Source organism: Lygodium microphyllum, chromosome 21 (assembly GCF_053477565.2).
Source record: "Lygodium microphyllum isolate KBCC chromosome 21, Lygodium_microphyllum_v1.1.10, whole genome shotgun sequence".
In the NCBI taxonomy this organism is placed as follows: Eukaryota; Viridiplantae; Streptophyta; class Polypodiopsida; order Schizaeales; family Lygodiaceae; genus Lygodium; species Lygodium microphyllum.
Window position 1 is genome coordinate 26,702,184 of NC_141155.1, and position 72,089 is coordinate 26,774,272.

The window sequence follows — 72,089 nt, forward strand, 5'->3', positions numbered from 1 at the left end:
AGTGACTTTCCAACATTTCATTCTATCATAATTTTCTTCTGATACCCTCTCAGTGGCATGACAAAGAAGACAATCTATCAATCTCCCCTATATAAATAAGCAGGGTCTATGTGTTGCTGTTGAAGGTGAAAGGCAGTGTAAAATCCCAACTGAGACAAGCTCAATGGGAGGGGTGATGTCAAGGGCTAGTGCAAAACTAGAAACTCAAACTCCTAAAAAAGAATCCAGGGAGCCAAATGATATGTGACATTCTACTACTTGACCAAATGTAGTAGGGTAAATTGATCCACATGAAAACAAAGGGATGTCCCAAATGATAATGCATGAACTTCTTGATAGAGTATATCATTCTAAGCATTCCCTTTCTATAATAGAGTACTTTTTTCCTACTTTGTGGGCAATTGTCCACTAGCATAGAAAATAGGTGAGATCCATCCTTTGGCATCTTCCTACATCAACAAAACGTCAATGGCACTATCCGAAGTGTCCACAAAGACATGGAATTCCTTATTCCAATATGAAGGAATTAATATTGAAACCTCATCACCCTACTTGAATGATGCCTTCAAAACATGGGCCAACTTGTTGAGAGGAATAGCCCAATGGGCCAATAGTCGAAGGTGGTGCCCATGCCAGCATAACTACCCAAGGAAACTTAACACTACCACTTGAGAATTAGAAAATGTCTCATACATAACAATTGTCACCTTGCATCGGTTGATAGTGATCCCATCTCCTAAAATCACATGCCCCAATAACTTGCCTCCCTTCATAACAAGAATGCTCTTCATGGGGTTGAGACTAAGGCTGACATCCTGACATTCAATAAGGCATAGATGGAGATGGAAGTCATATAGAAGAATAGTCCCAAACGTAATGGAATCATCTAGAAATACCTTCATGAACTCCATCGTATCGCATTGGAAGGAAAATGGAGAATTCTTAAGACCAAACCACACTAACAATCACTCTCCAAGCTATAATAAAGGCTTTCTTTGATGGGTCTTCTAGAGCAATTAGGGACCTAATTGTACCCATTAAAACCATCAAGGAAGGAGTATATCTCATGAATAGCTACCCCATTTAGGATAATGTCCAAATAGGGCAGGGGAAAGGAATCTATGATGGTTGCTTCATTAAGATTTTGATAATACATGCAGATCCTGAGTTTCTTTTTTCTTTTTTGGAACAATCACTATGGGAGATATCCATTTTACATGGTTGATTGGAGCAATGAACCCCACCCAAAGCAATTTGTCTAGCTTCTCTTTCATCATCTCAGTCATGTGTGGATTCATTCTATATCTTTGCATTCTAACTAGGAATACATTAGATTTGAGGGGAATGCGATGCTGATAAAAATGAGGATTGAGGTCCTTCATGTCAAAATAATCCCATGCAAGCACATCCTTAAATTCCTTCAGCAAAACATTCAACTTCTCATGGAACTCTTGATCCAAATGAGCACTAATTTTGGTTGGTTTGTGGTTTCATTCTAACCAAGGTAGACTGTAGATAATTCATCCAGTGTGATCCTTGTCACCTTCTGAAGCTGGGCCTCAAATTTTTGCTCTTGCCTCGCAATACTTTTGCCAAGTCCAAATTTGTAAGGACCATAGCTTCCACTTCTTCCTCCCTAGATTTTGACACACCTATATCTTCTAGTATCTGTACCAATGCTGGCTCTACAGTCTTTGGAATCTCATTCTGAAAGGAGATGCCAATGACTATGATTTGAGATTTTTTTAACTTATGTGTAACACATCCATGAGGCAACCAAATTCCAAATTAGCATTTGCTGCCAAGAATGATGCCTCCTTATCATCATTTAAACCTTCCATAATATTAACAGTCTTAGCCACCACATGCTTGAATGATGTTGGTGGGGGAGAGATATTGTTCAAGAAATATCAGACTGTATGATGTCCATAGGAGATAACTAGCAAATCTCAATCCCAATTATGGCTAACATGAGCTTGCTGCAACCAAGGCTGTCCTAACAAAATGCGATAATGTTCCCTATTTCTTCTATGTTTAGGACCGCTAATGAAACAAAGTAGGGAATCCTAGCCACTTCAATGTTAACCGGTAGACGAACAAGGTGGAAATTCTGGAAAAGCTAAAGCAAAAGACAAAGGCCAAGGCAAAGTGAAACGGAAGGCGCACAAGGAAAAGCGCAAGTCAATACTTTTGTAAAAGAGCGCAAGTGCATCATGATTTAATTTAAGGAGTGTTGGCTCTCCTCTTCTTCTTCTTCTTCTTCTTCTTCTTGCTTGCTTGAGCTTGTGCTTAAGAGAGGGAGTGAGAGTGTGAGGGAGTGAGTGTGTGAGGGTGAGGGACTGGGGAGGAGAATCTCTCTATCTTCCCCTCTCTTCTTCTCTTCTCTTCTCTTCTCTTGTCTTACTCATGGCTATGGAGCTTGGAGCATGGAGCTTGAGGATGGAGCTTGCTTGAAGCTTGCACTTGGATCATGGAGCTACCAGAGTGTGCCGGAGAGGAGGTAACTCAATCGGCATGGAGGTAAGCTCACTACACCCGTAGATATGGATGGCGCATTGGCTATGTGGGAGGTAGCCATTAGTGCTTGACTTTGAACACTTGAAACAATAAGCGGTCCGTGGGTCTTGGCAGTTGAGTGAAAGCTCCCACATTTTGGTTCCGTTGCCGGGACCAATGGATTCAAGCCTTGAGCCCTTGCGCACTTCGAATCGAGCATTGAAGTAGGGTTTTCCCTGAACTGGTGCTTGAGGTAGATAGGTAGGAAGCGAGGGAGTTTGAAGAAGTATTCGATCTCCTTAGCAAGTAGGTTTTTTCATTTTGGACTTGGAAAGCATAATGGAGTAGTGTAGGTATTTTTCTTATAATTTTTTCTTGCATTTAGGAAGGAGCAAACAATAGGGTTTTTCTGTTGCTGTATAATAGGCTAAAACAGGGAAAAGAAAGCAAGAAATGAAATTTTGGGGTTAAATGTTAGTAGGGGAAGCAAGATTGAGGTGACTGCAGGCCTGGACAGGGTGATAAGGGCCCAGAGTGGCAAGAAAGGCCACATTTTGCATTGCAGGGTTTCAGGAGAGCAGGGGAGAGGAAGTAAGCTTCGTTGAGTGGATCCGCTTTGATCTGGCCATCCGGGAGTTATTTGCCCAGCCCAGGTAATTCTACACCTTCCCCTACATGAGTAGTTGGATATGGAGCTTGCTTGAAGCTTGCACTTGGATCGTGGAGCTACCGGAGTGGGCGGGAGAGGAGGTAACTCGATCGGCATGGAGGTAAGCTCACTACACCCGTAGATATGGATGGCGCGTCGGCTATGTGAGAGATAGCCATTAGTGCTCAGCTTGGAACGCTTGAAACAATAAGCAATCCGTGGGTCTTGGTGGTTGAGTGAAAGCTCCCACATTTTGGTTCCATCGCTGGGACCATCGGATTCAAGCCTTGAGCGCTTGCGCGCTTCGAATCGAGCATTGAAGTAGGGTTTTCCCCGAACCGATGCTTGAGGTAGATAGGTAGGAAGCGAGGGAGTTGGAAGAGGTATTCGATCTCCTTAGCAAGTAGGTTTTTGTTGTTTTGGACTTGGGAAAGTATGATGGAGTAGTGTAGGTATTTTTCTTATAGATTTTTCTTGCATTTAGGAAGGATAGGAGCAAAACATTGAAGCAAACAGTAGGGTTTTCTGTTGTTGTATAAGAGGCTGAAACAGGAAAAAGAAGGGCAAGAAATGAAATTTTGGGTTAAATGTTAGTAAGGGAAGGCCTGGACAGGGTGATAAGGGGCCCAGAGTGGCAAGAAAGGCCACATTGTGCATTGCAGGGTTTCAGGAGAGCAGGAGAGAGGAAGAAAGCTTCATTGAGTGGATGTGCTTCGATCTGGCCATCTGGGAGTTATTTGCCCAGCCCAGGTAATTCTACACCTTCCCCTACATGAGTAGGTTGGATCTGGAGCTGCTCGACCAGGGGGGAAGGCCTCCAACACTCGGCATGGCGAATTTCGTGAAGTCCGATGAAAAAATGTGCCACATTTGGCGTGTCCGAGTGACAAAAATTTTGGGCCAAGTCCTAGAATCGGCCCTCGAACCGCTCGACCATTCGGCCCTCGGCCCACTACCACTCGGACCACTTAACTTGGCTCACTCAACTCGGACACCCACCGCTCAGCCCGTCCAAATTAATCATTCAGACCAACTTTGAAATTCGACATCGGCCCACTGGACTCGGCCCACCTGACTCGGCCCTTGGCCCACTCGGCCCGTGGACAACCAAATTCAAACTGGCCAAATTTGACATTTGGACCTTTGGCCCTTTCTACTCGGCCCTCGGACGGTTCGAATCGGACACTCGACCCCTGAAATTGGGACCTAGTGGGCCGAATTTAGATTTTTTTCAAATTTTAACCTGTAGACCCTGAAACTGACCGAGAGACCATATAGAGCCGAAACCATATCATAGATCGATCACTGGGCTGAAACTTAGAGCAAATAGTTCAAATTTTGGCTATAAATGGTCCTCCAAATTGCGGATGCTGTTTACCCTAACGGCCGTACGGGCCAAGGGGGACTGCCCCCCCTCGGACCCTCGCAAAGAGAGCTCTGCCCCCTCCGCACCTCCCTCAAGTAGGTTGGAGAGAAAATGTGCGCTGTGACAGGTCCTCCAAAACAGACCCTAGTGTAGTAATGGCTCTACACGAGCATGGATTCTCACTTACAAAAGAGCAACCAAAAGCCTGTACCCGAACAGAGACCCTAGAACCTCAATGGGCCCATCTAGCCAACAAGGGCAAAAAGGCCACACTGCAAAAATATATACGTGTTGCATTTGAACTGCATCTAGTCAAAGCGGAAAGCAACAACATCAAGCTACAACATCAAGAATGACTAGATGTGATAGTCCTAACGATAGATGCTCCTTGAATAGCACTGCACTGATGATCCAAGACATCAGTGGAGAATCCACATCTGGTCGTGCAGTTGGGGACTCAAGGGCATTTGTCAGAAGGCTTAAATTTACAAGCTAAGATCTGGAAGACGAAGACATAGTACCATCTACTTATCTTAGGGTCAAACTCGCCGCGAAGAGAGAGAATAGTATCGATGCTCTGATTGATAAAGGAGTAGATTTTAATATCTTGACCTATGAATCATGGACCCTACTAGGCCAACCAGAGCTCACACCGAGACTAATGCAACTCTTAGCCCTCACGGGGGACACCCACAAGCACTCATAAGGAAGTGCAAAATCCTTGCGACAATTGAAACTGAAAGCTTGCCTATCCTATTTCATGTTCCTCCAAATGGTGCTAATTACAGGAAGGAAACCCTCCTAGGGAAACCCTTCAAAAGGGCGACCAAGTGTGAGGCCGACTATGTAGCACAGAGGATACACCTAACACTACCGGGTGTGAGGATAGTCACAACCTTTAACAAGGGTGACCTCATCAAACCTCGAGGGAAAGGCAAGGAGGGTGCTGACATAATAGTCAATCCTGCTAAACGAGAGCAAGGACTTGTTGGAAGAGTTGATACAAGCACATGTCGAACAACAAGAACTAGTGAGTGAGGCCATGCCTGAAACAAGAAGGTCATGAGACAATGCCAAAGATGGGCTTTGGACTTATAAATATCGTAGAAGACCCCAAAAGAAGCCTAAGCCTTATAGACAAAATCATCGATGGAGAGCCAATACAATGCCGCGACGGATATCCAAAGCATTGCTTCATGCTCAAGGGTATTATGCAGGTTACCGATGGATTTGGGTGCCAAAACCCCCTACTAAACCTCCTCTGTCGACTGAAGGCCAGATCGTATCAAGAGTAAAGAAGCGTAGGAGGAGATCCAAAGGAAAAACCAAGTCTCGAGTCAACAACAGTGGAGTGACCGAGCCCCTCATGGTCGAAATCAAGAAACCAAACGGGACTAATCGGAGGGTAGATCCTCAGCCTAGCGTGCTTGACAAGTAGATATCAGATGTAATCGTTGAGAATACGTAAAAGCTACTAGTACCCAAGGAGCCTGTGATTCCCCAAGAGGATAGCAGGCATCATAGGCACAACATTGCTCATGGCAAGGTTAAATGCTCAACAAAGCAAATAGCAAAATTATCTACAAGCAAATCTCCCAACCAGGGTCAAAGCCACTTAGGAGTCCCAAGTCTCCTACACCCTCTTTCCCTAAACGGAAACAGGAAGCACAACAGCCGTCAATTGTGTCTACTCAATCCCAATCTCTACCTATATCAGAGCTTCCAAATGTCTAAGAGGCAGGACACAACACCACCCTTAGCTCTCAACCTAAGGATATGCCTGTGCAATCCACCGGGGCTAGCTCAACTGATACTCAATCTACGCAAGTGAATGCTCTAAGGGCAACAAAAGACACGACCACTTCCAATCGACCTAAGGACTTGACACCGCAATCCACCAATAGTAGCAAGTCCACTGAACTAGGTGCTACTACTTCCAATCAGGGGTCACAGCAGTCACAACCCTTGGCCGTGACAATGCCCCTTGCAGAACATGTCCTTAGTAGTTTACCTATGGAGAAGGTGTCGCAACCAACTTCATTGACAACTCCAACACTTCCAAAGCGCCTAAAGCCTAGGTTGGAGGAGTTAAATAGAAGGGAAGAGCTAGACTCTCCAAAAAGGGAGGTAGTTGTACCCTCACAACCTAGTGAGGCTATTCAACAGGCCATGGCTATGTCCCATAAGGACACACTAGAGAAAGAGAATGCTGAGGCCCAACCAAGCACATCAAGGGTTGGCCTAGTTTAGGGTCCTGAGTCATTGAGAGATACACCTTCATTGACCAAGAAAAAGAGGAGAAAACAACGAAAACAACAATAGCTACATGTGGTTGTGGACCCCAAGAGCATTGAGACCAAAAGCGCTGGAGACTTGAGGAATAAAGCATCAACTCCATCCACCAATGAACCCATTGATGTCTCTCCTAATAGCGGTGAAACCTCAAACATATCCGTGTGCTCTAAAAAATCAAAGCAGCCGTTACCATCAATGGTTGCTTGCAACACTCAATCCACTGACAACAGAACTCGCATTGACCAATTAAGAGTGGATGCAACGCCATCACAACAGGGTGACAAATTTATACCAGTCGCATCCAAGGAGAATCATGACGCAATAACAAAGCCTCAGGAGAAACATGGAAACCCTGAGAGCATGAGCAATTCTAGTGTTGACCAATCTTGCTCATCTAGGCCTGAGCCCCCAGCTATGCTAAAGCCTAGGCAAACTCCTAGAACATTGCATGAGATAGCAACTGAGCAAGCCCTCGTTGAACATAGAAGTGTCTCAAAATGCTTAACTGAGTTGGATGCTAAGCTCAAGGTGTTTGCACGTGTCTATGTCCTTGCGGACATGGGCGCATTCCCTAAGGAGGAGCTTGGAGAATACTTGCCATTTTTCCTATCCTGGGAAGAGCAAGAACATCTTAACGAGCACTATGACAGGCTCCTATATGAACGCATGCGACTCATCTCTAACAAGGAAGCCGACGAACTACGTTTAACTGTAACATTCAATGATGTGCTCTACCAACCAAATCTCTTAGAGATAGAGCAACTAAAGCGACAATCGGAGGGTCAAAGTCAATTTGAGAAATGTTGGTTTGAAAACCATGTTGCAATGGCCGAACTAGGAGCCCAAATCATGACAGTCTCAGAAGAGCGATTGGCCAAATGGCAGTCTCAAAAGAGACCCAACCTATGTGGTGCCAACTTCCTTTCGAGTGCTGACTGCCATTCGGGGTACGGACTTAGCTGAAACTAGCCAAGAGAACTCTTTGGCTGATAAGGTTCTCACTGAGGAGGAGCTACATGTTGCAAGTAGACTCGGACAAGGTACCATGATACTCGATGTTGCAAAATATCTATCGTTATTGAGTAAGCTACCCCACGAGTACTAGATGCGTGTGCCACACTCCAGTACAAATCAGAGTTCTACAATTGGCTTTTATCCTTGTGAAGTGACATGGATTCGTAAATATGTATATAAATAAACAATGAATTTTGTGGCCTTGTATAGACAATATCAACACACACAAGCAATGATAGTCAAGCACAGGGAGAAGAGTTGGGTTTGACAGGGTAAGCTTAACCACTTCCTCTTTCTAGATTACACTCTACGCCGAGCACTCATGGCAGCTGTTACCCCAATTGTACCAACATCTAACATTCCAAAGAGGGTTGCAATATCTCAAATGTATCTCCCTATCTCAACAACTGCTTCTCTAACAATGTGGCTAGCGCACAATCATCATTGTAATATCCATTTTCTGAGCCTTCGAAGCTTGACATTTTCCAACCCATTGAAAGGCTGATAGCCTCAACATATTGCAATGGTTGTACTCAGGCAAGTCCAAAAAAAAAAAGAACAAGAAAAAGAAACGAGAAAGAAAACGAAACAAGAAAAAAGAAAAGAAAAGAAAAGAAAAGAATGAAAAGATACAAAGCACCCACGATCACAGCACAACACCTAGGGGTCCTCAAATTAGGTACGTCTAGTGACCTTGGTCGATTGGCTCCATCCTTAGTCCCCTAGCCCTTTAACATCACCCACAATTGTTCAGGGCACATCAAGGGCAGGACATACCTAGGGAGCTTGTCTCGCCTATGGTTAGACTTGTCAGCCTGACCCATTCGCACGATTCCCTCTTGCACTCTAACTTAATACCATTGCAATCAATTGTGGTAAGCACTGCACGAATGGTCATGAAAAGTACACCGTCCTCATCAAGCAAGTCCAATAGCTCCCAGCTACCGAAAGTGCGGTGTCCTTGTGTTCAATTATGCTACGTCGTGCAGTCACAATGCAAAGGATGTCCTATACACCTTCACGTGTACTTCTTCTCAACACGACAACTTTGCTTCATCCACACATTGTTACGAGAAACCAGCATGCAGTCTTCTAACTACGTAATATCTAAGTATGCATGAGCACTCGTATAATATCTGCACCAAAATATATGCATAGTTTGGGTCCTCAAGTGCAAGACAATACTCTCAGCTTGCTTAGAGTTCGACCTGTCTTCCAAACTAATTGAACTATGTCTTGTGCACGATAGAGAAGACTAGCACTACCTCTAGAGAGAGACCACCTATGAGAGGTTTTCAATTGCAGGTATTGAAGACTCCAATGACAGTGTTGTTCGCTCTTCATCGACACCCAACTCTGAATTCTTATCCTTTATCGTCCTGCAAGCCCGCCAAGAATTGTCATGTGCAGAATCCCCAACAAGCCAACACTTGTACTAGCCATCAATGCAATCCCCAACAAAGAACAGCCCTACCACCAACTCCAACAACCCTACCACCCGCCACCTAGGCCACCAACGTGCCCCCAACGACCTTCCTCCACACCACCACCAACACTCCTCCATGGCAAACACCGATGTCCCTTCCACCCACGTCTTCTCAGGGCATGCCAAAGCGTGCTACCTACGACGGTGAGTGCCATGGAACTGACACTCGTCTAGACGAACAAGGTGGAAAATCTGGAAAAGCTAAAGCAAAAGACAAAGGCCAAGGCAAAGTGAAACGGAAGACAAAGGCGCACAAGGAAAAGCCCAAGTCAATACTTTTGTAAAAGAGCGCAAATGTATCATGATTTAATTTAAGGAGCGCCGGCCCGAGCTCTCACCCGTGCAATTTGTAAATGTAGACGAGCGGTGGAAAGGAAGCTAGGAAGATAGAAGGACAATGGGAAAAAGGGCCGACCATGCAAAAAAGGGGATAAGGGGATGACTGACCAAAAGGGATTTAGGGTTTTGTATATAAAGTTGAAAAGTGAATGAGAAGCTCATTCTTGTGTGTGGCCAAAAGTGGCTCTCCTCTTCTTCTTTTTCTTCTTCTTCTTCTTGCTTGCTTGAGCTTGTGCTTGAGAGAGGGAGTGTGAGAGTGTGAGGGAGTGAGTGTGTGAGGGTGAGGGACCGGGGAGGAGAAGCTCTCCATCTTCCCCTCTCTTCTTCTCTTCTCTTCTCTTCTCTTGTCTTGCTCGTGGCTATGGAGCTTGGAGCGTGGAGCTTGAGGATGGAGATTGTTTGAAGCTTGCACTTGGATCGTGGAGCTACCAGAGTGCGCCGAAGAGGAGGTAACTCGACCGGCATAGAGGTAAGCTCACTACACCCGTAGATATGGATGGTGCGTTGGCTATGTGAGTGGTAGCCATTAGTGCTCAGCTTGGAACGCTTGAAACAATAAGCGGTCCGTGGGTCTTGGCGGTTGAGTGAAAACTCCCACATTCAATGAGAATAGAGCAAAGAATTCTGAGTAGCTACACCCTTTGTTGATTCACCATTTTAGCTAAGCTCCCAATCCATTAGCCCAAAATCCTTACAAGTTGCCATAGTGATAATATTCACTCATGATCCACTATCTAGAAGAACATCGTTGATTATCTAGCCTCAATATCTAATGAAAATTAGTATGATGGTTAGATCAAACATATGACTTAGTGGAACCGGCTCCTATTGTACTTTTCAAACCTCATCGAATAGAACTTTTGTTGTCATGGCTACTACCACCTACATTGGTTGTACACTGCGATTTAGCAAAGTCATCTTGAGAACATGATCTTTGAATGCTAGAAATAGATTAAAAAGATTATCTGAAGGAAGTATTATTGAAAATGGCACACATCCAAAGTCTATTGATGGTAATACTATAATTGCTCTAGACTATGGGATCACCAAATTTCTTGACATTTGTAGATTTCTCAGGTTTGGGCTAGGCCTCGAACACTAGAAATTGGCTATGGATCCTACATCATGACTAGCTCTACTGTTGACCATTTTGCAACTTGATGACGTACTTCCTCCTGTTCCACCCAAGAAGGACCAATAGGTTCGACTGGTGCATATTTGAGTTATTTTCCAAAGCGTGTTGGCACATGCACAATTGAATCCAAAATTTCTTCAATTTCCACCATACTCACAAAAGGTATGGATCCTTTATCCTACCTTTTTTACTTTTGTGCATCATAAGCTTGGGCATTGGGACATTTTGCCCACCAATGCCCTTCTTGTATACAAAAGAAGCATTGTCTTCTAAAGGGGTGGGGAGCACATCACTCAACCACCTCAGCCACATCCTCATCCTCTATGAGACCCATGCCAAAAGATGGATATTATCACCAATGGTCCCAGAGCACTCCAATTTGTAGGCTAATTTTCTCCAATGCCAATTTACCCCCTTCTATTTGCCATCAAATTGCACAAATTCTATCGATAGACCTCTATAGTATAGGTAGAAGTCTTGCAAATTGCATACGAGTGCTAATTTAAGCCACAATCTAATAGGAAGTGACTTGGATCGTTACAATTGGTACATTTGAGGGTTTTGTCACACAGATCAACAACAAGCACCCTTTGAGGATTGTGGCCCTTGTCCTTCTTCTAAGACATTTTGGGCTTCTTTCTTTCCTCCTCCTCATCATTACTATTGTCTCTCTTGAAGTCCTCATCCTCATCCAAGTCACTATCATATGAAAATATGACTTTTATCAATGGACTTGCTAGATTTATTTCCCTTCCCTTTCTTATTCTTTGAAATAACCGATTCCGCCTACAAGACTTGTTGAACAAAATAGTTTAAGTCTTGTGCCACCATCTCTTTTGTAGCATAGCTAATGCTATACAAATGTCACAATGTAGCCCTTGAACATACATGGAATGTAACACCTCTCATGCAAGATTATTAGCTTGAGTAGTAATTTTGCCCTCTAGCACACTTGAAATTGGGTGGTGTAATTTTGGATATTGGGATTTCCTTTCTTAAGACTCTACAAATGGTCCAACTTTTGGGTATTCATAAGATCTTGTAGCTAAAAATGCTTTGCAAATACCACCTTTACTGCATCATAAGTAGCCCACCCTTACTTCTTTGCCAGCCATGCCACCACCTTCTTCCATATGCATGATTCAAACACTGCTTCCTAATGGGATACTTTTGATTGGGAAAATGTATGCCGTAGGCTACCTCAAACTACTAAATAAAGATATTAGGGTCCTATGATGTTGATCACTTGAACTTAGGAAAGGGGATGTTAGGCACCATTGAATGGCAATAAGGGGAAATAGAAGGAACGATAATTCGGGCTGCCAAGGAGAAGTATTGACCAAGTAGCTTTAATGGTGTCATAAGGGCAATTTGTAGACAAGATGGAGATCCTTAGGATGGATGAAGCAATCTCAACTGTGGAGGGTGTGGTGATGCAAGAATCCCATCCTTGTTTGACTCCTCATTACTACAAGAAGTGAATAAGCTAGGAACCTTCAGAGTGTGTACATGTCGATGCTCATGCCACGAACATTGTTTGACCACAAGAGTAATGGATGGTGTCAATGGTGGTGCACAGATTGGATGTTGTATGCGCGCGTAGTGAGCGCCGGAAGGTCCCCAAGAACAAAAGAACTCTACTTTTTGCACAAAACTCAAGGTAGAAAGCATGCACGACATGAACAAGAGACCAATTGGGTGCAATCTCCCCCTATGCCTTGTGTGAGCGCTCCACAAAGCATATATTTTATGTATTAATCATCTTCAAGCTCAAATAATAGCCCAAATTACAAAATAGCATGCTTTTGGCTTTTGAGTTTGCTTTAGCACAAAATAGAAATAAAGCTAATGAGCCGGCACCCAAAGAGTCAGGCATACCCAATACAATGTCCAAATACAAATAACATAATCGTGCGCCCATGCGCATACAAAATAATAAATAAATATCCAACGCCTCAATAAATAGGCGTGACAAAATATAGGCGCCATGCCTAAGGTATGCGCCCATCAAAATATAAGTGTTAACTTGAATACACGCTATCCTCCAATGCTTTCCTCCGCCACTGCTGCTATCTCTACACATCAACTGAAGCATTCACAATTGTTAGTAAAATAATACAATTAAATCGAGAGAGAGAGAGAGAGAGAGGATCCTCAAGCCAAATAGATAAGACATGAGGTTACAAGCAACCATAGTACTAAAGTAGTAATGTCATAACAATTTTAGAGAAGCAAGTTCAAAGTTTAGGATATAGTTAATTGGGAAGGTGTTTAGAGAGAGGAGAGAGGGGGAGAGGAGAGGGAGGGGGGTAAACACCGTCGCCTTACAAGATCTGCGCTTGCACGAGTACTCGGTAGTGTCATTTCACGAATATCTAAATCAAATGATCTTTAAGAATTTTACAGGTTTAGATTGTAAGTTCCAATTTTGTTTTCTTGCATCCAGAAGTTTTGCTAGCTAGCGTGTGGCTCGAGGCCGTTACAGTACTGATTCCGGTTATGGCTGCCCCGACAGCACAGGATGAAGCTTCTGACAGCCATAAGTAGTTTTACTCTTAGCGTCCTCCTTTCCCTGAGTTCAGGAGTCGCAGAAGTTAATATATCAAGTCTGACACTAGGGTTTATTTCATACAACAGGCTCAAGGACCTGTTCAAAGAAACCGATGGTGGCCGGCAGCGTTTCCTGCTAGAACTGGAGTTCGTCCATTGCCTTGCCAATCCTACGTATATACACTGTAAGCTCCGTTTTTTCCAAAAGGAAAGGAATACAAGGGCACTGAATGGCCTGGCTTATTAAGAAGCAACAGGCATTGCACGCAGTACATAAGAAGATAGTCCTTATTTTCCATATTTCAGAAATTTGATAGTACTTATAAGATAACAAAAAGAAGTTTGATGTTACTATGCGTTAATTAAATGTCAGATGTCCCATATTTCAGCTAGAGAACTGACAGGTCGAGCATATGTAAATAAATCACGTGTATTATGTAGTTTATATAACGTTTGTGTACACACTGCTGCTTTTGATGACAGCACAATGTAGTGTACAACAAACAGATCTTATGTAGTGTCTGGTGAGCAGGTATCTGCACCATTTTCAGCTTTTGAGACTACCACCACCTATGTTTCCCTTTTTTGTTTTCTTTTTTTTGGGGGGGGTCGGTGGGGGAGGTGAGGAGAGTGACATTTGCTGCCATAGGCTTGCATTTGCACTCCTGGCATGGCATCTGCATTGCTAGAGTAGCAAGGTGCGTGAGGATTTCTTCCTTGATGGCTGCAATATCTATGATGAGGTGCTTTGTTGTCTCTGCTTGCTCAAATCAGGGTGCATTGGATGAGTCTTCTATCTCTACCTCTATCCTCTTTTGCAGAGTCTATCTCACACAATGCTTTGGTGCTGCAGAGATTGAAGGATAATGCCATTCTTGATACCTACTATCTTTGGGATGTTGCCACTGATCTTATTCCTTGATTGAGTCAATGCTTGAGCTGGTACAGTTTGCTAGCCTCTTTCAGGGTTTCACTCCTTGTATGTCATGCTGGAGGTTTATTGACATGCTTTTTTGTGGTAGATTCTTGAAGTAGAAGGGGTTTTATTAATAAGATGGAGCAACTACACTGTACGAAGACATTCTTACTGTAATGCTCAGCTGATTACAATTTCAGCACTAGAGCATTGCTTCTAACTTCTAATTAGGTGCCATAAGCCCACCAAATCAAGGGAATTGATGGTATCCCAGTGATGGAACTATGAAACCAGACTTCCTTCTTGCCAAGGGAGGTAAATAACCTTATTAAATACTAACTACAACCAACATAAAATTCACAGAAAGTGAAAATGCAAATGTCACCACTTGATCTTTGACATTGTATGCTCTAGTGGCCCCAAAACTAGCACCCCTTGTAGTATTTCTTTAACTTGTGTTGCTAAAGGTTAGAGTATACTAAGATCTAACTTAATCTCCTTCAATCTTCAATACATCTTATTGTCCATAGTGACCAGCAAGCCTTCAAATCAATTTGTGCCTTGGTTTGCTTGGGGATTGTCCTTCAATTTGCTTCTTGGAGATGACAAAGTTTGCCTTGAAGTTAGCGTCGGCTAACTAATCTCTTGAAATTCTTTGAAATCACCAAAGTTCAATTGTTGAATTTCAAGTACTTTGCATACTAGTACACCATCTCTACTCTTTTTCTTACATTGAATACACATCCAATTCATGCTTATCCATCTTAACTCACGTCGGTCTCCGTGTGGTGCCGAGAACCATGATAGATGAAGATGAAGTACCTCGACTGGAAGACTAAGGTAGAAGATATTACTATGATAGCATCAAGAGAAATGTTGCACGATGTGCCTCGGGAAAATCCTCCATACTAGTAGAAGATCAAATTACCTAGCAAGATGAAACCATGATGGGGAATAATGCATATCCCATATCTCCAGCTCAATAAAGGACTGTGGTAAACGAGTATGGTAGCGCTACATTGAAATACAAAACCCTACCAGAGAGATGAGAATTTGTAAAATAGAGATTAGTAGTGAGATGCTCCAAAGATTAATAGTGAGATTAGTAGTGAGATGACCAAAATTTTTTAGTTCTTTTCGCGAAGAAAGTTTGAATTTTCTCTTTCCTTAGTATTTTCTCTCATCTCCCAGTCTTTCTATAGCTTTGCTCTGAAGATTACAACTGTCATGACGACATGTACTTTTGAAATCTCACTTGACACGTTGATTAATTTTTAATCACATAGTTAAATAAATGTTGCACATGCATGGTGTAACTGGGGTTAGAGTAAATTTACGAGCCTGGGACATGAGGAAATCATGGGATGTCAAAGGTAAAAGTTGCTATAAGTTATACCAGACAAGTACTTGGTGGTATCTGGTGCCAGTTGTTGGCCTAGGTCATTCATTTGGCCATAAGTGTCAGTTGGTCACACTAGAGAAATGACGTTTAATGGTACCTAACGCCAATCTGATGGTCAAAGATGATGAAGAGACACTCGAGAATGGAAGTTGCCCAACCAATTTAATTATTGGCCAGTCAGATTATTTTTCAGGACGTCGAAATAATTATTATTTAGTTTTCAGTGTTTAAAGACTGAAAAATAATATTTAATTATGGATAATGTTGGAAAAACCATTTGGGAAGGTTGCCACTTGTTAAAATTGCCCATGCAAGAGAGGTTGGAGAGAGACATTTTAGTATGTTCAGCTTGCAAGAGAGAGGGACGAGATGCTGCTGGTTTGATTTGCAGCCATTGCAAGATCTTGTGAGGCAACCAAGGGCAGGAGAAGACCAATCAACGGCGCGAGTTCACTTCTCATCTCTTTTCTCAGTTTTGTAGGGATTACGGCATTTAGGTGGAGTATTCCCATCCAAATGCACCATCGGAGAATGGTGTGGCGGAGCGTGCGAATCAGACCATGGTGGAGATGGCCCGATCCATGCTGGAGTATAGAAGTCTTCCTCGTACCCTTTGGGTTGAGGTGGTGGCTACAGCGGTATACATATGCAACCGCTCTTCTACTTCGGCATTGTAGGACATGACTCTTTATGAGGCTTTCTTTGGGAAGAAGCCTTCCGTGTCCCACTTTCTTTGGATGTGATGCTTTTGTCTATATGGACAAGAAGAAGAGGAAGACCAAGCTCGACTCTATGTCGAGACAGCTTATCTTTGTAGGCTATAGCATGATCACGAAGGGATATTGGCTCTACGATCCGACGACACGGAAGATTGAGGTAAGCAAGGATGTGATCTTCGATGAGGCTGCGGCCTCCGAGGATCCGATTGATGGTTCTCTTACAGGTGATTCTTCGTCACCATTGATTGACCCTCCCCCAGCTTCTCTCCCTTCTCTTCCTTCTAGGTTGCCTCTTAGCGCCCCTTTTTCATCGGCTCCTCCCCTTCCTATTCCTCCTCCTTCTATACCCTCTACTTCGGCTTTCTCTCCCCCATTGGTGGACGTGTCTCCTTCTTCGAGTACTTCCATCCCTTCAGCCTCCCCTCAGGAGTCTTCTAGGGATACATAGCCATCTGATGTGGAGCCTTCTTCAGATGAGGAGAATCTACCTTTCCTTGGTGAGGGGGAGCCCCTTTCCCAGATAGGTCCTTTGCAAGTTCCTGAGGCTATTCGGTCTCCCTTGCAGCAGGAGTCTCTTAGGATTCCTTTGTGGTATCGCCGGCTCATGCAGGATTCAGGTGTTACTCACTTTCCTGCTTCTTCTACAGGTCCACGCAGATTAGCTTGATTACAGGCCCAGCGGGAGAGTTCACTCTGTGTGAACTATGCTCTTATGTCTCAGATTCTTTAGGATTTCAAGCCTTCCACTGTTGAGGAGGCTCTTGCACAGGATGTTTGTAGACAGGCTATGTAGGCAGAGCTTGATTCCATTGCATGAAATCATACTTGGGAGTTTGTACCGCATCCCAAGAAGCGGAAGGTGATAGGTGTGAAATGGGTCTTTAAGACCAAGTATCTAGTAGATGGTTCCTTGGACAAACATAAAGCTAGGCTTGTTGCCAAGGGTTTTGCACAACAGGCAGGATTGGATTACTTTGAGACCTTTGCTCCGATAGCTCGGATGTCTACCATTCGAGTTATTTTGGCTCTTGCAGCTCACCACCATTGGTCTGTTTACCAGATGGACGTCAAGTCAGCTTTCCTGAATGGCATCCTTGAGGAGGAGATCTATGTTTTACAGCCTCCAAGTTTTCTTGTGCAAGGAAAGGAGGATCATGTCTACAGGTTGCGGAAGGCCCTTTATGGGCTGAAGCAGGCTCCTTGTGCTTGGTACCAGAGGATTGGCTGCTTCTTTCTACATAGTGGTTTTGAGCACTCCGATCATGACCCCAACCTCTACTTTCGGGTTGTGGGTGACCTTTGTGTTTTATTGATCTTGTATGTGGATGATCTTATCATACAGGGAGCGACATTTAGGAGGTGGATCACACTCCGTCTATTCTACAGTAGGAGTTTGACACTTCTTTCTTGGATTGGAGATTTATCAGATGGCACATGGCATCTTTATTTCGCAGTACAAGTACATCTCCGAGCTTCTTTTGGAGTTTTGTACGGTCGAGTGTTGGCCTATTTCATGCCCCATGGACCCTGAGTCCAAGCTTGTGGCAGATGGAGTTCTCTTTACAGATGCTACCCCTTTCAAGTGCCTTGTTGGCTCTCTCATCTGGCTTATTTATACTCGGTCGGATATTTCTTTTGTGGTGGCATTGTTGTATTCTTTTATGAAGACTCCTACATAAGATCACTGGAGGGCAGCCTTGCATGTCCTTTAGTTTTTGTAGGGGACTCGATCCTATGGGATCATGTATGGAGAGGGGTCACTCTTTCTGGATGGTGTGATTTTGATTGGGCAGGTGATGTGGATTCGAGATGATCCACTATAGGCTATGTTGTCATCCTTGGATCCGATGCTTGTCTCTTGGAGCAGCAAGAAGCAGTCTACTGTAGCACTTTCTTCTACAGCGGCTGAGTATTGGGCCTTATGTTCGACCGCTATGGAGGCAGTTTGGCTCCGTCGGATGCTGGTAGAGATTGGATTTCCATAGTCTAGACCTATGGAGCTGCGTGTGGAGAACTAGGTGCCCTTGCTCTGGTGAAGAACCTGGTGTTTCATGCTCGCACGAAGCACATTGAGGTTCAGTATCACTATGTTCGGGAGCGAATCATGGATTCGGAGCTGGCGGTGGCCTATTGTCCCTCGGCAGACAATGCGGCTGATCTCTTCTCAAAATCTTTGCCTCAGGCTTCTTTGCTTCATCACACGCTGTTGTTAGGTCTTTAAACCCTCCTAGGATCTGAGAGGGGGTGTTATCCTGTCCTATTTCATTGTCAATTTGTCATCTCCTGGTTGTGAGCTCGTGTCAAAGTTTGGCAGGAGATAGAGGAGCTTTGATTGTTTTGTGTGTTGCTAGTTTTTTGTTTGCATTCCCTTCTCTAGTGGCACTCAGCCTGTTTTGGCCTCTATGTGCAGTCAACCACTTTTTGGGTAGGGCAGCCACTTTAGGAGCAGGTCGGCCACTTTCTAGGGCTGAGCCCTTAGGGTGTCTAGTTTAGGAGTTGGGGGGCTATATATAGCAGCCCACTGTTTTTGCAGATTTCAGCATACTCTCTCTTTGTTCCCACTCTGGCATTTGTGTTGCCACTGTTTCCAACCTGATCTGGTGCCTGTTGAGATTCAGCAATCAGACTCACTGACAGCCTCTTTGTATGGAGCTTCAGGGCCAAGGACATGCAGGCTTACCTATCCCATATGCACAGTGGTGCCTACTGCAGTTTCCTACTTTCCTATAAAGCATTGTACTTGCTTCCTTTTCTTAATGCAATGATAGTACTCTTTTCTTATCAGTAAAGTGTCAGTGTCATTGTCCACATACACAAGATTGTGTTTATGAGTCCAAGTCTCAATCTTGGAACCTAATTCACTTGTGTAACAAACAGTGTCTTTGTCTTCTCCATCATGAGTTTACTCTTCTCCTTTCATCCACCATAACTAACTGCCATGTCCTAGATCCGGCTCATTCCGACATGGTATCAGAGCTCTCTGCTCTTCCAGCTCTTCTTTATCTTTCCTCAGCTCGGCTTGAGTTCATGACTTTACTCCCAGCTCCATTCTCACTCTACCTTCAATGAAGCTCCAATGGCTGCCATAGCCTGCAGGACCCTGCCTCCTTGGAGCTCTTAGATCTCTTGAACCAGGCAATATCTCCCCAAGCTCTCTTTTGGAGGATCATTCCTTGACTCCCTGCGCTCCTTCCTGGCACATCACAGAGGCACATTGGCAACCGACAGCCCTGGCATTTTGATTTTTCATCCTCACTGTCCAGATCTGCGCCTGTCCTGGTTCGTACAGCCGTTCGTCTCCCACGCAGCGCAATCTGGTCCACGACCTTAGGGCTTTGGAAGCCCATGTCATAAGCTCTCTATCCATAAAAAAAGTTTGGAAAATGATCAAGGCTACAGCCCACACAGACTGAAAAACCAGGCCCCTATCTCAGAAACCCTAATTCCACCATAGCCAAAATCTCCCAAGCTCATTTTTCTCTCATTTTCTCACTCCTGCCACTAAACCAAGCTAAAGCCTACTAAATCTGAAGTTCCCAGCATCAAATCAAGGAGGGGAAGATTTGGATTTTGAAGATCTTGAAGAATTTTGCAGATTTGGAAGACTCAAGGAAGAAGATACAAACATAGTGTCCATTGACACTCATCTAGTGCTCTTAGCACTTGTGTCTTGTGACACAACCAACTCTTCTGCTGCTGAAATCTGAGAAATTGGTGCTGATTTGCTGCTGCTTCAGCCATCCAACATGGGAAAAGACTCTCCAAATTTTCGGTTCAAGGGAGTCGGGTTTCACACCTGGCAAACCCGCATCAAGCTCATCCTGATGAAGAAGGGTCTCTGGGCCATCACAAATGGCAAAGAGAAGAAACCTCGAGATGCGGACCTTGCAGTTACTTGGCAAAAGAATGATGACAAGGCACAAGCCATCATTAAACTGGAATTGGATGACAACTACATCCATCATGTGGATGCCTGTGACACGTCCCATGACACTTGGGACAAATTGGATACCTTATTTGGTGCATAGTCAAAGTCGTCTAAGTATGGTCTATTGATTGAATTTTTTCGACTTGATATGAAGCCTCATACATCCCTGGCATCCCATCTAAATTACATGGAAAGTCTCCTAACCCAACTTGCAGGGATAAAGCTAAAAATGGATGAAGATGTTTGTATTGGTGTCTTGTTAAAAAGTCTGCCTTCTACCTATGATAATGTATCAACCACTCTAACCAATATGCCTGATCCTCAACTTGTTGATATTAAAGCCTCTCTGTTAGCGGAAGAAAAGAAACTTAAAAGCAAAGAAGAGCCTAGCACTTCAAAGGATGAACAAATGTTATATGTAAACAACAGATACAAAGGCAAAAAGGAACCGCTCTTTTGTGAGTTCTGCAAAAAGACCGGACACACTGAGAAGTTCTATCATGCTAGGAAGAGGTCCCAAAAGGCCTATTTTGCAGCTGTGAAAGAAGAAGAAGACCATGGACCAAAAGATGAAGATGAAGACCATCAGGATCGGAAGGACAAGACTCATCAGTCCTTCTACTCTCATTACTCTGATAGACTGTTTTAAAAGCCTTGTATTTCCTTGCCCTAATGCTTCTTGTCATAAGCTTTGTAAACTCCTCATGTAACTTGGCATTACAGTCCCTGTACACTTTGTGAGGCCCCTGTTACAGCCTCTGGATGTCCATCATGTTTTGGTGCCCACACTTAGCATTTTCTGCGACAGCCTCTGGTGTCTACCATGTTTGTGGTGTGCCCACACTTTGCAGGTGGTTCTCATTATAGCCTCCACACACTTTGTGCATTTCTAGTTGTGATTGAGGAGGGGTGTTGAGATTCGGCAATCACACTCCACTGACAGCCTCTTTGTATGGAGCTTCAGGGCCAAGGACATGCAGGCTTACCTATCCCATATGCACAGTGGTGCCTACTGCAGTTTCCTACTTTCCTATAAAGCATTGTACTTGCTTCCTTTTCTTAATGCAATGATAGTACTCTTTTCTTATCAGTAAAGTGTCAGTGTCATTGTCCACATACACAAGATTGCGTTTATGAGTCCAAGTCTCAATCTTGGAACCTAATTCACTTGTGTAACAAGCAGTGTCTTTGTCTTCTCCATCATGAGTTTACTCTTCTCCTTTCATCCACCATAACTAACTGCCATGTCCTAGATCCGGCTCATTTCGACAGTGCCCTCACTGATGCTCCGGGCTGCGTGTAGGGATTGATCAGTCCACAGCTTTGTATTCAGCATTCATTTCAGTCAGTGCAGATTTTCTTCCTTCATTTTCTGCTCTCTCTCTGTCTCTCTCTCTCTCTCTCTCCCTCTGTGTTCGTGTTTCTTCTTCCGTGTGCACTCTCACATTTCCATCTCCATCAAAGCAGGTGAAGGTCAATTGACTATCCGAATCAAGGGCAAATTAGTTTGAAGTTTGTTGGTCATTTTGGACAGCAAGGGAAGTTGGAATACTGAACGGGATTGGGAGAATCCCATTGTACATAAACTTATTCTTCAATTAAGTTAAATAAATATCGAAAGGGGCGCCGGTTTTGGGGCCAACAATGTGTCCATTGTCCAAGATTGTAAGCTAATTTGCATTTCTCAGTTTTGTAATAAATATTACTATACCAAAAACAAACATGATAAGTTATCACATAGAATCTTTAATGGTGGTCTATCAATTAACTTTAATTTATCTAAGAGCATTTGAATCCATAAACCCTCCTTTGTAGCCAAAGCCACTGCAACATATTCAGCTTCAGCTGAAGATAAAGTCATTGCAATCTGCTTTTTTGATTGCCAAGTGACCGGTCCATCGGAACTGGTGAACACAAACCTGGAAGTAGAGCAACGGGTATATCCCCCCCCCCCTATTCAACTTCAGCCGAAGATAAAGTCATTGCAATCTGCTTTTTTGATTGCCAAGTGACCGGTCCATCGGAACTGGTGAACACAAACCTGGAAGTAGAGCAACGGGTATCCCCCCCCCCCCGGCAATCCGAGTCAGACCACCCAATAAGAAGCAAAGGATGACGAAGAGATTGGTCTCGTTGAAAATGGAGGCCCAAGTTACTAGTAAATGCAGGTAGCGTAAATTACCATCCATCCACGGAAGGAAGGCTGGTTTTATGGTTTCGTTGTCGGGATTACCACTCAATCCCTTGATTTGGTAGGCTCGAGATATCTGATTGCAAGCCAAAGCTTTGTGCTAGTGCTGATTTTTACTCTCAGCTGAGAAATCACAGCAATATGTCTTCATATAGTGAGATGGACTCAAGTAGTGATGAGGCCTCTCAGTATGTACATTCACATGGGAATGGAGGAAATGCAAATGCAATGATTGACCTTGGACAAGGCTTAGACCATGGACAACAATCTGAAAATGTTGCCGTTGGGCAAGATGCACGGCCTTTAGGCAGAAGGAGGCTGATGACCAGCAAAGTGAAGAGGAATTTGATGACTAGATTAAGAATCGGATGAGGACAACAGCAAATCTCTTTGCTGGATTGGCAAAGGATTCTCAATTTTCCTAATTTTTGAATGCTCCAAAGGATAGCAAAGGCAAGAAGAAGACGTCTTTTACACCTTCGGGATAGCAAGATGCATCGAAGATAATGCCAAACCCTTCATTTGAAGCTCCCAAATATGCTAATGAAATAAAACAGTTGGTACTTACGGGGCAAGGAATGCAAATGCAAGGCCATCGCGTAAGCGCCAATCCAATGGATTTCGGATAGCTACGCATGCATGCTATGATGGGGCAGCCAGAATTTTTTGGTGGAAGTATGATTTTTCATGCTATGGTTGGACAAGGATTGCATATGGGAATGTATGGCACAAATCCCTATGGTATGCAGCAACCAATGCATGGTGTGCAAGGCCCAATGTATTCGGGTATGGTTGGAAATATGCAAAACCCTATGTATGGCAGCATTGGCTTGATGCCTGGACACAAAGTAGCATGTTTGGTACTGCATATGTACCCTCGAATGCTTATGGGGCTCAAGGAATGAATGTTGGTCATGCAAATGCTCTGTTTGGCGTTGGTTTTGATGTAAATTTAGCAAATGCACCCTTTTTGCAGCAGCCGGTGTATAATAACTTGACACCCAAAGGGGCAGCAAAACACTATGATCAGGGTGGAAAAGCAGTGAAGTTTAAGTCCTTCAGTGGTGTATAAGATAGGCTGAAAGCTTTGACTTTCATTTAGTAGTTTGATGGAGCTTATTTAGGGGGGAACTTCATAGAGTCCTCGAAAATTCGAAAGGCAGTCACTTTCTTGAAAGGGAATGTATTACAGTGGTGGTTACCTCTTTTGATACAAGGTAGAGCACTGTCAACGTGGGTACAATTCAAGCAAATGTTTGCATCGAATTGGTTGACAAGTACCTTTGAGGTGGATATCATGAAAGCTTGGAATAAGCTGGATACTAAGGAATGTAAGAATTTGGAGTAATATAATAAGAAGTTTTGGAATGCATTGTTGCCTAGGACATTGTGTTCAATGAACTATGTGAGCATAGGCTGGTTATCAATGACAAGAAAAGTGAATTCTTCTTGCATGAAATCCACTTTTTGTTGCTTATTGTATTGGTTGATGGTATTTGCAATGACGCTGCAAAGGTTGAGGCAATACGATCATGACCATCTTTGAGGAATGTGCATGAGATCCGTAGCTCCTTGGGTTTATGTTCTTACTACAGGAAGTATGTACATGGGTTTGCTGAAATTGCACGGTGTATAAAAGAATTTGCAGGTCTGTGAGAAAGAGTTGAATTCTTCACGGTGCATAAAAGAATTTGTAGGTCTATGGGAAAGAGCCCTTGGTTGTAATTCATGCATTGTCTACGTGGAAACATTATTTGTTGGGGGCTGATTTTACAGTGCAGACAAACCATCCAACTTTAAGGTACTTTCTGACGCAGACAAAGTTGTCAGAGAAGCATATGAGATGGGCAAAATCTCTCTCTATGTTTCATTTTCAAATTATACATATTGATGGGAAAAAGAATGTTGTGACCGATGCACTGTCACATAAGCCACAAATTTGAGCTGTCAGCATGGTTTATCACACTCAGTTAGATGCCATGAAAGAGCAATATATTGTTGATTCGGGCTTTGCTTATGTTTTTGTGTCAAAATCTGCTCGAGTATCAAAATCTTATCCAGCTCCTCAACCTCAAGCTGAATTTCAGCAGACATATTCTTTGGCACATCACCATGAAAAGGCCTCAACAAACTGACATGAAAGGCATTGTGTATCCACCAACGTGGAGGTAATTTCAGCCAATATGCCACATCACTGATCTTCTCCAACACCTAGAAGGACCCATAGTATCTCATACTCAGCTTCTTCCTTTCATCTTTTTCAACGTTACCTTTTCAAAGCACAATAATATATAATCACCCTCTACATATTGCAAAGCACGTTTGTGGTGATCAACTGTCCTCTTTTGCTTTTCTTGCGATCTTTAAAGTGCATATTTTATCTTTGCATAGGCTATAGTTTGGACAATAGGTGGTATCTTCTTGCCACCCTCAACCATCTCAAATGGAGCTTTGCCCGTAGAACTATACATTATATTATTATAAGCAAACTCAACCAAGGACAAATACTGCTTTTGATGTGTCTTGTAGTCTAAAACATAGCATCTCAAAAGATCTAACACTGTGAAATTTACTTCCTCAGATTGATCATCTATCTACAGATGAAAGGATGATGAGAATTTCAATGTGGCACCTATATTCTCAAACAACCCCTTCCAAAATAAACTAGTCATCTGGGGGTCTCGATTACTAATGATCGACTCTAACATACCATGATACTTAAAGATGTGCTGTAAAAACAATCATGCCATATGATTAGCCTTTATTTTATTTCTCACCAAAATAAAATGGGCTTGTATGCTAAACCTGTAAATGATAGTCTAAATCCAATCATTCCTTGTAGATGTATTAGCAAGCTAAAAAATAAAGTCCATGCAATGCTCTGCCAAGGTCTATCTGGAATAGGCAAGGGCTGTAACAAGCCCAACATCTTTTACCTATCATGCTTTACCTTTTGGCATACGATGCATGTCTTAACAAACTATTCTACATCATGCTTCGAAGCTTTACCTAGACGCCTTTTAGTTAGAGCCGACTCGGACTCCGTCAGGTTCAACAGAGCAAGGGTGCGAAGTATTACCTGATACTCGAGGGGGAGGTAGCATACTCCTCAGGTTATGGACAGCTCTTGTATGTAGTGGATCTCGGATGTATTTAGTATGCATCCAAAGTATTGCGCTGACAGTATGTTTGCCATGAGGTCACTACTTAGTGTACCAATCACTGTGAGATATATACAGATGAGTATGAGTTTCACCCAGGCATTAGAACTATACTTTTGCATCAGCTTATGATCAATTTGGTATAAATTTTACCTCAATTTTGAGACAATTTTTGATAAGCTTTAGCTCAATTTTTTATTAACTTGAGAACTGTTTGTGGTTACTTTTGGGATCAACTTTGCATTGATTGCTGGTTAGTTTTTGCAATGAGTTTGTGATCAATTTGGGATCACATTTGCAGCAGTCTGTGATCAGTTCTCAAATCAAGAAGTAATCAGTTTATGATCGGATTATGCTCAGTTTTCAATGGTTTACATCTAGTTCCATGGACAACAGCATATGTTATAATGCCATTGATGTTTTAACCATGGTTTATGCTTGGTTTTGCTATCCTATGGTTTGATTTTGCCAGATGTGTTGGGCTCATGAAAAATAGGCATGTCACATGATAAATTAGCAATGGTTTTCAGATTCTTTGCGAGTCTTATGTTATGTTATGATTGCTTGGTAATTTTAAGCATGTGTTGGGCATATGGAATGGTTGAGCAACAATGTGCAATGTTGTGTTAACTATGATGCCTTGTGGAAATTCCAATCCACTGTTTTGCTTTTGATGCATTTGGCAGTGCAATCGAGGACAATTGCAAGGATTTTAAGGGAGAGGGTTGTTATGAGGACATGTACTTTTAAAACCTCACTTTACATGTGGATTACTTTTTAATCACATGGTTAAGTAAATGTTGCACATGTGTGGTGTCAGTGGAGTTTGAGTAAATTTACGAGCACGGGACTCGAGGAAATCACGGGATATCAAAGGCAAAAGTTGCTTTAAGTTATGCCGCATAGGTATTTGGTGATATTCGGTACTAGTTGTTGGCCTAGGTCATTCATTTTGGCCATAAGTGTCAGTTGGCGATACTAGAGAAGTGGCCTTTAATGGTACTTAACACCAATTTGATGGTCAAAGATGACGTAGAGACACTTGAGAATAGAAATTGCCTAGCCAATTTAATTATTGGCTAGTCAGGGCATCGAAATAATTATTAGATTAATTTTTAGTATTTAAAAACTAAAAATTAATATTTAATTGTGGATAATGCTGAAAAAACCATTTGGAAAGGTTGCCACTTGTTAAAAATGCCCATGTAAGATCGAAAAACGTGTTTAGAGGTTGAGAGAGGCATTTTAGTGTATTCAGTTTGCAAGAGAGAGGGAGGAGATGCCGCTGGTCTGATTTGCAGCCATTGAAGGACCTTTTGAGGTAGCTAAGGGCAAGACAAGACCAATCAACAGCAGGTGACAACATCTATAGGCTATTGAGATAGGGTAGGAGTAGTAAATAATTGATTATCTTTAGTTCTTTGCATCTACAAGCTGTTGAGACAGGGTAGTAGTAGTAAATGATAGATTTTCTTCAGTTGTTCGCAAAGAAAGTCTGAAATTTTTTTCCCCTCAGCTTTCTCTCTCATCTCCGAACCTTTCTATTAGTCTTGCTTTAAAGATTACATCATTGAGATTACTAGAGGCTGAGAAATTTAGATTTCTTTGTTGTAAACCCTAATGTGCAGTGGAAATTAGGGTTTAGCATAAGCCTTGGGAAGTGTGCTAGAAATTTGAAGCTCCAATACTTGGATTCAACAGGGCTAAATCTATTTTTAGTGAAATTCAAGTGGAGGGACCAGCAAATCAAGGGATTTGGGGCATTTTCCATCTCCATCAAAGCGGGTAAAGGCCAACTAATTGCCTGAATCAAGGGGCAAATCAGATTGAAGACTTGTTGGTCATTTTGGACAGCAAGGGGAGCTTCTTCAATTAAGTTAAATAAATATTGAAAGGGGCACTAGTTTTAGAACTAACAGGATGTCCATTATCCAAGATTGTAAGTTAATTTAATAAATGTTATTGCTGTAACTAAGTTGTAATTAGGGAAATACTACCCATCCACGGAAGGAAGACTGGTTTGAACAGCATAATTAGGGCTTAGGAGCAGCCTCGGGAAGGGTGCTAGAAATTGGAACTTCCAAGACTTGGATTCAATAGGGCTGAAGAAGTTTTCAATTAAATTCAAGTGGAGGGACTAGCAAATCAATAAATTTGAGGCATTTTCCATCTCTATTAAAGCAGGTGAAGGCTAATTGATTGCCCGAATCAAGGGGCAAATCAGATTGAAGACTTCTTGGTCATTTTGGACAACAAGGGGAGTTGGAATACCGAAAAGGATTGGGAAAATCCCATTGTACATTAACTTTTTCTTCAATTAAGTTAAAGAAGTACTGAAAGGGGTGCCAATTTTGGGGCCAATAGGGTGTCCATTGTCCAAGATTGTGAGTTAATTTGCATTTCTAAGTTTTGTAATAAATGTTGCTGTTGTAACTAAGTTATAATTAGGGAATTACCACCCATCCATAGAAGGAAGGCTGGTTTCATGGTTCAATTTTGGGATACCATTAAATCCTTTGAATTGGTGGGCCCGTGGCACTGATTGCGGCTTGGGACTATTACATTAGTGTTGAAATTGCTCTTAGTAGTGAATTACAGACATCATGTCTTCACATGGTGATATGGGATCAAGTGGAGAGGATGCATCACTCCTTGGTTAGTCACGTAGTGAAGGGGAAAATGCAATGATTGATGTTGGATATGGTTCTCAAGATGGCCAGCAAGCTGAAAATATGGAAAATGATCCAAATGTTGGCACTTCAATGCATAATAATTTTGATGACCAGCAAGGGGCTGAAGAATTTGATGATAGCTTCAAGGATCGAATGCATACAACAGCAAATCTTTTAGCTGAATTGGCAAAGGATCCCCGGTTTTCTTGATTCGCAAATGCCCCAAGGAAGGATAACAAAGGCAAAGAGAAGAAGAATCGAAGGAAATGCCTAAGCCTTCTTTAGAAGAGCCCAAAATGCTTGATGAGCACAAATAGTTGGTACCCGTGGGGCAGCAAGTGCAAATGTATGGCTAACTTGGTAGTGTCAATCCATGGGAACATGGGTAGCAAGGTAATTATGCACATGCAATGATAATTTGGTGGTGGTACCATTTTTCATGCTATGGTTGGACAAGCACCGCATATGGGAATGTATGGCTCAAATCCCTATGGTATGCAGCAGCCAATGCATGGCTCACAACACCCAATGCATTTGGGTAATGCAAATTGAATGTCTAAACCCATGTATGGCAGCATAGGCATGATGCGTGGGGCACAAAGTGGCCCATATGGATATGTATTTGCATCTCAAGGGACTGTTGGAGCACAAGTATTTGGTGCTGGTCATGTAGGAGCATCTTATAGTATTGGTTATTATGTAAATACAACAAATGCACTCTTTTTGCAACAGCCTATTTATGATAACTTAACTCCTATAAGTCCGCCGAAGGACTATGATGAAGGTGGCAAAAGTGTAAAGCTCTTCGAGTGCAAGTGGAAGTCCTAGTACTTCCCTACTTCAAGTTAATCAACCCACAACAAGTAGGGGTGTAATTATATCTACACAAACTCCTGTTGTCAATCTGGTTGTAGCCATGGCACAACCTATCGCAATTCCAGCAGAGGGACACCGGATTTGCCCCCATTAGGAGCATCATTGCCCATTTTCCATGGGTAAGTGGAAGAAGATGGAGAACTCCACATTAAGGAGTTTCAAATACTCATGTTCAATTATCGAATCCAAGACGAAGGACACCTAATGATGTTCTTTAACATGACGTTAAAAGGACTTTTGCAAGCTTTTACGTCTTCACTTTACAAAGCAGGATTAGTATCAATATTTGTAGCATCATGGGCAACACAGAAGCTTGGGCGCAGGCCAACAATGCTTATAGCTGGGCAGTCCGTTTTATGGCGGCATTCAAGATGTGATCACTGATGTCAATATGTCGACAAAAACAAAAGCTTTTCTAAAGCTTTTTTAGCTGCAGATTGGGAGAGAATGATGATTATGAGCTTTTATAGGGGCGGAAGGTGGCGAAGTGGGTAGGGAGGAAGGACGAGGATACTGCTACGACAGAGAGGTCGGAGGTGAAGAAGGACAAGGACGAGGAGGAGATGACGTGGAGACCTCGATGCCTACCGGCTGCTTGCTGTGTGGAGGAAGGAGATAACTTGCACTATTGGAGAGGAGAAGGTAAACAATCTTGCCTCTCTTAAGCGGGCAACTGATGGCAAGTTGTAAGTGTGTTAGAGAAGTTGGAGCTGTGGACAAAGAAGGAAAAGATCGATTGGTGCAATTATCACAGGGGTTCATCTGTTGAAACGTCTATGGCAATCAAAGAAGCAGCTAAAAGACCATCTCAACGGGACTATAGCCATAGTGTCAAAGAAGGACGACTGTGCTTATGTAGCTGCGGGGAAGACGATTGTAGTCACGGGGATGGCGTGCAACTCGATTGAGAGGGCAACAAGAAGCATATGGTGTCAGACGATTTCTTCGTGTGTGCAAGTTTGGGGAGAACTGGCCTAGTTTCGTGAGTCGGCCTAAAGATGCAATAGAGATTATCCAGGAAGCTTCAATCTGATGCTTCAATATGCAAAGGTGACAAAGAGGATCTACGGAGGGAGGATAGTGTAAAAGCAGACTGATTATAGATGAAAAAGCACATAGCTTGAGTGCAACGCAAACTTGGATCAGAAGATCCTTGCCATGCTGGGAAGCCCATGAGATAGAAGCAGCACATGATCAAGAGGAGCAATGCCATTCTAGGGGATCTTATCATGGATAGCAATTAGAGTTCTTTTGTTAATATTCTAGGGAGATGCTGAGTAAAAGCGAATTGCCATTTTTATGGCAAAGAGTAGGAACGTCAAGAGTTGCAACAATGCAAGTTCAATTGATGGACGACCTATTTTGGGCATGTAGAAGACTAAGGATACTCCGAATTGACATGCTATCATGATTGCAAGGGTGAAGATGACTGAGTTTGATTGAAGATCTTTTTCAACATCCTCCTGGTGGCGAGAATTTGAACTACGTCAACTTGCAAGATGCCATTATGTGAAGAAGGGAAGGATCGAGATTAGTACTACTGGATTCTTTAGCTTCATCATTACCAATTGCAAGCAAAGGAGAATAAGTTGAGAGGTATTACACTTGCATGGAGGGAATCTCCACATGAAAATGAAGTTGCAATTCTGAAGAAGAAGCCACTACAAATTGTAAAAAAGATGTAGCCGCCATATTCAATGCATAGAGCAGTAGTAGGATGCCATTTCTAAGAAATCTTTAACATATTGTAATATAGACATTGCCATCCAAACAAATTGATCATATTGCTCTTCATGATTGATATATGAATATTTGGTTTGGCATGTATTCCTTGAAGCTCTCTTGATTGAGCTTTGGATTTTGTAATCTTGCTTGAATTTGTACTTGGATCTTCCATCACGCATAGTGTCCTTGCGGCGAGTGACTTTCATGAATCCCCGCACGAATCCCGTGCGACACTGGTTACTCCTATCATTGGAAAGATTCGTTTGCACATTCAGAGTTATTTGGACAATGAAGAGTTTTTTATTGCTCCATTGGAAGGATGTGATGTTTTGCTTGATATGCGTTGGTGCCATCATGTGCATGGAATGATTGATGATGCTCATGATAAGATTGTGACCCTCTTCCATACATTCAACATACATTCAGGGTACTATAGTTGACAATATGTTTGCTAGGAGATCACTATTCAGTATACTAGTCACCATGTTTGGTATGCAGATGGGTATGGTTTGTATTGCAGCTTTGAAACTGTACATTTGCATTAATTAATGATTATCGGGGTTGATTAACGAATGTTGGTTTTCAGTGTATGATAATTAATATTCAGTGGTATTGAGCTGGTTTTGTGGACAACATCATATGTTATGATGCCAGATGTTTTAGCCATGGTTTATGCTATGCTATGGTTTGTTTTTGCCAGATGAGTTGAGCTCATGAGAAATAGAGGTGTCACATGATAATTCAGTAATGTTTTTGAGATTCATTGTGAGTCTTATGTTATGTTATGTTGGCTGGTAATTCTCAGCATGTGTTGGACATATGAAATGATTGAGCAACAGTGTATAATGTTGTGTTAACTACCTTATGGAAATTCCAGTCTACTATTTTTCTTTTGATGCATTTGGTAGTGCAATCGAGGACAATTGCAAGGATTTTAAGGGGGAGGATTGTCATGAGAACATGTATTTTTGAAACCTCACTTAACATGCGGATTAATTTTTAATCACATGGTTAAGTAAATGTTACACATGTGAGGTGTATCTGGGATTAGAGTAAATTTACGAGTCTGGAACCTGAGGAAATCATGGAATGTCAAAAGCAAAAGTTGCTATAAGTTATGTTGCATAGGTACTTGGTGGTATTGGGTGCTAGTTGTTGGTCTAGGTCATTCATTTGGCTATAAGTGTCAGTTGGCAACATTAGGAAAGTGGTGTTTAATGGTACCTAACGCCAATCTAATGGCTAAAGATGGCGTAAAGACACTTGGAAATGGAAGTTGCCTAGCCAATTTAATTATTGGTTAGTTAGATTATTTTTTCAGACATTGAAATAATTATTAGATTAATTTTTAGTATTTAAAGATTACAAATTAATATTTAATTATTGGTAATGTTGGAAAAACCATGTGGGAAGGTTTCCATTTGGCAAACTTTCCCTTAAAGGTTAGTGGGAGACTGAATAAGAGGAGAAACGCGACCATTCAATTGTTGTGATTGGTGGAGAGCTGTTGGAGCTGATTGAAACTGTTTTTCCTCCATTTTCCAGTAGGAAAGAGCAGATTGGTTGTAGGCAATAGCTCCTGGGGACCCCCAAACTGCAGGTGACAGCAGTTGGGCTGTTGGCGGTAGTGTTTATTGTAGGCAACAATAGGGAGGGTTTCCAAGGTGACAGCATCTACAGGCTGTTGATATAGAGTAGCAGTAGTAAATGACTGATTTTCTTCAGTTCTTCACGAAGAAAGTTTGAAGTTTCTCTCTCCTCAACATTCTCTCTCATCTCCTAGCCTTTCTATAGCCTTCCTATACAGCATTGAGATCACCAGGGGTTGAGAAATTTCAGATTTTGTTGCTATAAACCCTAATGTGGAGTAGAAATTAGGGTTTAGCAATAACCTCAGGAAGCGTCTCCAGAAATGGGAAGCTTCAAGACTTGGATTCAACAAGGCTGAAGGTGTTTTTAGTTAAATTCAAGTGGAGGGACTAGCAAATCAATGAATTCGGGGCATTTTCCATCTCTATCGAAGCGGGTGAAGGCCAATTGATTGCCCGAATCAAGGGGCAAATCAGATTGAAGGCTGATTGGTCATTTTGGACAGCAAGGGGAGTTGGAATACTGAAAGTGATTGGTGAAATCCCATTGTACATCAACTTTTTCTTTAATTAAGTTAAAGAAATACCAAAAGGGGTGGAAGTTTTGGGGCCAATAGGGTGTCCATTGTCCAAGATTGTTAGTTGATTTGCATTTCTCAGTTTTGTAATAAATGTTGTTGTTGTATCTAAGTTGTAATCAGGGAATTACCACCCATCCATGGAAGGAAGGCTGGTTTCGGATAGAAAAGACCCAATGTTTGATTGCTTTAAGATAGTGAAAGACACATTTGATTGCTTACCAATGAATAGTGCTAGGGCTATACATGAAGCGTGCCAATTGAGAGACTCCACATTGAATATCTTGGTGTATATTAGGTAGAAACAATATTGAATAGACATTTGACAGCTTGGTAATAGACATAAGTCAAATGAAGTTCTTGTATCCTCAAGTGTAAACTTGGGACATGTCTCAATTGGAGTAGAGATAGACTTGGAGTCTTGTATTTGAAAATGCTCAAAAAGGTGCCCAATGCGCTTAGACTCTTGTAAGACAATGCCCCTCAACTGTAGTAAACTATATGCCAAGATAGTAGTGTAAGTGGCCAATATTTGTGACATCAAATGCATGCTACAATCCAGCTTTTAAGGTTGCAATCTACATAGAGGTTTGGTCAATAATATATCATCTACGTAATGAATGAGAGTTAAGAGATTATCCCTATCTTTGCAAACATGGAGCGTTCTTTCAGTGTGTGGATTATTAAAGCCAAGAGCAATCAAATATGCATGTATTTCTTTGTACCATGCACTAGGTACCTGTTTCGAACTACAAAGGGCCTTATGCAATCGGCACACTTTGGTCTTTGAGTCTTTCTAAACAAAATCAAGAGGTTGAGTGGTATTACCCTCCTTATGAAGATCACTATTCAGAAAAGTAGTCTTATATCCAATTGATGCACATTCCAATGAAAATGGGTGGTCAAAGCAATAACGTTGCAAATGGTGGCCATATGTGAAGTAGGTGCAAATGTCTTTTCGTAGTCAATCTCATGTTGTTGGGCATAACCTTTGGCAACGAATTGCACCTTGTAGCGATCAATACTACCATTAGATCTACATTTTAGTTTGTAAAATTTAAATCTACCTTATGCTTATGGTGTGCTTGCCAAGAGGCAAGTCATGTAACTCTCATGTGTTATTTTTGTGTATAGAATCCAACTTTGATTGCATGGCTGTCATCCAATGCTCACTTTGAGAAGCATCAACAAAAGAAACGGGCTTTTTATTACATTGTGTAGCAACAAGAACTTGTGCAACAAGATGAGACTAAGCATGTTTAGGGGTTACTTGAGTTTTGCTTGGATAAAGGAACATGCTATTTACTGTCCTTTGAAGTATCTAATAGCCATCTAGAAATGTGTTGAGCTTCTCGAATGGTTGCCCGTTCATGTTGAGCAACATCATTAGCAATATCTTGATCAATGGACTGAATTTCACGCTGCTGATTTTCAGGCAATGATGACTGATTTTGCTGTTGCACCCCTGAATAGGTGGTTGCCAATGACCATTTTCAAGTGCACTATTCTGAAACAAAGGTGGCAAGCTGTCAAACATGTCCATCTGTCCAATAAGTGGCTGATTTTTGTAGTCAATGAAGGGCTGACCTCCATATTATTTGGAGCACGGTGATAGTCTAGAACCTTAGTTGGGCGGTGGATGACATTGGCAAATGTTGTGATAATTTATGTTGGAGAGGTGCTAGTATGGAAATGATGTGTGGTGCCATTCGGCTAGAGGAAAATTAAACATTTAATGCTTGGACTAAGATTAATGAAAGTTAGAAAGACTTTCAAGTGCAATTTGCTGAACGGAGAGAGAGAATTCTTCGAGAAGAGAGAGAATGTGGGGTTAGAGCCAGGAATAGATTCCAACAGCAGTTGTCTGCTGATCAGGGGTCCCAAAATCAGGTCGCTTACTGGTCAGCCCACCCCTGGGAGCTGTCGCCTCCTATTTCTGGGCCAAGATCAGCTGTCATCTACAGTTAGAGCTTGGGCACCTTCCTAAATGCAGTCGCTTGAACTTGGCAGCCCTGAGATGCTGTCTCTTGTTGTTTTCCTGCTTGCTGGTGGTAAAGAACCCTCCTAGCGGAAGCCACCCTGTCTAAAATGAGCTTTCCGCAAGCAGCCTTGCATGGCAGATTTCCTCTCCTTCTAACAAGGGCAAGACTCAGCCCTAGAATTGAATTTTCACAATAATAAATTGTGGAAATTCAAAAAATCCTCTTGTCTTGCCTACAAATTGGTCGCTACCGAGGGTTTCTCAGCCACCTTGTGAAGAGTGCCATAGAATGGAGCCCGGTGATCAAGGAGTTTGCTTATTTACAGCAGATGTGAAGTGGAAGAGAGCAATGGCTATGGTGGCTCTTACACCACTATTGGCCCAGGTATGGAGTTATTGCGTGTGACAGAAAAATGAAGTATACAAGAATATTCAATTATAATAATGATCAATCAATGTACTCAACTGACATGAATCGAAATACAATTGGTCAATAATGATAGTAATGGTGTGCTAAAATACACAAAATGCCTTTAAATAGAAAGCCTTAGGACTAACTATGCTAAGTGTCCTCAAAAAGCGTAGCCCTAAATGTCCTAGATGTCCTAACTGCCTTAATTTTCCTAAGTGACAATTGATGTATCCAGAAAGCTTGTACCAGGGGACAAAGGGCATCAATGGGTAGCCCATAAGATGACTAACAAATATGGATTGAATGAGATGTCCCATCTGTAGGGCTCAGAGAACCTTGCCTTGATACTTAGGTTCCTCTTGAAATTCCACACTTGAGCATGAAAATGACCCATTTGTGATGCAGGACAAGACAGTTGGGGTCATTTTAGTTTTGCTTTTCTCCCCCTTGGAGCTTACACTTATGCAGATGTTTTTAGTGTGTGCATCTTAAGATTTCGGCCTCAATGCTCATATAAAAATGCATGCTGGGTCTTAGAAATGCTTGCATAATGTAGAAGAAATTATAGAAAAGCTTGCTCAAGTTTTGTAAGTGGTAGATGGAAATTTGGAAAAGCTTGCCTAACAAGTTCCCCCATAAGATGCCTTTTATGGACAGAGCTTCTAATGCTCCTCCGTGACTCAGTAATGCATTCAGAAGTAGACGATGACCATACTCATAGGAATAATTGCAGGGTTGGAACCTATGGATCATGGTTACCTTTTAATTGGGAGCTCAGTCTGCAATTTTCAGGAGTTAGGCTATAAAAACTACTAAGTTTTCCACGAAGATTTCGCAGTCCATCATATTTCAACTGTCTTGATGTACTAGTGAATTATGGTTTTCTCCTTGTGCTGTTGCCATGTATTAAACCTCTGCATAAATCCTCTTCATTAGAAAGGACAATTTTGGAGATCTTCTTCTTTCTTGGACTTGTGCATGTAACTCGAGGAGTTACCTACTGTTCTCAGTAGTCTAGTTTGGCAGCCCATTTTCTATTCTCACATTGTGAATCAAATTGATGTAAATTTTTAACCACCTGCAGCATCTTTCACTGTCCATTTCTTTCTTATATGCTCATGTTGAGATTTGAAATTATGGCTTTTGCTTTTGTTCTTCGATTCTATGCACAATCATTGTTTCATTGTACCGTCTATTTTCTAAAAGTATGAATAGGAAGTTGTGTACAATCACTTAATAGCATTCCTTCCTGAAATCAGTACCACATCTGCTTGATTCAGCTGTGATCTTATGTGTTCGTAGGATATTATTCCTTCCTGAAATCATGGGAAATGATCAATGGTGTCTCTGTTTATTGCAATTGACAACCGCAAACAAAAGAGATGCTTTTTTGGTTTTTCACCTTCTTTACCATTAGGTGTGAAAGCTCTTAACTCTCTATGAAAGCTAATGCTTCCACAATCTTTCAGATTTGGCACAGAATCGTTATTTTGAGGATGAAGCATTTGTTGGCTACTTGAAATACTTACAGTACTGGCAGCGACCACAATACATCAAGTTTATTATGTAAGAGTGAAAACTGATGTTTTGAAGAGCATATATTGTAGTCACATTTAGATACCTTTTGGTGGTTATGAATCCCCTCCTACTTGAAGGTACCCTCATGCTTTATTCTTCTTGGAGCTTCTACAGAGCCCTCACTTTCGTAGTGCTATGGCACACCCTACAAACAAGGTAAGCTGTGGCCCAAAGTTCCTACTTATAAGTGTTTTGGAATAAGGAAAAACTCACCATTCAAATCAACACTACAGGAATTGGCACATCGGCAACAGTTTTACTACTGGAAACACTACAGAAATAACCGCTTAAAGCATATACTGCCTCGGCCTCTTCCTGAAGAAGCACCACCACCCCCACCAGCCCCAGCTCCTCAAGTGGCCCAAGTAACAACACAGTCTACAGCACCTATACCAGTCCCAGTCAAGACAGAGAACATTTCAAGGCCACATACAGGCGAAAGGCGGAAACGGAAATATCCCACCACCTGACTGTAATCCTAGGCCACAAAAAATGATGGATTATACCTATTCCAAATAGATATTGCTCTGCTAGCTTCAGTCCTCTCGTTCTTGTAAGCTTCAGTTTTGGTGTATCATGCAAGTAAAGCTGATTCTATACAGGCAACTTGTCACCTCAATTATCAAGTGGGCTTGCGACAATGAAACAAATTATCAAGCTCATTCTATACTGGTGCTTTTGAATGGTAGTGGGGTTGTGGTCAAGAAGCATTAAACAAGAGCCTCACATGCAAATCCAGCTGGAATAGACTGTTAAGATTAATGCTGTATGGGAGCATTAGTGTTGACTGAGATGCTGGTTAATTTGATTCTATGAGATGCTTCTTGTTCTTCCTCTTGAAGAATTTAGTCTAAATTGGGGATTCTTGTTATTTGTATTAGTTTCATAGGAAGAGCTTCAGATTATTAGCTCTGGAATTCAAAGGGTTCTCAATCATAAAATACACAGAGCTAAGGAGAATATTTAAGGTTCATCAAGCTCCCAACTCAGTGGATTTCATTTGTTGATTCTTTTGACCAGTGCACTCGTTTTTGTCTTTTGGAAACAGGAAATGTATCTCTAGTCAAAACTTTCTGGTGGTTAGTCGTTCTTAATGCTTCCTAAAAGTGACAACTCTTGAGAAGCTTGTAGGGGAGTAGGACACAGGGTCCTATTGCTACTGTCATGCAGCAGACTAGACTCTTCCTCTCTTGTTTATGGAATCATCTTGGTGGACTTAGGCTTTCCATATATGAGAGTTAGGAGGGTGAGGGTTTTTAGAGTGATGTGAATGCGGATGGGCTCCGATTCTGGACCTGTAAGATGTGCTGTAACTGGTGAAGCTCGGAAACATTCTCCAGTTGGCTCCCTCTCCAATGTCCCGCTCCAATGTGGGAGTCTGTGTTGAGACCCTGAGAACTTTGGGACTAGTGAGGTGCTCATGCCATGCTGTGGTGCCAAGAGTGCTGGGTAGACCTTGTGCCAAGGTACATGTGTGTGTTAAGGTGCAGGTGAGCCGCAGAGACTCTGCTAGGCAGGTGCCAGCTGGATGGGGGAGCAAGTATGGCTGCGTGCCATGCTCTTGTGTAATTGAAGCAGGGAGCTTGGGTTGCCTTCAAAGACAGTTTATGACATTGTGATGCCTAGCTTGCATTGTGAGGACTATCTCCCTTGTAGTGAAGTATTTCCTGCCCCTTGAACTGTGATATGCAGCTTTGGAGTTTGGGGTGCAGGCCGTAGCCAACTCAATGGGAAGCATCATTGCTTGGGGGTTGCCTTGTGGGAATCATTTCCCTGGGAGTGAGAATTCTTTTGCACTTTGCCCTTGATGAAGCTTGTGAGCCTTGGGCAGAAGACTCAAGCCACTTTGATGTGTAGCACTGATGCTCCTGACTTGCTTTGCAAGGACTTATCTTCCCCATGGTGAGGAGTTTACGGTGGCCCTTAGGCCTCCTGATCCTGCTTGGTTGGGTTTAACTTTGAACAAGTTGATGTGCTTGGATTCAACATATTGCCTTGCCTACTCAGCCAGGTCCATTTGCTTAGCTACGATCGGCCTCACAGTATTCAGATATCCTTTTCTCTTGTACAAATGAGAATCAAAATTTTGCTCTCAATTCCCAGTTCATTCTGCCCCTTGATGAGCTGAATCAGCGTGAACAATCTGAGGATGAAGCCTTTTTTTGAAGTAACACTTGAGACATCATGGAGCCAGTTGTCCACCTTGATGTCAGCAAGCTTGTTACTGCCCTTTGGCCCCAAGACTAGAATGGGTTTAATTGCTTTTGAGGGTTTTCTTGGCTCAGATTGTGAAGGAGACGTTCGTTTTGAGTATGGGGTGTAGGTCATTCCATAACTCAGGAAGCAGGCAAACCATTCCAAGAGATATGGTTCCTGTTATCACACCACATGGGGGGCAGTTCAACATGCTCCCCCTAGTTACTTGAGGGCATAGTCCCGTCAAATCAGCTGTGGTTGCACTTTTGTTGGCCTTATCAGCTCGGTATGAGTGGGCCATGACGTCACTGCAGAAGCGCACATGTTCGCTTACAGTTGCTAGTGACTGTGGTCTCATCATTCAACTTCCAACTTGGCATCTTCACCTCACTTGGCTGGCTCCTCTCCTTTCATTCTGATTCCTTTATCCTTTCGTTGCATGATGCAAGAGTCTTCACTCTTCATAATCTCATTCCCGCCAACATCCCCCGCCTTTCCATTTCACGGGAGGATTATCCGCATTCCAGGGGCATTTCGCATACTAGGTAAATCTTTTCACTTTGGTCTATACGAGCCCTTCGTTTGATCCGCATCTTCAAAGTGGGAGTCAGAATCCATCATTGCCTCCCGTCTCTAGAACCTTTGCTTGCAGGCCTCACATGTTAAGTATCAACGTCTCGAACTTGCTCAACTGTCCATTTTTCCCAGTTCGTGTAGCCCCCTTTTTATTTGGGTCACCGTATTGGAATCCACCTCTATCGCCATCTCCACTTCATCTTGCAATTTGTCTCCAAACCCGAGTTCTTGCCCTTTGCTTCATCAAACCATGGCATGTAGGCCGCTTTATTCTCCTCTTCAGTGCTGGTGTCCATGCCTCTTCATTCTAGGCACCCATCACTTTGCATATGTGTCATAGCCTGGCATGCAAGCTGCTTCACTCCATTGGGATTTGGCTTCGCTTGCCTCATCCCTTTTACATCTTTATTGGAAACTTGGTCCCACTTTGCTCTACAATGCTTTAGCCACCTTTTGCATCATTAGCTTCTCAATCTTCACTTGTATCTTCTTCGCAACTCTCCATCACTTTCTTCGTCACTATGGGTAGACATGGCGTTACTTGCTTCGATGTCCTTTTCACTTGGACTTTCCTTGGAGGCAATACTCTTGAAAATGTACTCCTCATTGCCTTCACTTTCATCATGCTATCACCCTAGCAATAACTCCAATATTGTTGGCCAAGCATTTCAACCATAGCTACTTTGATCCCAAATCTTTCTATGAGAGTTTTTCAAATCCTTTTCATGGGCAAGTGGCCCTAGTTCCTACATCTAGATTAGACCTTGTGTCTTCATCTTGCAGTGCATGCTTCCCAACTTTCTTTCTAACTTACCAAGGGTCACTGTAGTTGGTATTTCATTTACTTTGAGCTCATTTCGAGTGATGGCAAGATATGTGCTAGTTTTGACTTGCATACCTTGTGCCCCATGGGTTGAGCCTAGTAAATATCTCCTTGTGTCTCATAACTCACACCTTGGGTTTTAGCACAACTTGTGTTTTTGAGGGCATGCAACCATAGTACATGTTATGTTTCCAAAAGTTTTACTGTTTGCTCATGTACAACTTCACTTCAGCATTGAGTTGTATCCTTGTTGCCATTTACGCTTGCATTGCATGCATTATATAGATCAACCTCCCCCTTGGTTGGCACCTTGTTTATGTCAAGGAAGGTTAACTATGATACCAAGTGTTATGAACATACTTCAAAGGCAACCCAACTTCCATGCTTTGACCATGCAATAGAGTTAGAGCATAGCACACAGACATAATTTATCTCCCATGGATTTGGAGCTCCCTTTGTACGGTCTCCCCCCTGGCTAGCTTGCTCCTCAATGGAGTACGAGAATCTTATGATGAGGTCCATTTCGCACAGCTAGTGGTTTTGTGGTTCCAATCGACTTAATATAAGATGACTCCACTTGGGGCGAGAGCGTGCTACAACATTGTTTGAACCTTCATAATTGCACATCTCATGGGTCCCAAGGGCAAAATCCATTCTTGGGGCCAAAATCATTTCAGTTTTTTCCACTCTTCCCCACTCACCTCCCACCTAAATAAATTTGGAGCTTGTCATTGAACATGTGAAGAGAAGGCTAGATCATTCCACATGATAGCCTAAACATGCTAGGAGCTAAGGGGTTGTGTCCTAGTGCCCTTTTGCATGTTGGTTATGGGGTCATTAAGGAATGCATATAAAGCAAAATAGGGCCTAAGTTTATTAAAGTGACTAGCTTAATGAGATGAAGTGCCTTCATAACATGGGTGGAAGTTACAAAAAGGTTTTGCAAATTTATATACAAAATCTAGTTTTGTGAATTTATAAACAAAAATCTAGTTTAGAAAATTATATACAAAAATGGAGTATTGAAATGTTGCAATAACCAAATTGTGGACTCCAGTCTTCCATATATAATCAAAGCCACTTACCCAAAATAGTAAACACATAATACAATGTTGAGTCTCCAAAATATGAGTATGTCATTTTGTCTTGTGCACCTTTGAGGTGCCTTAAGAGCATAAACTTAACTTTCTTCTATGCACGCCCCCGTGTGTGTGTGTGTGTGTGTGTGTGTTGCCTTGCATCCTCTCGTATCCTTGCATGGACATTGTCTTGTCTTGAACACCATCCTAGCTTCTTTACGTTGCATATAATTGATTATCACTTAGCATGCCACACTTTGATGTATTGTACGTCACCCTAGCTTCTTTGTGTTGTTTATAATTGATTATGACTTCGTCACACGTTGATGTCTAGTAATGATTATCATTGCACATGGTTTTGTCTCATAAGTTGTTTACAGATCAATAGACATTAATATACCTTTCTTTTGTCTTTCTTTCTTTCTCTCTCTCATTTAAGTTCCCTTAGGATGGATATCTACAGCTAGCATTGGATTCCTCTAGACAGTTTGTAGAGGGTGATAGACTTTGGTATGCTTAAATGGCTATGCAAATGAGTTTGCATGGTCTATAGATTGACGTATTATCCCTCTTTATGATTACAACTTGGATTGCCTCCTAAACTTGAGCTTACTGTGTTAAAGTTGAACCATGTGATCATCATAGATATATTAGACTTTGTAGATTAACAAATTACCCCTCTACGATTACAACTTGGATTTTCCTACACTCAAACTTAGTTGGTCAGAGTTGAACCATGTGATCAATGCAAACATACTAAGACTACATATAGATAGGATTTTAATTAGACTCCTTTCTCTACACGGCATGAAGATGACATACTAGTAGAGAGATTTCCTTCAGCTCTCCAAGGATGGTTTCGTCACACTTAATTGAGCTACATGGATGGCTGTCGCGTGGGTGACGGACTACTAGGCATATTTGCATCTTAACTCATAATCTAAGAGTTGAAACAAGCAAGTGGGACGATATGGAGACAGAGGATTGCATGTGTCAACTTTGTGACACAAAACTAGAGAAAAGCATTCCATCTGTCGGGCTAAAGTGTATTATGGTATCCTATATTAGAAGTGGTTATATCACAGGTTCATGGGCACTCATGGCCTAATTTATGGGCACTATCTTTATTCTTTATTTGATAATTGGCCAACTTATTTTGTGGTAGGACAACTCCTTTATTTTTGTCTATGAAAGGGGAGAGTGTGGCCACAGTCCGGTGGCCACACTCCATCATCCATTCATGTACTTGCAGATTCTTGGTGTGGAGAGAGGGAGCTTGTGGAGTGTATGTTTACCAATCTATGACTAGCTATTGTCGCCATTAGTTTTTGTTGGTTACATGTTCTCCTTTGTGGAAATTGTGTTGATGTGGTGATTGTTGGCTGTGTGTCTTGGACACATTTGACATCGGTGATCTTGCTTTGCCTTTCATTTAATGCTATTCCTATGTGTTCTTTATGTGCATGTGTTTGGTTCTTGTGACTTGTATAATTTGTTTGAGATAAAGTGTATGCACGCTATTCAAAGTCCCTTTCCTACTCTCTCCAGACTAAGGTAATGTGTAAGTATTCTCCATTTTCATTTCATTTCATTATGATCATACAAGTACCATTGTGATCAAGAGATTCAACATTCTTACATCTTTATGGAGATGTAGTCGAGTGTTTGTCTGCCTACTAGTGCTTTTCAGAGAAGGTGTTGGATTGCTCCAACCTTTGGAGGGGTTTCTACTTCTATCACGATATGGTGAAGTAGCAGTTATGCACATGAAGGTGAAGAGAAGGAATGGTGTGGCATAGTGTCAAATTTGAAGTAGACCAAGTGCGGAAGACATGTCGTTGCTATGTCTAGTGGATATTATGGTAGTGCTTGGTGGACTACGAGATCATGCATATATTTACATCATCTTGGTTTACTTTGGGCCTATCGATAGCTTGAGTGGATGGCTCTTCTCGGCTCTAGTGATGCTACATGCCCTCACATGCTCCTAGCCAGAAGGGGCAAGCGTGAGGATGGAGGGAGGGCATGTCGATGCTCCATTGTTGGCAGATTTGATATGTGTCATTGAGTTCACATCTTCTAATGATTCAAACTTGATTGGTGTGTTCAATGCCAAGTTCATGCTCGGACGTGTGTTCGTGTGGTCTCACATGAGGGGACCCAAAGGGCATGCATATGCTTTGGTGGAGGAACCTTGGTGCCACAGTGAGTTGTCTATGGAGCTTGTGTGGCCACAGGTGGTGCAAGGTGGCATGTTTAGATAGGGATTATGGCATTTGGACTTTTTCTTCAAGGTGCTTTCTTATTGAGGCACATCTAGCAGAGTACACATTGCTAAAGTATTCATGGTGCATCTTGGGTGTTATTTTCTTTGCTTGTTTACCTGTGCTCTAAGAGAGGGTGTTAGGTCATATATCAAGTTCATGGGCACCCATGACCTCATTCATGGGCACTCTCTTTATTATTAATTTTTAGTAATTGGCCAACTTATTTTATGGTAGGACAACTTTATTTTTGTCTATAAAAGAAGGGAGTGTGGCCATAGTATATCATCCATTCATGCACTTGCAAATTCTTGGTGTGGAGGGAAGGAGCTTGTGGAGTGTGTGAGCTTGCATTCAACCATAGTACTCTTGTCATGGTGGCTTTGTTTCCTCGTTACATCTTGTGCATTGTCTCTTTGTTCAATCTTGTGTGTTTCATTTATTCCACTATGTCTTTTGCTCTTCTAATATATCCAAGTTAGATACAATTGTCTGTTTAGAGATTGTTTTGGCCCTTTGGGATAGCTAATGGAGGTTGAGGATCAAATGTGATTGGGATACTGTCTTTTGGAACTTTAGGGATGCATAGTTCTTATTCTTGAAAATAAGAGCCTCCACAGCTAGGTCCACCTAGACAAAGGGTTGTTACTGAATTTTTTATACTACCACAAAATTGAGCATGACATTGGCCATTAGTGCTGATAGATAGTAGAAGGTAGAGGAGCTTTCTCTTTAGGGGGTGTATCCTTGGATAGAGCACTGCCACTTAGTCGAGTAAGTTGTCAATGTTCACTCGGGAGGTGACCCTAAGAAGACTCATCTCGAGAGATACCATGACATATAAAAGAAAAAATGGGACTAAAAATTAGTTTTAAAATAACTAGGTAAGGGAAACAAAAAGTATGTCAAAATCATGTATATGGAAGAAATTCGAAAAAGGCAAACACCCTTTTCATAGATAGATTAGAGCTATCATTGAGCACCATAGGAGATATATGCCAAAGTACCTCAACCCATAGAGCTACATTTCCACATGAGGGAGACAAGAATATTGCCTAACATTGAGTGTGCCATTTACCATTTTTAGATGAGGGATACAATTTCTTTCAAAGATGTTTACACACAGACATACACACACATGTGCGTGTGCATAAAAGCTACTTTTAGCTTGCACTTACTAATAGTTTATTCACAATAGCTTCTTTTTCTCTTTGTTACAGTAGCCCGTTTCTTGCATTTTTAGCTTCCAATGCCCCTTTAAACTTAGTGTTAATATTTGCATTTTCCAGCATTCATCCGCCCTCATATAGGTCTATTCACTTGTTGTACTAGTCTTTCTAATCACATCTTAGCAATAGTCTTTGCATTTTCAACATGACTATTTCCCCTTCTCACACATGAAGGTTTGTTTGCCTGTTGAGAGCTCTGCTAGTCTTTCTCATCACCTTTCCTTATGGTGCAAGGGTAGAACCTAGGGTGATTGTGAACCTTTGAACTCTTATAATAAAAGCAAGTTGCACCAAAATTCTTTTTTGTGGTCTGAGTATTAATACCCAAGAGAACTTGAGAGGTGAGCACATGGGAGGAATACTTACATTAGTGTGTATCAAGTAGCCTACAACTTGTAAGCAAAGAATATGGATTTCAAGGACCCTCCTACCACCATGGTGCTTATATGCTTGGCAAGGTGCTCATGTGCTCATCATATGTATTAGTATGGTGTCATAGGTTACATTGGCCTTTCATAGAGGTTAACTAGATCTCTCTCTCTCTCTCTCTCTCTCTCTCTCTCTCTCTGAGCCTTGTTTCAGCCCACATTTAGCAATATCATGGTCACAATATCTTATTTTTCTCTTCCTTGTAATAGCCTATTTCTTGCATTTCTAGCTTCCAATGGCCCTTTGAACTTAGTGCTAGTCTTTGTGTTTTCAACACTAGCACCTCTCTATCCCCTTAAAGGTCTATTCACGTGTCATATGAGTCTTTCTTATCATATCTCAATGATAGTCTTTATATTTTCAAATTTGACCATCTCTCCCTTAACACATGTAAAGGTTTGTCTGTGTGTGAGAACTTTGTTAGTCTTTCCCATCACCTTCCTATGCGATGCAAGGGTAGCATCTAGGGGGGTGAATGCTAGCCTTTGAGCTCTTGCCCTCATTGTACCAAATTCTTTATCAATAGTCTTGGTAGTCATATCCAAGCCAACTCAAGAGCTGAGCATATGGGAGGAATGCTTAACTTAGCAAGCACTAGGTTTACAACTTGGAAGTAAAGAATATGGTTTCGAGCGAGTTTCTTGCCATGGTGCTCATGTGCCTGCCATGTTGATTGTGGAGATAGCTACTATGAGATTGGAAGAAGGAACAAGAATATAGAAAGAGAGAGAGACAATTCGCAAGGAAAGAAGAAAAGAAACCTGCATTGAACATGGTATCGAATGCTGGATATAAATGGAGGACGTATCAGGCCCTGCATGCAACCCACAGAGTTAGTGAGGGCATCGGAGCGCAGGTTGATGATGAGGACAATACCGGAGATGGTGGAAGATGACATGGTTAGAGTATGCTCTTGCCAAGGAAGGAGGAAGAGATATATTTGTCAAGTGGGAGGAGTGCCAAATTAATAGACACAAACCATAAAAATTGGCCAATTGCAATCAAGTGCCAAAAACCTGACTGACCAACATTTAGTACCTTTTAGTGCATTTTCTAACCCAATTAGAGCTCCTTAAGTCCTCATTTGAGGCTCATTGGTAGGAGATAACAAGGCACGACAAACATGATTGCTAACACCCCCCTTAGATCCTAGATGTGGTAGAAGGATAAAGAAGAAACAGATCTTGGGGAAGAATCCTAATGTCGATGGGTCGATAAAGGCCGTTGAAGAAGCTCTTCACTTCCCCCTCTCAACAAGCACTAGGGGCTAAGAAATCCACAGCCGCATCACCCAGCTCATCCCTCTTTGAAAGGGATGGGGGATACCAGGGAACCATTGGAGGAGAAGGTGGCGGATGGGAAGGAACTTCTGGAAAAGATGGTGGACAAGTGTGAACAGGTGTAGCAAGATCCAAATGCCTTGGCGGACCTTGCATAAGAGAACGGGGATGAAGCCTATAAAGCCTGCTCTCTTGCCAACCTATCACGATAATAGCCCTTGTAGAAGAATCCTCAATACAAATAGCCTGCTCGGTGAAGACAACCCTGATATCAAGCCTAGTAAGGCCATAAACTAAGATGAGAGGAAAGCCCAAGTCCGAAACATAAAGGGCATGTGAAAGGGAGCTCAACACATGATTGGGAAACAAAGGCAAAGTACCAAGGCCACTAATAGGTATCAATAGAATGTCACCAACGACAACTAAATCCTCAAAAAAGTGTAGATTCTGTAACAAATCACCTTGTGGAGTGATATGACTAGATGCTCCACTATATCAACCAGCCATCAAGGCTGTGCAGAAGATGAGGCAACCACCACCAAATAAGCTTCTCTAAGTCAAAAATATGAAGGAACACTCACTTAGGGGTAATCGCTAGAGGAGAGGTCTCCTCTGGATGTGTCCCCTTCCCACAGTATGGACATTTAGGATTCTCTGAGTTGGAGCAAGAGCCTCAAGAACTCTCTTGTCGTTTAGCCTTTGACTTTCCTTTCTTCTTCTTGCCCCCTCTCAAACTGACAACCAAGGTGGATCCACTGGCAACCTCTTTTGAGCACTCTTCATGCTCCAAAAACAAGTGGGGCAAGCTCCTTGCAACACATTTCTCACCAATCCTCGACGTAAGAAGGATGGTGTAGAAGACATCAAATGGGAGAGATGGCAGCTCATTCAAAGGAATCATAGCCCATATTCTTTGAAGAGATCATCCTACCAAGGGACACAAGTTCATCCTCATATCCTCCAACCTTTTGATATGATCCTTCATGGAAGGAGAATCATCAACAATGATGAATATTCAAACTCTCGTGCATGCAAAGAACTGTGTGTGCACAATGAAGGTGCTCTCTCAAGTGTGCGTGCATCTAAGATTTATTGTAACATATAGCTGCAACGTGCCATGCCAGTGCTTAACGATGGTGCAAAACATGCATTAACCCAACCCATGGCATTAAAATAATTGATAAAATCAGGATATGACCCCCGAGTGCAGTGCATCCAACAAGTGCAATGTGAAGTGCTCATGAACCCATAATCCCTATGATGTGCAAGAGTATTGGCAAGAAAATATACTTGTTTCAAAATGTTCGGTAGCTACCAACTCCAACTTCAATTTGTCCAAAAGAACTCCAATCTTGGCCAAGGCTATCAAGTTTTCACGCTCAACAAATCCAAACAAAATGACAAAAAAATTCCTAATCTAGACAAATACAAAAATTCAAGGATAAAACAACAAATCAAACAACCACACAACAATTAAGCTAGAAAAAACCTACCTACCTAAAGTTTTTCTAGAGGGTTTTTAGCTTACACAAAAAAAATTGACACTGTAATTTCTTGTAAAGAGTAACCCGATGAGCAAATGTCTTTTGATGGTACAAAGAAGCAAGCTTTTGTTGAGAATAGCAAATGATGTATGCTCTAGGAAGAGATGTTCAGAATCCTATATGCATAGTGAGGAGAGTGGTACTATCCAAAAAGCTATAAAAGGCATGTATTTGGTTGACACTCATAACAAGGTAATGGTACTATCAGTTTGAGTCATTGTTAGTGTCATTGTCCATCTTACACAAGAATGTGTTTATGAGTCCAAGATAATCTATCTTGGAACCTAATTCACTTGTGTAACAGTTAGTCTATCTAAGTCTATGTCATCATGAGTTGTATATTCATTTTTCGTCCTCCATAGCTATTGCCATGCTCTAGATCTGCACTTTTTGACATGGTATCAGAGCCTAGTTAGGCATGGCAGTACTCCTCCAGCTTTGTTTCACTCTCATTTAGCTCATCTTGAACTTAGTCCAAGTCTAGAACCCCATCTCCTACTCCTTCTTCTCACTTCCCTGCTTGGCAGACATAGCCACCCTGCTTGAAGCTCTTAGATCTCTTCAACCAGACAAGAACTTGACAAGATTTCTCCCGAAGATCTCTACTCCTGCTCCTAGAGCTCCTCTTTGTCACCTCAGAGCTCAACATTAGGTCATCTGTAGCTGAGCATTGTCAACTGTATCAACTTTTGCTCTATGTGTCCTTCATAGCCAAACAGGACCTGCAGCCAATTGAGCTCTTGGATCTCACAATAGAGGCCATTTCAGCTCATGATTTCTTCTGTGGATCTCTTCATCACTGCAAGGCGCTCCTCCTTGGTACATCACAGTATGATATTGAGCCTCCCTAACTCTAGCATTGCGTGGATTATCCGTCGCTATCTACATCGTGCATGCTGATGTTTGTACCATCAATTCTCTCCTTGCATGGCGCAATTCACTCTGGGAGCTCAGGGCTTTGGAAGGCCTAGACATAAGCTTCTCCTACACGGAATATCTTGTCGAATGATCTTATATACGAGCTGTAGTAGCTCGAAAACTAGTCGGGACTGATTGTCAAAAACCCTAACTCCATAGCTTCTTTAACTCAAGCTCCTTTTTCACTTCAAGATGTCACATTTCTCAGCTCAGCCAGGTCATTGATTGTCAAATCTGAAGTCTTCAGCAAGTATAGACCGTCAAGAAGAAGATTTGGAGCAATCATGAAGATCAAGCTACCCGCCTAAAGATCAAGAAGACCACATGAAATCAGGCAACATCAAGCCTGATATCAAGCTAGTATCTCTTGATACTATTCTGCCTGTATCTCTTGACGCATTGAAGTATAACTCTTTTTGCTAGACATTCTCAGTTATTTGAAGATGATTTCCATAATGGAAATAACCAAAATTAAGTCTTTTATGAGGATGCTTCTCATGAAAAGTGACACAATCATTGTTGCTCACTTCAACTACATGGAAGACCTGTTTGATCTACTTGTAGGAAGAAATGTAGCTACCCATACTAAAGTGCAATCAATAATCTTATTTGAAGACTTGAAGACATTTATGTTGCCTCAAAATTGGTGGTATCTTTGCTTGAGGGAAAAAAGAAGAGCAAACTCAAAGTCAAAGAAGATGCAAGCAAAGTAAAGAGTGATGATTTACAAGTCATGTCAAGTCACAACAATGCACCTATTTATATCCATCTCAAACTCACTAAGAAATAAGACCAAAAGGACCTCACAAAGAAGACCAAAGCACAAGATAGTGAAGAAAAAGTAAAAAATGAAGAGCATGAAGCCCAAGAAGGAGTCCAAGAAGATCAAAGACACACAGAAGATCGAGAAAAGCAAAGGATGCCAAAGAAGCATGAAGAATATAAAGAAATTTCTGCTACTGACAACAAATAATTTTTCCCATAGTGGATCTTGCTTTCCCATAGTGGATCTTTATTTCCCATAGTGGATCTTTTTTCCCATAGTGGATGTAAAATCCCTTACCAAAGATGTAAAGTTTCAAGCCTTAACTTGACTAGGCTGCCAAAGAGCTAGTCTCCCGAGCCATGTCATCATGTAGGGGGTGCAAAAGGCAGCAAGGGTAGAGACTCATCATTTGGGGGGGGTGTTGAGAATAGAAAATGATGTATCCTCTAGGAAGAGATGTTCAGAATCCCATATGCACATTGAGGAGAGTGGTACTATCCAAAAAGCTATAAAGGCATGTACTTGGTTGACACTCATAACAAGGTAATGATACTATCATTTTGAGTCATTGTCAATGTCATTGTCCATTACACAAGAATGTGTTTATAAGTCCAAGCTAATCTATCTTGGAAGCTAATTCAATTCTGTAACAGTTAGTCTATCTAAGTCTATGTCATCATGAGTTGTATATTCATTTTTCATCCTCCATAGCTCCTGCCATGCTCTAGATCTGCACTTTTTGACATCTTTGTCCACACTTCTGTTGCTTTCTGCAACTGCCATAGGTGCACTAGGACATAATCCTATACACTCATAAAGAGGAAAGATTTGGCTCTAGAGTTGAGCTAATCCCATAAGACCACACTATCTCAAGCACACTATCCATTGATGATTCAATGATGGGATCCTCCACACTAAATGGAAAATAGGGTAGGTAATTGTTAACCCCAGTTTGATATGGAGAAAAAGAAGTCCAAGAAAACTCCAAATATAGACACAAAGGAAGAAGCAGGAAGGGAAATGGCCAAAAGTGCAAGGGCAGCCTCAAAAGATGTCAAAGGCAAAAGCACATTATTAAATGTAAGGCCTCAATAAAACTTTTGTAAAAGAGCGCCAAGCTCCCTCTTGTGCAAATTATAAAGGGTAGATGAGCATAGGTAAAGAGAAAGGGCAACTAGAATGGAATTGGAAAAGAGGACCTTGCCATAATGGCTGGTCATGTAAAAAAGGGGGTGGGTGCCCAAAGGGATAAGGGCTTTGTATATAAACTCAAATGAATGAGAAGCTCATTCTTTAGTGTGTGGCAAAGAGGACTCCTCTTCTTCTCTTCTTCTCTCCTTCTTGCTTGTTGTGTGTGCTTGAGAGAGAAATTGTGAGAATGTGAGGGAATGAGTGTGGGAGGGTGAGGGATCAAGGAGAAAAAGCTCTCCGTCATCTCCTCTCTTCTTCTCTTCTCTTCGTTTCTCTTCTCTTGTCTCATGTGCGGCTATGGAGAATGGAGCTTGAAGGTAGAGGCTTGGGGTTGCTTGAGGTTGCATCACGAATCATGGAGCTATTAGTGTGCTTGAAGGAGGAGGGTACTCAATCAGGCGTCGAGGTAAGCTCACTACACTCGCAGAGAGGGATAGCACGTCGGCTATGTGAGAGGTAGCCATTAGTGCTTGGCTTGAAATGTTTGAACAATAAGCCATCTGTGGGTCTTGGTGGTTGAGCGTGAGCTCCCAACAGTTTGGTTCCATTGCCGGGATCAACGGATTTGAGCCTTGAGTGCTTGTACACTTCAAATTGAGCATTGAAGTGGGGTTTCACCCTTGAACCGGTGCTTGATATAGGTAGGAGATTTAGGTGCTTTGATATTCAAAACAAGTAAGTGTTTGGAGTTTTTGATGAGTAGAAAATTAGATTACTTTAGTACAGGGATTGCTTTATGATTTTTGGTTGCATTTAGGAAGATTAGGACCAAGAACTTGCAGGGAAACAATAGGGTTTTTCTGCTGTGAAATAGGCAAAACAGGGAAAAGAAAATGAAAAAGATGAGTTTTGGGGTTTAATGCATACAAGACATGGAGTTGGAAGGTTAAGGATGGCTAGACATGACCCTAAAAGCCCAAAACCAATAGGGAAGAGCTCATTTCTGCACTTCAGTGAGAGAGAGAGAGAGAGAGAGAGAGAGAGAGAGAGAGAGAGAGAGAGAGAGAGAGAGAGAGAGAGAGAGAGAGAGAGAGAGAGAGAGAGAGAGAGAGAGAGAGAGAGAGAGAGAGAGAGAGAGAGAGAGAGAGAGAGAGAGAGAGAGAGAGAGAGAGAGAGAGAGAGAGAGAGAGAGAGAGAGAGAGAGAGAGAGAGAGAGAGAGAGAGAGAGAGAGAGAGAGAGAGAGTTGCAGGTATAAAACAAATTGAGCGTGTTGATTTTGAGTCCAATCTTTCATTCCAGGTACCTCTAGGCCTTCCTGGGGCTCTAATTGCTTGTTCTGGAAGGTTATAGGTTAGGCGGTAAATTCTAGGGACCTCTAGCATCCATCGCACCGCCAGCATCTGTGTTTGCACCGCCCACCGCCGCAGTTGGTGGACCAACCGTTAGTGTCTGCCTCCCAGAGTCAAACCAATCGGACCGTGTGACTGTTAGAGTCAGACCATCCGACTGGTGAGTCGGACTAGTCAGTCTAGCTAGTGCCATTCGGACCAGTCGGACAACCCCAATTGGACATGCCATTTGGACCACTTTGTGTCCAGTTGGACATACCCTATCGCACTCAGACTATCCGAATCTCAGAGTCGGACCATCAAACTACCGGACCACCCACAGTCGGTTGGACCACCGGAGTCGGCGGACCACCAGAGTCTGGACAGTTCGACTCTGGGAATTGGACCAATAGATCCACTGCATGTCATGACCCACACGTAGACAAAGAAGGCTGGCATATCACTGCATGGACCCAACAACTTAGATGCAGCCCCTCATTTGGAAAGAAAAGTCGAAGGCAAAGGAGAAAGGAAGCTGACACAAAGGTCACGCTAAAAACCAAGAGTGTTATGATGCTACCTGCCCCAGAAAAAAGGTAACAGACACAGAGGCAGAAACATCAGCTCCAAAGACGGCCAAGAAGGAGAATGCAAAGGTTGGGGAGTACCACAACCCAAAGTGCCAACTTGAGGCCATCAAAAAGATCAAGGACTGGGTAAAAGAAGCCCAGGAGCACCTAAAGGATGCTGAGCCCATATTGAAAGATGAGCTAGATGATCTCTCAAGTGTAAGCACACCACTCTCGCCTCCACGATGACTAAAGTTGAGGAATGTGGCTCTACCATAAGCACTGCCACTTAAACAGATCCTACACGCTAGGGGCCAGCAAACTAGTCAATGCTATTGGCCAAGAAATGTAGAGTCAGGAGAGAGCAAGCAGCTAACAGCCTCCTCAATATGCTAGTAACCACCCCAGTGACTCTAAGCCTAGGAGATTTACTTAGGCAGCATTTGACACTATGGCAAGTATTGAAGTAGTGGGTTGAAGGACCAATGGAGTGCTCCAGTGACTCTAAGCCTAGGAGATTTACTTAGGCAGCATTTGACACTATGGCAATCTATATGACCATGATGTGGTAACTCATATACTCAACCTAACGCTGCACTTAGTGCTAAAGTCCTTACACGTGAATGCTTTTTTGGAAGGCACTGAAATGCATGCAGTTTACCAGTCCTAGCACTATGAGACACCACGAGAAAGGAAATTGTGGATACGGGAGCAGGAGTTAGTGTGCTCAGCCATGTAGTACTCCAAGACTGAGGTAACCCACCTATAGAGAATGCTAGGTTCAATGTCACCCTAGCCAATGGAATGAAAATGTTTCCATTTCGAGTGTTAAAGAACTAGACCTTGAGGATTGCGGGAATCCAATTCTCTGTTGATTTTGTAGTCATGAAGGGAGTGGACTATGACATCATGTTAGGCCGGGGCCCTAGATGCGTAATGCATAGGTCATAGAAGACTTGGGCAATGGTCTGATCTTCCTAGGAAATCAAACAGAGGTAGTATGAGTAGAAATCGATACATGGAAGACCATGCTAGTCGACTTGGATGCCATCTCCACCATACTGAAGGGTGACACATAGAGATTAGGAAATCTTGTGGACCACTGACCAAATATATCCTGCCCCTGTCATCCTGAGGATGAGCGAGATCGAATGCACGTGCTCACCATGATAGACCTGCCATTCTCAGACAGTGAGGAATACGAGCAAGCTACTAAGATAGCTGATAAGCCTAAAGACGCACCCTCAATGCCAATTTGTAGCATGATGGCCAAAAGCTCGAATGGATGACCCAACCCCACCAAACTCCATGTCCCAAGTAACAAGAGAGAACTCCTGGAGATCCTAGAATATCTGACAAGCAAGCTAGCGAGCAATCTAGCCACTAACCTTAAACCTCTCCAAGATCTCTTGGATGAACCTAAGTGGTGATGGAATAAAGTGCATGACTCAAACTTAATGTACAATTGGGCCTTAGCCCCACTGATGAGAAGGAAAGACCCTATCAAGACCTAGGAGATGATGAGCAGTCAGAGGAGGATGTCTCTAGTGAAGAATACGAGGATTGCTGTTCCTTCAGTGATGGAAGCTAAGAAGAGTTGGACACGATAGAATATAAAACTGGGGGAAAGGTGATAGAGCAAATTCAAGCTAACTCCAAACTGCGTAGGAAGAATGCCTTTAGAATCAAGAGAGGAGTCATGCGCTTGGATTGTGATCGAGCTTGGTTGGAGCACGTGAGGGCAATTGATTACGAACAAGCAGGCATTACCCAGTCGAATGCTTTGCTCGTGCTTAGGATAGAGTCACTGTTTGAGCTACGACCACCATAGAGACTCCCTCTTCTAGCAAAGACGAAGAGTTTGATTCTGATTCGGAGGTAAGTTCAGACATTGATCCTGAGGAGCCACAACCACCTAAGACCAAACACACCAAAGGGGACCTGCTAGTCCACTTGAGGCGCCCGAAGGTTGAAGGAAGAGCGTCACAAGTAGCCTAGGGATACGCAGAGGCTGAAGAGCGAAGGAAACTACAAGACCTACCAAAGCGATTTACTAAGTTTAAGAAAGAGGATAGGGTAGTGATCTTGTTAGGAGCCAAATGACAAGGGCAAGTAAACGAACCAATAGAAGAACCAGCCAAAGTCAAGGAGGTTAATCTAGCTAAGGAAGGGGAGACACCGAACTGTCTTTATTGCCGATGACTTGATTGAGGAAGAGGAAGCAAGTCTCATGGCTCTCTTGCGAGAATACATGGATGTCTTTGCTTGGTCCCTCGATGAGATGAAAGGGGTAGATTGGAGTGTCGTAACTCATAATATTTCCATGATCCCCGACGCAATGTCGGTCAAGCAGTGATTGTACCCTATGAATCCCAAGCATGCTCATGCGGTTCAAGAAGAAATTGACAAGCTCCTAAGGGAAGGATTCATTTACAAGATTGAGTACACAGATTGGGTCTCACCCATAGTGATCGTATTGAAGAAGAATGGAAAGATCAGAGTGTCTACAAGAAAGTGAACATTGCTACCAAGAGGGACAATTATCCATTGCCATATACTGAATACATGCTCGAGAGAGTAGCAGGCAAGGAGGCCTACAATTTTTTGGATGGCTTCTTAGGATACAATCAGGTACAAGTGCACCGTGACGATAGGCACAAGACCGCCTTTGCCACTGAATGGGGTGTCTTCACCTACATAGTCATGCCTTTCGGGTTGACTAACTCACCTGCTACTTTTCAGAGACTCATGTGCGCAATATTCAAAGACATGCTTAGGAAAGAGTTAGAGGTCTTCGTTGACGACTTGTGTGTTCACTCTAACTAGAAGGAACACTTAGACAAACTCCAAGCAGTCTTTGAGTGGTGCAAACTATATCGCCTATTATTGAACCCCTTAAAGTGCAAGTGCTAGGTAAAGCACGGATGCATCCTAGGGCACATGGTATCCAAGAACGGAATTGCCATGGACTTCTCAAAAGTCAGGGTTATTGTTGATCTTTCACCCCTAATTGATTACAAGGGAGTTCAATGCTTCCCAGGCCATACGGGATACTATCGACGGTTTGTGCTAAACTATACATTGATTGCTAGACCCTTGTACAAGCTATTGATAACATTCAAGTGAACCGAGGAATGCCAACACGTATACGAGGAATTGAAGAAGGATCTAATCACCACACCAATCTTAAGAGCCCTAGACTAGAACATAACCTTTCATGTTCATATTGACACTTCAAAATTTGCAGGGGAGCTGTGTTGTGCCAGCCTAATGACCACAATCTAGATATCTAGTGAGCTTTGCTAGTAAACTCACGGATATAGAAATAAACTACTCCACAATCGAAAGAGAGGGGTTAGCCATGGTGTTTATTGTAAAGAAATTTCAGCATTATCTTCTGGCTACACCCTTTATTTTCTTTGTTGATCATCAAGCCTTGCTATATCTAGTAAACAAACCCTGTGCTATAGGACGCATAACAAGATGGTTACTTCTACTTCTCAAATTTGACTTCTTTGTTGCCGTAGGCAAGGGAAAACAACACTATATGACTGATCATATATCTTGCATACCCAATGGGAGAAGCTAGTGGAGAGGGCATTGGAGACGAACTGCCAGATGCACATCTATTCACCCTATCCAATGAAAGAGAGATGTTTAGGGCCGGCTTGACGCCATACTGGGCAGATGACATAGTCCAAGTGTTGGAGAATAGACTACCTGATCGACCCATAGAGAAGGCTTGACTAAGGTGGCTCATTCTTAAAATCCAACCTTATCGATTAATAGTAGGTCAACTCTATAGGCTAGGGCAAGATGGGTTGCAGCAAAGGTGCATGTGTGAATACGAGATGCATGATGTCCTAGAGTTGAGGCGCACGGCCGAATTGTAGGAGGACACTTCAGTGGAGATATGATAGCCTGTAGGGTGCTGCAGTCTCAACTGTGGTGGCCCACGCTTTTTCGAGATGCGACACGATTCGTGAAACACTATGACGAGTGCCAACGGACCAAGGTGCCAGTTTGCAAGGACAAAATGGAGCTAAGTCCCATTATAGCACAATAACCATTCGAGAAATGGGGGATCGACTTCATTGGGTCTATCAGTCATGTGGCTCAATATTCACAAGCCAAATACATCATCATTGCCACCGATTATCTCACAAAGTGGGTGGAAGCTCGAGACACCCAAAAGAATGACGTACGAACCACTGCTAAGTTTTTATGGGAGTAGTTAATCTCTCGATTTGGCTGTCCCATCCAACTTGTTAGTGATCAAGACACACATATCATCAATGAGGTGATTGCTCATCTCTTGTCCACCTTTCTGCTCATCCATCGGAAATCCTCACCATATTACCCTCAAGAAAAAGGCCAAGTAGAGTTAACAAATAAGATTTTGGTAAATGTCCTAACCAAGGTAGTCTCTGCTTTGCGTAGCGAGACTGGGATAACAAGCTAATGGCAACCTTATGGGCCTATCAGACAGCCTATAAAACATACGTGGAGCAGACTCTCTTTAGGTTGACCTACAGAGTTGAGGAAATTCTACTTGTAGAAATTTTCTTTCCTAGCTTGAGAATCGCTATTCAAGAAAGATGGGAGGGAAAGGAAGCATGGAAAAAAGGTTTAGTGGAGCTAAAACGGTTGTTGGAAACTCGAGTTCTAGCCACCCATCCACTGATTTGCGAAAAGGCATGATGCAAGAGCTAGTTTGACAAGCACATCAACAAGCAACGCGATTTCACATACCATGACTTGGTACTATTATACTTAGTCAAGGGACATAAATATAAAATGAAGTTTAGGGGGTTAGGACCCTTCCAAGTTCCCACCATAAGCTAGACCGATAATATAGAACTCGAAACCATGGAAGGTGAGGGCATAGGCTTCTTTAATGGAAGCCACATGAAGAAGTACTACCCTCCCACACATCCACTTCATGAACCCTCGATGCTAGAAGCCCCTGCCAATGTACGAGTAACCACCATTATGAAGGTTGAAGATGAGGATGAGGAAGTCGTAGCTTCGGTCCTATGCATGACCATTAGAGCCCAGTAGCAGACACATGCCATTGATGCATTGATTGATGAGGGTGCTGACTTTAACATCCTTACTTATGATCATTGGACTCAAATCGGCAAACCATAGTTACATGCCACTAACACCAAATTCAACCCATTTGGTGGCCATGCGTTTGCACTTCTGGGAAAGTGCAAAGTTGCAGTCTCTATTGAGTCTGAGAGCCTTTCTATGGTCTTTTATGTGTTGCCAAACGCAAAAGATGCAGGCACAGAATCACTATTAGGATGAACCTTTAAGAAGTAGGCTCACTGTAATGTCGACTACCAGCCACAACACATTCATGTGGCCATCATCAATGTACAAATCATCACAACCTTTAGCAAGGGCTCTGTGACCCCATCATAGTCCGCAAAGCCAGTAGTAGAGATATCCACCATCAAGCCTCAGAAGGGGGGTTGTGATTCATCACACCTTGCCAAACCTCAGCACCTTGACCACAAAGCTAAAACCCTTGAACACTAGTTCAATGGGTATTGAAACATCCAAGACCGCCACCTAGGAGCACCTAACCATGAACTTGCAAGGCTAGGAACCTTCTCTCAAAACCTATGAGGCCCAAAAGAAACTATAGGCCTCAACGAATGGTCAAGTCACGATGGGTCCACATGTAGGCACTAGACCTTGCGATATGGACTGCCATGCTCAGTTGGAATATAACCCACAATTCTATGCCTTGCTTCTGCAAGGTTATGTCCTGCCCAAAGGCACTTAAATACCCTTAGCCCTTCGCTCTCCAATCCTAGGAAGGATTCAAATCATTCTCGGGGGAGGGACGGGGTAAGGTGGAAAGGAAACAAGCATAAAAAGAGAACTGGAAAAGAAGAAAACAAACATGCCTTAAGCATCAATCAATATGTTGAAATGACAAGACTTAGAATGTGGGAAAAATTATCATTGATACTTTTGAATCGTGTGGATTTCTTGAAGTGGAAATTTTACTCTATACTTAAGCATTTCACATTCTCAAGAAGCTTTCATGTATGTTTTATCTACCCCTTTGTGGAAGCTAACTCAAGAAAACTAATGGTGGGCCATGATATATGAAAGGAACCTAAAAGGGCAAGGCAAGATAAAGGTGTCAAGCTCCCGTTCACAGAGGAAGAGCAAGCAAAGTACAACTTGATGGTAGAAACGAGGGGTTATAGCTAGTTCACGTTCAAGCACACCCTAAACCTAGAAGACTCCATCATGGAATAGCTGCCCATAAAACAACTCGTGGACTCGTGCAATCTATAGAAGTACGTAGAGAAGGTCACAGGCAGTCGATTATAGCAAATGTACATAGTTTTGAGGAGTTTCAATACCAAAAGAAACTATGGCATGGTAAGGATAAGAAAAGAGGAAGAATCCCACCAAGTAGAGGTGGAATTGAGCCCTGCAATGGTGGAGAAGGCCCTGGGTTTGGCTAGCAGGACAGAGAGATGCCCAAAAAGAGGGACGTGTATAGCATATTGGGGATGAGCAAGGCTGCTGTATGCACAGTGGATGGGATAATCTTGGCTGCAGACATCCCAAATCCTGATATCAAATTGCAGGCAAAGATGGTTCATACCCTCTTCTCTAGTCAAAGATACAATGCCCTTATGAATAGAATCGGGGTACCATTGCTGGAAAGCATTGCAGTTGGATTCCCAGATGAAGTGGATTGGAATGCCTTTGTGCGAAAGACCATCAAAAGCTCAGCAAAAGCCTTGACCACCACAGGCACAATAGTAGGAGGGGAGTCCTTGGCCCTCCATAGCGAGATTATCTCGAAAAAAGTCCTCCTCCAAGGCATCTACCATCAGGTTTGGTGGAGTACTGATGACCATCATCTAGGAGGCCTTGAAGGACACAGAATGAGGTGAAGAGGAAGTAGGGGAGACCCGTGACCGATTGCCACACCCCCAACAGGATCAGTCCAGTGACTATAAGTGATAGGGAAGAGCAAGAGACCAGTCGCTAGAGAGAGCCCAAGGCGCCAAAGAAGAGAACCTCATTGAAGCCCCACAGAAGGAAATAAAAGGAACAATGATAAAGGAGGAACATGCCAAGCCGAAGAGGGCCCAAAGAGATTCCAAGAGGGCCAAAGAAGAGAGAAAAAGAAAAGAAGAGCAAGAGGCAGAAGAATTGAGGAGAAAGGAAGATGAAGACATAGCCGAGGCCATGCACAGGTTAGTGGAGGAGACTTTGGGTATGGAAGAGCTAGCCACCATGAGCCCTTGGAGGGAAGGAGAGCCAAGCAGTAGGGCCTTAGAAAAATTGAAGCAGTCCCGATAGTATCAAGAAAGGGCAAGGCCTCAATGCACCCCCTCCCATCAATCTTCACGTCCCATGCCACGACCACCTCGACTGCCCAAGACACTATAGCTGCCATGGATACTAGCAACTTAATGTCCATGATGCAGTTTTAGGTAACGAAGATGTTAAGTTGCTATGGTTGAAAAAGAAACAGGCCTGCAAATAAAATGCCTAAGGTCAGATGGAGGGGAGAGTACCTCTCAAATGAGTTTGCAAGGTTCCTATAGGAGCATGGCATAAAGCAGCAATATTCATGCAATCATACCCTACAACAAAATGGAATTGCAGAAAGGAAAAACATGCATATTGGAGAGGTATCTCGTGCCATGCTCAATGAAAAAGACTTGCCAGATCTTTATTGGGCTGAAGCAATTGCTACAGCAGCCTACATAATGAACAGGACTCCCACTGCAATAATATATGGGATGACTCTAGAGGAGAGGTATATTGGTAGGAAACCAGATATTTCTCATTTGAAAATTTTTGGTTGCATTGCCTATGTTCATGTGCCAGATGAGTTGAGATCCAAGTTGGATCCAAAAGCTGAGAAGTGCATCTTTATTGGTTAGCAGAAAGGGTATAGATGCTATAACCCTTCTACTCATAAGTTTACAGTGAGTAGAGATGTTGTTTTTGATGAGATGAGTAGCTGGTATAAACCAGTAAATGTGATTGATGATGTAGATGCACAAAATAGTAATGCTGCACAGAATTCATAGCAACAGTCACAAAATATTAGTGGACCTGGAGCGTCCTCTAGCAGTGGTTCACAATCTTTGCCATGGATAGGCAGATTGAGATCATGAGAATCTCCTCAAAACAATGCAGATAGTGGTATGCAGGTTTCACGAAAAGGAAAAGAGAAGGTAGACCAGCCCATGTTTGATGTGAATGCAGGTCACTTTTATGTGGATGGTGAATCCAGTGGCTCAGAATAGAGCATTGATGATGAGTTGGGCATTCCTTCTATTGTTTCACATGGAGTAAGGAAGACCAGGGATGTTTTGTGAGCACCTGGGAGTGAACCTACTTTGCGCAGGTCTACCAGAGCTAGGTATCCTGTGGATAGGCTGAAATATGATGGATTTATAGCTATTCAATATGCCTATATGGTCAAAGTGGTACAGGAACCAGAATCCACTTCTTTTGAGCAAGCCATGGAAAAAGAAAAATGGAAAAAAGCCATGGATGAACAAATGGATGCCTTCTAAAGATAAGAATGCAATTGGTTGTAAGTGGGTTTATAAGGTGAAGCACAATGCAGATGGTTCTGTGAACAGATACAAGGCAAGATTAGTAGTCAAGGGGTATGCACAAACATATGGCATTGATTATGAAGAAACATTCAGCCCGGTTGCAAGGATGGCAACCGTAAGAGCAGTCATTGCTATGGCTACATCAAAGGGATGGTCTTTACATCAGATGGATGTAAAGAATGCCTTCTTGCATGGTGATTTGCAAGAACAGGTCTATATGGAGTAGCCACCAGGTTATGTGCATGCTATTCATCCTGAGTTTGTTTGCAGGTTGAAGAAAGCCTTGTATGGCTTGAAGCAAGCACCTAGAGCATGGTCTGACAAGGTAGGACAGTATCTTGTCACTATTGGCTTTCAGATTTCCAAGGCAGATTTCTCACTTTATGTGAGAAAAACAGAGAAAGGTATTATGTAGGTTAAACAAGTCAAGTCACACAAATCACCAAATAGCATAAAACATTAGGATGATATATGATGCTTTGATGTATATAACCACCACAAGTCTCATTTTAGAATTGTTCTAAAGTAGCTATTATTTCAATGTATTTAAAATCTATTGCTATCTAACTTCAAAATAATGTATTCGGGTTTAATTCTCAACACCACTACTTTCATTAGAGATACACTTCCCCTATTAGTTTCAATTTAGCTAACATGGTCTAGTTGGGGTGCTTGTCCATGTATCTTAGAAATAATCTTCCATAGATTCAATCCAAACTTCAATGTATGTTTTCATGCCCTTAGCCTTCCAATAAAACTTGAGAGGTTTTACTTGCTTGAGAAGGAATTCCTTCTCTTGCAGTTTAATAGGATCAATGATAGCTAGAATGTTTTGATTAGCAATGCACAAGGAAGTAGTTTAATATATCTCATTAAGTTTCTTTATAAACCTTCTTACATTTCATCGTAAGTATTTTTTATTTTCAATAGCTAGAGAGATTACATCATCATAAGGGTTCTATTATGAAGATTCACCCGTGGAAATCCAATACATTGATAGTATGATCTCATGAAGGTTCAACAAAACTTTTTGGATTTCATATTTGGGAGGAAGGTTGAGTTGACCTTCTTTACAATAATCTTAACAGTGACAGTAGCCCAAAATAGCAATGCTATCAATCAAAATAAATTGAATCACTTTCTCATAGACATAGCGATTTTGTTGAATCCATTGTCCATCTATGTTGAGGGTAGGGTTTAATTTAGATTCTTCAAAAAAAAAGTAGATAACCTTGAGACTTGTCATCCACTGAATTTATTTTATATATTTTTGGATGTAAGTAAGACAATTGGCATTGATGAGGTAGTATATGCCCTCATGCATCTAATTTCTTTCACAATACAATGAAGATGGATTATAAATTCAATCCAAAGTATGCATGAACTAATCTCTCCCATCAAACTTCAAAGAGCATATGGCTAATGTAAACATTGCCTGAAATACTAAGAATCTCTACCAAGCTTCATCACTCTTATCCAAATTCATTAAGCACTACTGGAATAATGAATTTCTTCTTGACTAACTCTTATCCAATTTTACCCATTTACAAATGATATCTAGATTCATGCCTAAATTTTTCTTTGCTGTGATACCAAGTGTAACATACCCACCTAAAGAATCCTCATAGCACATATTTTTTAGTACTCTATTAAGAATTAATCAAGTTAATTGTCATCCAAAACTCTTCATAATAACTAAACATTTATAACCTTAAACTACTTGAGTTTACTTTGCATAGAAAGCTTTGCCTCAATCCACAAGGACTAACCTAATACTATACACTACTATTAGCCATCTATTATTACCTTCTAAGGTGACTGCATTGCTACCATCTCTCAAGCTGAAGCAAACCATTATTGGACTTGGTTTAAAAAGGGTGAGAAATGAGGTGGAGCAATGCACATTGATCCCCCTATCCATAAGGTATAGTCTCAACTCTGAACCTCTAAAATTGCATTGATTGGGTTCTAAGATGATACACTAGAATAGTCAACTTTTGGCCCTTCCTAGATTTTCCTAATCTAATGTATAAGGTCTTATGAAAGTATCTTCGCTAACCAAGACCCCAAGGGGTACAACTATAAGAAATCATCTATCTAACATGTGCTCAAAGGATATTAAGAAATACCCTTTCTTTATATGCTACAAGACCTTAAAATGACCATTTTTACTTACTAAATGTATAATGGATTTTTTTTTCAAATTGTATTTTCAAAATCCTTTTTGTAAATAGAATCCTATAAATTTTACTAAATATAATATCCTTTCTTTTGAAATCATGTGGTATCTTACATGTTCTATAAGGTGGACCCCTAGGACTAAGACCACCTTACTGTTGGAAAGATCCATCAAGGATCTAACCATCGACTTGTCTCTAGGAGTATTCTTGATTATCTAGTTATCCTAACATGATTTAGTGTAACAAGTAAAAATGCTTCATCGATTAATCTATTAAGCAATGTTGTTTTGTATAAATTAGGTAACATAAGAAAAACAATCATTTTTAAAGTAAATATTTATTTATATTTTTTACTCTTTAATTTTATTCTAATAATTTTTCCTAGTTCATATCTAAACTCTACCCAAAGGCCAAAATAAACCCATGAAGTCTACCTATAGCTAGCATAGGGCCTTTTGAGAGATCCACTCAAGCTCACAAGAGGTAAGCTAGTCCTAGCATACCCAAGGAATTATGACTAGAGTCTCCCTAGCTCTTTGGCATCTCCTAGTATACAAAACGAGTATCTACAAAGAGACCCCTTATGTCCGGTGCTAGTCCTAGCAATCTGAAGAAGAAGTGGTAATCTAGCTCCCTAGTATATCTAACCTTAGGGGAGGTCTAGCGCGCACATTCAATAATTTAACTTTTTTTAAATATATTATCCCTTACCATACACAAATAGTGCAAACAATCCTTTTAATGAAACAAGCAATATGATCAAAATACACTTGCGCATGGATACCATCTAAGCCCTAAATGTACATGCATAGGTCTTATTGGATTAAGTCATGAAACAAGAAATATGACCAAAATACACTTGTGCATGGATACCATCTAAGCCCTAAATAGTGCAAACAAATAGTGCAAACAATCCTTTTAATGAAACAAGTAGTATGACCAAAATACACTTGCGCATGGATACCATCTAAGCCCTAAATGTACATGCATAGGTCTTATTGGATTAAGTCATGATTTTTAGGTCTCTTTTTCTCTCACTTTAGGTGAAATGATGCATTTATTTGGGAATTGAAGTTTTATTCCCAAGAGACTAGCTAAATAATTTTATGCTTTAGCTTTAACGTAACACCTAAGCATGTCTCCCAACAATTTTAGATGTTTATAAAGATTGTAAAGGAGGACTAGGTGCTATCATGGGAGGGTAATATCTTTTTGGATTTTTTCCTAAGCATCAATAATGATGTAATTTATCACCATCTTTGCCATAGACTTTTGTATAGTTACTTTTAAGAAGTGTGCTTTAAATTATAAAGAAACAACCTGGAATTGGGGTTCGAAGAAAGTGTAGGTGATATTTGAGTAGAGAGAAGCTTGGCTTAGGAGAGTAAGCTTACTAGCGATGGATAGAGGGTGTATGAGGTATTTGTGCGAGAAGACATGTATATAGGTGGGTTTGACCTTGGTGTAGGTGAATTTGAGATGTGACAGGGAAATTTACTTTGATGAAAATCTTCAAACTGCAAGCACAAATGAAACACACAACGCTCATCTCTCACTCTTTCTTATCGCACTTTCTCACTCTCTCTCTTTCTATATCTCTTTGTCATTCTTCTCATTGTGTCTCTCACCATCTCCCCATCTTCTTATTCTCTCTCTCTCTCTCTCTCTCTCTCTCTCCTTACCATCTCTCCCTCTCTTCATATTATCTCTTTCTCTCTCAATATCTCTCACTACTCTCTCTCATTATCTCTCCCACTCTTCTTGTTATCTCTCTCTCTCATGCCATCTCTCCCTCTCTTCTTATCCTCTCTCTCTTTCCCTCTCAGTATCTCTCTCTCTTTTCTCATTATCTCTCACTATTCTCTCTCGTTATCTCTCCCTCTCTTCTTATTATATCTCTCTCACTCACTCACTATATCCCTCTGTGTGTGTGTGTGTGTGTGTGTGCGTGCGTGCGTGCATGCGTGTGTGTGTGTGTGTGTGTGTGGCCTTTAGATATAAGGGCTAAGGCCTTTATAGCCTTTTTCAACTCACTTAGGCCGCACTCTTTACTAAGCCACCGCATACAAGCTTTGCTCTTAATGGGCCACTTTATGATCAAGTATTTCCTACTTTTGCATGATGTTCATCAAGCTTATCAAGCTTTACTCTGCAGAGGCTGAATTTGAATGATGATTGGTTAATGATAACAAAGTTGATGGCGAGTGTCATTCATGATGACATTGATAGAAGGGTTGGGAATCATATGAATCCCTTTAAAAAAGTATTTTTTTAACTTTTAAGAATTAAGTTTATTAGAATTAACTTTTTGATGCCAAAATGGTTCCTAAATGAAGCTCAACACAGGTTTTAAATGCATCCATAGAGCATGCATACTGCTCCTTGTAGCTATTACTTCCATGCATGCAAAAAACCTTTTAACTATAGCACCATGGTTTTAAATAGCTATAAGTTTGACATGTAGCTCAAAATGCAACAAAAAATTAGTCTAAACCCATCCTCAAAATCTAAAGCTATAATGAAAAAAATCATTCATCCCACAAAAAGTTCCTATAAACTATCATCTACAATTATAGATGTGAAAACCTTGTTCAAAAACCCTATAACCCGAGTTGAATTGGCTTTATAACCACCCAAAGCTATGGAGCTCGTTGTCCTCTCCACCATTTCTGATAGAAGAAATCCAAAAATGGAGTTGGTATATGAAAGATATTGCCAAAATAGTAAAGGGAAGTCTAGCAGTCAACATAATCATTGATGCCAGGAGGCATGTTCCACGGTGGATTCCGTAAAATTTTATTACCGGGGCTCATACACAAAGTGGATTCTTTGTGCGAAAAATCGATGGGGACGCCTATCCTTTTCGGGCGTTTTGTTAATTTTATGTGTACATGGGTGATTCCATAGCAGGTGATTTTGCAAAATACATATTTAAATTAATAAACGTTTATGAGTTTAGAGTGCGCACTCGTGATAAATTAAGGTTAGGATTAATTTCTAACCAATTTATTTATGTAGCTGAAGACTGCTAGGTATTCACTTTTGTCAGTTTAATTGTATTATTTTTCTAACAATTTTGAATGCTTCAGTTGATGTGTAGAGCAAGCAGCGGTGGCAATGGAAAGCATTGGAGGACAGCGTGTATTTAAGTTATCGTCAATATTTTGATGGGCGCGTATCTTAGGCATGGTGCCTATATTTTGTTGCGCTTATTTATCAAAGCGCTTGATATTTATTTATTATTTTTGTATGCGCATGGGCGCACAATTTAGATATTTGTATTGGACATTGTATTTGGGTACGCCTGACTTCTTGGGCGTCCATTAGCTTTAATTCTTTATTGAGACAAAAGCAAACTCAAAAGCTAAAGCGTGCTATTTTGTGATTTGGGCTATTATTTGAGCTTGAAGATGAATAATGTATGAAATACATGCTTTATGGAGCGCTCACACAAGGCATGGGGAAAGATTGCACCCAATTGGTCTCTTGTTCATGTCGTGCAAGCTTTCTTCATTGATTTGTGTGCAAAAAGTAGAGTTCTTTTGTTCTTGGGAACCTTCTGACGCTCACTACGCACGCATATGGCGACCGATCTGCGCACCAGTGGTATCAAAGCGAAGCTAAGATCGAGAGCTTCCAATCGCTTACCATCTTGTGTGAAGGCAGAGCTTTTGGAATGAACGAGCTCTATAGCCAGTTTCGTCGCAAACGGTCGATACCAGTGTGTTCCTGGCGGTCAAGAACCCCCATCTGCACCCTCTGATCGCGAAGGACCAGCCTGTGTAGGCGGAGGACCACGTGGATATCTTCTTCTTCAAGTTGTCTGTGTACAAATAAGTTTTTACTCCATAGCTCAAAAGCTTCAAAAGCTTTAACAATAAGCTTAATAAGATTAATAGTAAGCTTTAAAAAGCTTACTCCACGAATTTCTCAATCGGCGGCAAGAGTATGTCCATAACGGTGTCAAATCCGTCGCCAACATCCTCAAATACACGAAAATCACGCAAGCTACATAAAGCCTGAAGCTCCTAAGTCTTCCAAATCTTCCAAGTCTTCCTAATTCTGCAAGACATAAAGGTTCATAAAAGACTTATTCAATAACTCCCATAAAGGCAGTTCACACGCAGAAGCATAGAATCACTGTATTGCTCTCTGGTAGACCCTGTTCACAGATGCAGACTTGCTGAACCAGTTTCAGCATATGCAGTTTCTACGCAACATTATCCTCTTGGATGACGATCACTGTATTGCTCTCTGGTAGACCCTGTTCACACTTGCAGAATTGCTGAACTAGTTTCAGCATATGCAGTTTCTATGCAACATTATTCTCTTGGATGACGATTGTGACAACGAATACCGCAATCGCAAAGGACAAAGACCATAAAAGCCAAACAAAATTTACAAGCCTTGTATACCTGCCTTTGAGCTACGCTCATCCCACTAATAAGATTTCGAGAGTGTGAGGTCTTTTGGATTTTACAGGATGACTGAACAAAACATGGACGATCTTATGGCTGAAGGTGACCTACCCGAACCAACGATGGAGCAAAATTTGGATTTGATTATGATGCAGCTCGATGAAGAACGAAGATCCTGACAAGCTTCGCAAGTTCAATTGGCCAATTTGCAACGATCTACTACCAACCAAGATGGATCGCAACCCGAAGATCTTATACGATGTACCATCGATGCGACACTTGAAGCCCAATCCATCCGCAAAGAAACAAAGATAAGTAAAAGAAACTTCAAATTTTGTACTTTCAATGGATCACGAGATGGAAAGACTGTACTTTCTTTTATCAGTCAATTTGATGATTACTTCCATGAAGAAACATATGCTGAGAAAGACAAAATTAAATGTGTCACTAATCATTTAGTTGACCGGACATCTTTATGGTGGACTGTGGTCCGCAAGAGCGCTGATTGCCCCACTACTTGGGAGACTTTCCAGAAATTTTTGCAGAATTTCCTTCCTCCTCAGTTCCATGAAAAAGCCATCAAGCAATGGGATCTTCTACAGCAAAGAGAACGCGAACCTATTTCTCAATACACTGAACGTTTCTGGAATGCCCTACTGCAACTACGCATGCTTGAAGATGTACCTGAAGCGACTCACAAACGCAAGTTTATGTTTGGCCTACTTGGACATTACTATGCTGAAGTCAATATGTTCAAGCCAACAACCCTTGAAGATGCAATTTCCTTGGCCCATGACATTGAAGACAAGATTCGAGGAAGAGACAAGCGACCACAACAATTTCCAACCAATGGTAACTATGGTTCCAAACAATTCAATTCAAATTTTCGAAGATTCAATCAAAGTCGTTTTCTTTCATCTTCATTCCATAAGTCTTGGACACGACCACTTGCTTTGCCATCAAATACCAATCCAAACCCTAAGCCATCCTCACAGTCAAATCCCAACATTCCAAAACTTCCTGCCATTACCAACAATGTATCCAAAGCAAAACTTATAGTTTGTTACAAATGCCATCAACCTGGACATCTAGCAGCCAATTGTCAATCGAAAAAGCCACCTGTCCATATCAATTATCTTGGCGCAATCGAAGAAGAAGAACGTGAGGAAATACTTGACTTGACGGAAGATGATGACGACATTGATACTGATGCCAGGAGGCATATTTCATGGTGGATTCCGTGCCACGGTGGATTCCGTGAGGTTTTAAGGCATATTTCACGGTGGATTCCGTGCCACGGTGGATTCTGTGAGGTTTTACAGTGGATTCCATAAACTTTGATGATCGGGGCTCATACACAAAGTGGATTCTTTGTGCGAGAAGTTGATGGGAACGTCTATCCTTTTCAGGCGTTTCATTAATTTAGTGTGTACATGGGTGATTCCATAGCGGATGATTCCGCAAAATGCATATTAAATTAATAAACGTTTATGAGTTTTGAGTGCGCACTCGTAATAAATTAAGGTTAGGATTGATTTCTAACTAGTTGATTTATTTATGTAGCTGAAGACTGCTAGATATTCACTTTTGTCGGTTTAATTGTATTATTTTACTAACGATTGTGAATGCTTCAGTTGATGTGTAGAGATAGCAGCAGTGGCAGAGGAAAGCATTGGAGGATAGCGAATATTCAATTTATCATTTATATTTTGATGGGCGCATACCTTAGGCATGGCGTCTATATTTTGTCGTGCCTATTTATTGAGGCGTTGGATATTTATTTATTATTTTATATGCGCATGGGTGCACGATTATGTTATTTCTACTTGGACATTGTATTGGGCATGCCAGACTCTTTGGGCACTGCCCGTTAGCTTTATTCCTATTTTGTGCTAAAGCAAACTCAAAAGCTAAAAGCTTGCTATTTTGTAATTTGGGCTATTATTTGAGCTTGAAGATGATTAATACATAAAATACATGCTTTGTGGAGCGCTCACACAAGGCATAGGGGGAGATTGCACCCAATTGGTCTCTTGTTCATGTCGTTCATGCTTTTTACCTTGTATTTTGTGCAAAAAGTAGAGTTCTATTGTTCTTGGGGACCTTCCGGCATTCACTACGCAAGTGTGCAGCATCCGATCTGCGCACCAGTGGTATCAGAGCGAAGCTGAGATCAAGAGCTTCCAATCGCTACCCATTTTATGCGAAGGCGGAGCTCCTGGAACGATCGGGCTCTACGGTCAATCTCGTCGCGAATGATCGATACAGTTGGATTCCTGGCGATCAAGAACCTCTGTTTCCATCATCAAATCGCGAAGGACCAGTTTGCAGAGGCGGAGGACCACTCCTATCTCTTCTTCCTCAAGTCATCAAGAACTAGAGATAAGTTTCAATCTTGATATCTTCAAAGCTTTAAAATTTAAAGCTTAGAAAGCTTAAGAGAAGCTTAAAGCTTCGAAAACCTCATCGCGAGGTATCTGGACATGTCCGAAATTTGCGCCGCGTTGCAAAAACGCGCCTTTCCCCCCCCCCCCCCCCTCCCAACGATTTCACGTTTTTCATCCACGAAGCTTCAAAGCTTAGTTACTAAAGCTCTAAGTCACTTAAGCTCCAAGTCAATTAAGCCTTATAACTCAGCAAGTACTGCAAGTTCTCCAAGTTCAAGTTCTGCAAGTTCTTTCAAGTCAAGTTCTGCAAGTTACATAAAGCAACAAAGTTCTGCAAGTCTTCATACTCTGCAAGTCACATAAGTCTGCAACTCTGCAAGTCAGACAAGTCACCTGAAGTCAAAACTGACTTCTGTTCAAAACTCATAGAAAGGTTGTTCCTGCGCAGAAACTCCGAACTACAAAGTTGTTCATTGGAAGGTACTCTTCGCATACGCAGGTTTGCTGAAGCATTTTCAGCACACGCGGAGCAAATTTTTCAAAGATTGCGAATCCCGCAATAGTCAAAGATGAAGATTGTGAAAGCCACACCCAAAAAAATATAAGCCTTGTATTCCCGATCTTGAGCTATGCTCATCCCGCTAACTTGATTTTGAGAGTGAGAGGTCTTTTGAGTTTTACAGGATGACAGAACCACATATGGATGATTTAATGGCTGAAGGCGACCTACCTGAACCTACGACGGACTTAATTATGATGCATTTGGATGAAGAATGACGAGCTAGGCAAGCATTGCAAGTTCAATTGGCTAATTTACAAAGATCGACTACCAACAAAGACGAACCTCAATCTGAAGATCTTATTCGACGTACCATCGACGCGACCCTCGAAGCTCAAACCATCCGCAAGGAATCAAAGATAAGTAAAAGAAATTTCAAATTCCGTACTTTCAATGGCACTCGAGAGGGAAAAACTGTTCTTGCATTCATTGGTCAGTTTGATGATTACTTTCATGAGGAAACCTATGCAGAAAAAGATAAAATCAAGTGTGTCACTAATCATTTAGTGGATAGAGCATCTCTTTGGTGGACCGTGGTTCGCAAGAGTATAGATTGTCCCACTACCTGGGAGAATTTTAAGAAGAAGTTTATGCAAAATTTCCTTCCTCCACAATTTCATGAAAAAGCTATAAAGCAATGGGACCTTCTTCAGCAACGGGATCGTGAGCCTATTCCTCAGTACACTGAACGCTTTTGGAATACATTACTCTAGTTACGTATGCTTGAAGATGT

General features: G+C 41.9%; 1 protein-coding gene across 1 annotated transcript; it reads left to right on the plus strand.

Annotated features, from left to right (window-relative positions):
• Nucleotides 1-13,022: 13,022 nt before the first annotated feature.
• MED31 (SOH1 family protein) lies at nt 13,023-37,902 on the plus strand. The gene is made up of 6 exons (XM_087661920.1): nt 13,023-13,134; nt 13,227-13,323; nt 13,418-13,515; nt 36,950-37,046; nt 37,136-37,214; nt 37,292-37,902. The coding sequence occupies exons 2-6, from the start codon at nt 13,280-13,282 to the stop codon at nt 37,526-37,528; spliced, it is 555 nt and encodes a 184-aa protein (XP_087518046.1). The 5' UTR covers nt 13,023-13,134; nt 13,227-13,279; the 3' UTR covers nt 37,529-37,902.
• The last annotated feature ends 34,187 nt before the right edge of the window (nt 37,903-72,089 follow it).

Bases quoted from the DNA above. Each gene is read 5' to 3' on its own strand.
- MED31 (XM_087661920.1), top strand. From the start codon at position 13,280: ATGGCTGCCCCGACAGCACAGGATGAAGCTTCTGACAGCCATAA. The intron at 13,516-36,949 runs GTAAGCTCCGTT...ACAATCTTTCAG, and splicing joins CAATCCTACGTATATACACT to ATTTGGCACAGAATCGTTAT. The intron at 37,047-37,135 runs GTAAGAGTGAAA...TCCTACTTGAAG, and splicing joins CAATACATCAAGTTTATTAT to GTACCCTCATGCTTTATTCT.